General features: G+C 36.8%; 1 long non-coding RNA gene across 1 annotated transcript; it reads left to right on the forward strand.

The window, feature by feature from the left end:
• The first annotated feature begins 744 nt into the window (after positions 1-744).
• Positions 745-37,182, forward strand: LOC115295915. Its single transcript, XR_003910625.1, has 3 exons — positions 745-821; positions 36,308-36,405; positions 37,073-37,182. It is a non-coding gene; the product is annotated as an uncharacterized LOC115295915 (long non-coding RNA).
• Positions 37,183-72,089: the final 34,907 nt, after the last annotated feature.

A 72,089-nucleotide genomic window follows, 5' to 3' on the forward strand; every position in this document is an offset into this window, starting at 1 on the left:
CCGGGAGGGGGCTGGGCGAGCCGAGGGACGGTCTAATAGGGGCCGGGGGAGCGCAGGCGCCCGCACTCTGAGGCGCGCGGGGCTAGAGCCCGGCCGCATTGTCTCCGGGGCCTCGGACCCAGCCCCGGCGGCGGCGGCACGAGCGGGCGCGGCCGGGAGTTGCCGTCCCGAATTTGCCGCCCCCTTTCGCCGCCGCCGCTCACCGCGTTCTTTGTGTGTCTCTCGCCGCCGCCCTCAGGTCGCTTCGCCGCTCTCCTGACAGCTGATGGGCTCGTCACGCTGGGTCCCGCGTCTTTCCAGCAGCCGCCTGCGGAGCCCGGCCGGGCCAAAGGAGGACTGTGGAAGAGCGGTGACAGATGCTGTCTTGGAGCGGCCGCCGCCTGCGGATATCTCGGACTACCCTCGGGGCAGCCGGCAACCAGCCCCATTTCCGCACTACCCCTAAGAGACCCTTTCCACGCCAGGACCCTCCAGTCCTCCCTCCACGGCAGCCAGCTCAGCTCCAGTCGGGCACCCGGCGCCCTGCTCCGCAGCTGAGCGCGCTCGGTCAAGAATCCTGGGGAACCCGCTCCGCCCCCTGGCTCCCGCACCCTCCAATGATCTCGGCCTACAGGGGGCCGTTCTGTCCAATCAAATGTCGGAAAGCCCGGCCAGTCCCCGAGCGTGTAGCCAATGGAACACGACTCCGGCAACACACCCGCCCAGATCCACTGGGAACAAACCGCTCAGAGACCTGAGGTGGGACCCTGTTCCAGGCGCCCAGAGCAAGTCAAGTCCCGCCGGCCAGAGCGGTGTCACGAAGTGAGAGTCTCTGGAGGCAGGTCCGGTGCTTAAATTACTCTTTTGTAATGTAAGGTGTTGACGAAAATGGGAACGCTGGACACACTACTTTTGTAGGTCACCTAAATCCCTACTTTTAAACTTTTCTGGCGAAAGTTCATATATGAAGGAAAACTGCACAAACACGTTGTAGCACTGTTAACTGTTAAAATTAAGGCCTTTACTTTTAGAATGTTGCTTTAAAGTGTCTAACCTGACAGTACTCAGGTTGATGCGTTTGTATTAATGTTTGCCAGAACACCAGGTATCTGAAACAGGTTAGTTTCTGTTCTGCTCTAAAACACAGGTGATCATGGCACTGCCAACTTTTTTTCTTTCTAAAAGAAAATTGCACTCAAAAGTGAAAATTTAGTTTTATATACAAATCATCTGTATTGTGAACTTTAGTTCTGTAATAAGTCACACAGTATCTTCAGTGGAGGTTGGATAAAATAGCTGAATAGAAAATTACAGAGAGAAAGGACTTGAATAAACCACTTGCTATAAATGACTCTTGTTAATCACAATACTTTGCAAATAATAGTCACTCTATGTTGTTTATTTGCTATGAATAGGGTTAGTTATTGTTATTGTTAGTCATGTAAACTTTATTGAGCTCTCTATTGAAAGTGGACTATGAGGTGATGAAAACAATTTTTGGTAACACATATTTGCAAATGTTAAAATCAAATCATACTTATTTGTACTTCAAATAACTGCCATGCCCTACTTAGGCTTAGACTCCAAGTCTGAGTTTTGTCAAAAGATTCAGATTCCGGATTTACTTTGAGTAAATCTCTTAATGGCTGTTACAAAAAGATAATATCCCCAACTCTGCATACCTTTTCAAGGTACTATGAGATCCAACCTAGATAGCATTTGTTAAGATTTTGTGAGATGTTGTACCAAGTACACAGTAGCCTTACATGTGTTTATTCTCTTTTTGTACTTTACTATAAGCAAAATATCAAGGTACTTGCTACTCTAAGCCTATCAATATTTCCTCTGACTGCACATTTTTCCAACTTGAAATATTTTTTGATCCCATCATTTTCCCCATAACTTAAATATGAATGAAGCTCCAGCCTCTTAATTCTGGAGCAAAGCAACATTCCTAAGTTTTATTTTTTATTTTCTCTCTCTTTCTTTATTTTTTTTAATGGATATAGTTTTAAGAGAGAAGTTTAATGTATCCATGACTGCCAATGTGCATAGTTTTATGCAGAAGTTATTAATGGCTAGGTCAAATGTATACCTATATAATCAAGTAACTTTTGCAGCCATTTATTAGGGATTCACTTAAGGCATTTGTACTTAATTTTCAGAGAGAAAAACAAATGTGTATTTTTAGAGATATTTCCATGTCATAATGTAATTTGTTTACTTTGTTCCAAAATATGCAATCTAGTACAGAAGTTTATTACTTTAAACAAATGTACATATGGTAACATTAGAATGTGAAATTTGTTAAATTTAATTGAACCAGCAGTTGTTATTTTCAACTAATTAACTGCACAGATTTCATTTTCTGAGTGGAAATTGTAGAAGAATCCATCAATATGAATCCAATGAACATGACTTATTAAGTATATTTAAGTCAAAACCAGTGTTTGGTAGTTTCCTGATAATTGATGACTCCATACCCATTTATTATAGGGAATGAATATCTTATCAATTGTCTGGATAATATTCCTGACTTCACGGTGGTGATATTTCATTCACTAAGTGGTATTTTCAGTTTTTCATCAATGATTTCTTCATCAATTGTTTAATATGGAACAAGAGAGCTGTCACTCTTTAGAGAGCTGCCAGTTTGAACATATATTTAAATATTTACTAGAGAAGCTGTTCTTTGGGGGGTAGTTTTAGCTTTTGTTTAATTTTTTTTAATGTTTTATTCATTTTTGATACAGAGAGAGACAGAGCATGAGAGGGGGAGGGTCAGAGAGAGAGGGAGGCACAAAACTGGAAGCAGGCTCCAGGCTCTGGGCTTGCTGTCAGCACAGAGCCTGACATGGGGCTTGAACCTACGAACGTGAGATCTGACCTGAGCCGAAGCTGGAGGCTTAACCGACTGAGCCATCCAGGTGCCCCAGTTTTAGCATTTGTAAAGATAATCTTTTTTAAATAAAAAAAACTAAGGCCTTTTATAAGTTATATCACATGATCTTGTGACATGATGACTACTGACAATTTGATTTTTTCTGTATTTTTACATTTAAGATACAATCATCTTAAGATTGCTTCATCAATAAGTATAACAAATAATTTGATTCATATCTTCTGGATTCTAATCATTGATATTCTTTGTGTCCTGGACAAATCAGACTTCTATGAGACTTCTCTCCAATTCACTGAATCCAGTTTACTCATTTGAAAATGATGTTATTAGGAATAGTGAAATAATATCTATATAGAGAGAATAGAAAAATAATTTGTTCCTTTTTCTTTCTGGTTCTGATATAGATGAGGGAAAATTCCTTTGTGAACTATGACATTAGATCCTTTTAACTCTCCTTTTACAAAACTTGTGTTTTTCTGATTGCTTAAACCTGACCATGCAATTTCCTCATTGTGGGATGTATTTCTGGCAAGACACTTTTCTTTTATATGCATATGGGGGAACAGGGAGGAAATTCTAAAAAACACTGGTGATGGGCACACTAGACTTCCCTCCTCATTTTATTTCAGGCCACAGTCCCTAAGGGACATTTCTTTTAGAGTTTAGTATTAGCACAGGTTTGTTTCCCCTGAATTGAAATCTTTGTTACTTCTTTTTATTTCAACTATCAGGAAGCTCAGAACTAAATTTACAGCTCAATTTAGGAAGGTATTATGACCTGTTTCATTGTGATTCTTTTTATAAACATAATATTTGGCTTATAATATTTTACCTATGTATTATTAGCTTATATTTGTATGCATGTATTTTATTTAAGTGACCTAAAATGCTTTCTGAAATGATGTGAATTATTACAGGCATCAATAACATATTTTGAACCATACATAAACCCTGGGTATGATGAGCTGAGCATAACTTAAGCAGAATATATAGTGAGGACAACATGAAGGAGACTAATGTGGTTTTCCTTTACAAAGGAAGAGGAGTCACTAGGTATAGAATCTCAAAACCTTTCTCAGAGAGGCAGAAAAGTATAGTACAAAATAGGGAAGATTTATTACACTTAGCTTGATAAGTTAAAGTTAGAGGAAACATATATTAATGAATGTTTTATGTGAACTCAGAGGTCTCCCTGAAAAAAAAAAAGAATATTTGACTTAAATATAAAGTGAAATACATATTATAAATTATATTAAGCCATGGTCACTTCCCACATTACCCTTCAGTAGCCTTTATACTTAACATACCCCTAGAATATGTTTCAAATGCAATAAATCTTTTCACCAGGATCATTGTACTCCTATTTCCTTCAATTTTAGTGTCTCTTTTAGAAAATAAATAATGTATCCATCTGTTTTCAAGTAATATTCTACAATTGTTTTATTTTTGAAAGGCTTTTCCTGAGTAAGATATTGCCTTAGAACTATTGCAGAGTTCATCTTGTCATTTTGTTTTGTTTTATGATATATGTTTTAATAGAGTATAACTGATAGATTAAACAATCATATTTCCTTCTAAATAGAGTCATTTTAAGCATCCCTTTTCCTGGACAGCGGGTTAGCAGTTAGGGGTGCTTAAATGAATTTAAGAGGGTTTCTGTTGGGATAGGAAAGTCAGTTCAGCCTGGCTTAAATAGAGGAACATTTTTATAAATTAGCACAAATACTTAACAGGTTACTTTACAACCCTGACAAAGTAAAAGTAAGTGGATAGTTAGCTGACAGAGGTAGAAGATGAAAGAAGGTAGCAAAAGTAGAGGGTGTAAGTAGAGGCATAAACAGCCTTATTCCACCTAAAATGGTGTCAAGAAGCTGACTAAAATTTATTGGACAAAAACCAGAAGTATACATAGAGATTTCCAACAACACTTAAAATAATGTGATTATCAAAATTACAGAAATACTGAGAAAAATACTACAGCAGAGGAACTAAAACCTCATTTTACATAGATGAGAATCAAACACTGGATGAGACACATAATAAGTATATAAATATATGTTATGTTATTTTATTATTTAAATTTTATATTTTTCAACTAAGTTTTTTAGTCTCAAAATGTAAACATGGTCAAAAGACTTTTCTTTTTTGAGAGTATTGCAGTTGGTTGTCAGGAGGATTTTTGTCTTAATTTTTTTAAAACCAAATGTGAATATTGTTTTTATGAAAATTTTCAATATTGCAGAAAAGTCATAGCATGATATTTATTAAAAAAAGAAATGTAGGGTATCAATATATGTTGGGAAACCACAGCAATAAGGTAAAAATTAGGGTCGGATAGAATAAAATGTTGCTTAGGATCCCAGTGTACTGAAATGCAAATATAATCAGAAAGAAACATGGTACGTACTGTCAGCGTGGAACCCAATGTAGGGCTCGAACTCAGAACCGTTAGATTATGAGCTGAGCAGAAATCAAGAGACGCTTAACTGACTGAGCTACCCTGGTGTCCCAGGGATATATGTGTAGTTTTAAGAAAGCAAATATAACGTATATATAGTGAAATTATTTTATTTCCTTCCAAAGAAATTTCTAATGTAGTGGATTCTAGTGGATTCTCTTTTTTGTGCTTGAGGACAACTGTGCCTTTGGACCCCACAGATTCTAGTACAGATTGAGTACGGAGAGGGTGTTTGTTTTTTGATGAAGTAATTGTATCATTTGAAACCGTTTGACTCAGCACACAGGAAAACTCAATAGAAAATGTGTTCAATTGTGAGCATCACAGCTTGAGGAATGAATGAAAATTATGGAAAAGATCCTGTGGAAAGTTACAAAAGGAATTAGAAATCTAGATCATAGAATATTTGAGGAATTGACATGTTTGAACTTTTTGGGTGTCAAATATTTCAGATATAATATATTGTTAATTTTCTGTGCTGGTGAAGGAGAATATTGGGGCCAATGTGAAATGCTCCTGGGAGTCTCTTAGAATCAGTTCATCTTGGGAAAAAAAATCTGCTAGACTTGCAGTCTGTGTTGTAAATAGTCAAAGGCAAGGAAAAAAAATCATTACCAGAAACCATGGAGGAAGAAATAGTGTGTGTGTGTGTGTGTGTGTGTGTGTGTGTGTGTGTGTGTGTTTGCACATATGCACAAGCATACACACTCATGTATAAGACTATACTGAATAAATGTTTGGATTACCTGCCAGTTGCTAAAGAGCAGGATAAATCTTAAAAGCAAGTACAGAAAAGTCAAAGAATCATCATGAAAGTAAAAACTACCATTATGCTGTAATGTTTTAATCCTAATATGTTGTTTTATTTTATAATGTGCTATGCCATTTGGAGAGAATGTGGAAAGTACCTGAACTCTCATTCTTATGTGGTTGCATCTTACCAAAGTTATCTGAAAATAAATAGAGCAATAAGTGTTGGGTTTTCATTAACTTTTTTTTTTTCATTTGGAAAGAAGCTTTATATATGTAATGTCATTATATCTTCATAGCTTTCCCTCCAGATAGAGAGAAGGCACTTGATATAGTATTTGGATTCAAAGATAGTTTTGAGCTCTGCTACTTCAGTGGGATTCAACCAGGCCACTAATTCCTCTGGGTCTATAAACGAGGATGATAATAATTATAGTGCTGTATCTCTCTTGCTGTATTGTTTTGAGGGCAGAAGCAGCCAATTTGTTTGAACATGCTTTGTGGACCATTATGTGGGTCACCAATGTTCTTATGAGCATAGGTTCTATTATTTTATAGAAACTGCAAAGAAGTCACAGTGACTGAGATGAGTCCTCTGTTACCCAGTTACGTAAGGCTGGGTCCCTGGTCTCAGGTCCCCAGGTCTCCTAATTATTCACAAGTGCATATTCCACTACTTTGATCCATGATTTTAACTATGGTCCATAAATATAAAATTACAGTAGTCATGTGGCTTCATCAATTTCTTTTTTGGATTGAGGAGTTAGGTTAATCAGTTACCAGGATTCTTCTGAATGGAAATCTTGAAAATAATCAAGAATTTGGTTTCGTCCACTCTCTCAGTGTTGTCCACTGACCTAGAAGGGGTGCAGGCAACCAAGGCAGGGGGTAAAGAATTCTGTAGACAACAGAGAAGAATGTCTCTTTCTCCAGAGAGAAGAGAAAGGTAACGGAAAATAGGGCAGGTGGTATGAGTTGGGAACTACAATGGATTTGAAGCTGTTCCTGATTTCCTGAATGTGGAGGTAGAAAGGACATGACGAGAATTTCTATGACTCCAGGGAAAATGTTCAGTGACTTTCTAAACACACAATGGCCTTGTTTGAGGTATATATATATATTTTTTTTTGGTTATACTTACTTGTTTGTTTAAGTGGATCCATACGGAACAAAGGGAAAGAAAGAAGCGACCATGAAAATATAAGACCCTCTCTTCCTTCCCCTAGAATTCTCAGAAAAATGAGGACTTCCGACATCTATATTTAGGTGATACATGGAATAGAATGAAAAAAGGAAAAAGAAAATTGTACCTGAGGGTTCCCTTCTCTCGTTACCGTTGAAGCTTATGGGTTAGAGGAACAGAATGTAGCATGTGGAGATGATTGATGAAAATAGATAACCCAAATTGTGTGCTTTAGTGCTGTAAAAAGTAGTTGTTTGAGAAAGCTAAGTATATTTATTATTGCAAATTTTGTCCTTAATGTCTAGTAAACACTATGTTTAATTCACATAAAGTGGAGTGTAAGTAGTGATTTATTAAGGCTATAGTATAGGATATATTTATATGAAGAGAATAACATCTAGAAAGATTAACACCTAAATGTGGTTATCTTGGTGTGGTAGAATTATGGTAATCCATATCCTTTTCTGTATTTTCTGATAATTTTCCAATAAACATGTTAAAATAATAATATTCTCAATTCTCTATTGCTACATTAGTTATAAAGTTTATGAATAAAGTGTAGGTATTATATGTATTGTTATCTATTTCTTATTGAGAATCTCTTTACTTTGACTTTTGAACCAAAAGTTTTAATATTCATTGCAATAATTTAGATGACTTTTCCAACCAAATAAAAACAAGGAAAGAGAAGTGAAATGGATTTTCATTGTGACAATTACCTCTCAAATCTAAATTCTAGGGGATTTTTTTGGTCAGCTTTTTTTTTTTTTAAGGGAAGTCTCAGTTGCTTAGTTGCTTATTAGTTTACCTTAGGTAGACTATTTAAGGACTAGTAAAGTAATAGAGTAGCAAGTAGTTCCAACATCTGAAAGACAGGAATTTCAGTTTTGAAGGCTTTGAGTAGATAAAGAAGATAAGTAATACTCATGTGGCTCTCTGTGAGTGATATGACTTAGACCAGAGTTCTTGACCAGGGAAGATTTTGCTCCCTAGGGAACTTTGGGCAGTGTCTGGAGACATTAATGGTTGTCACAATGGGGGCGGGGTGGAGGGGAGTGCTATTGGAATCCAATGTAGAAGCCAGAGATGCTGTTATACATGCTACAATGTATGGGACAACTTTCCACTACACAGAATTATTTGGCCAAAAATGTCAGTAGTGCATAGGACGAGAAACTCTGTGTTAGACCCCCTTTTATGTACAAATAAACAAAAAGGTACCATCAACTTAAAAATTTAAAGAAATCAATCCTTATTTGTATGTTGTCTTTCAAGCAATGAACAATAGAAGCGATATTTCCCTCCCCCAAAAGTAGAAAAATAGAGATACTTCTAGTACACTCCTGTGTTACAAACTAGTATTTAAAACTTAAGAAACCTGGGGTAGCTCTTCATACTGTTTGAGAAAGCAGAATTAGAATAGTATAACTCATAGGAAACAACTGTGCTTCAGCATCTTAGTTGAGAATTTTTTTTTTTTAGCCTTCCTCAAAAGACTATTTTAGGTAGTAATTCAAAATGGTTGGGAATGTGAAGCCAATGATATGTCAAGAACATACATTAATAATGACTGCTATTCTCCCAAGAAATAAATGAAAACACAAAATGCACTTATTGCGATGTTTTATGTGCCCTTCAGAATCATGAGTTATTAGAAAGGCAGTTCTGGGACAAGATGCATGAATACAGGACAGAAGTCTTCCTCTCCATCACCCCAGTGTGAAACTTGTATTCTCATAGGAAGATTCCTGGGTTAAAACAACAACAACAACAACAACAACAGCAATAACAGGAAGTGTTGCAGCATTTTGTATTGTGTTAACCCTATAATCCTGAAGCATGTTCAGGGCATTACAAAAGGTATGCTTTCAGTTGGTTAGTGCATGAAGTTCAGTGAAGGTCACTGCATGCTTTTTTATTTTTCTCCCTGGAGAGAGCATTAACTTAGTTTCTTGTAAATAAGAATGAGCACTATTAACTAAAGTATACCCATTTGATCTTTATTACTGCTTTCCTCAAAGAACAGGGTACATTTTTCATGAAGCATAAAATGATATGTCATGATCATATTTTGTTTTAGTTTTTAATTAAGTGTGTAATGTTTAAAGAGTTACAAAATTGTTTTTGGCAGGTTAGCTGAAGACATGCTGAGGATCCAGTTACCCTGTGCTGAGTCTTTTTTTTCAGTATATGATAGAATTGATTCTGTAAGGTTAATCAGAAGGGCATACATCCTCTTTTGTAAATATTTATTATTACATATTTTTAACTGGTGTATAGAGCAGGAGGGTAAAGGGATTACAGGATTACTTTGTAAACATTCTATATCTCTTTATAATTTTACAATGATTTCTTTCTGGCCATTAAATAATGTCTGCTTACTAATTAATATTTGGAAAATTCAGGAAAGCATTGAAAAGAAAAATTACTTCCAGAGACCACCACTTCTGACAAAGGTCAATTCCTCCCAGCTATTTCATAAAACAGATATCACTGTGTGCCCAGCTCTCCCTTCTGCCTCCAACATATAGTGAACATTTACCCATCTTATCAAACTTATTCCAAAACAAAGTTTATGTTGTCCGAATTGCATATCTTCCGTGGCTGCACCTGACTCAGTTCTCTAAGTGGTTCTGATTACTTTCTTCTCTGTAACACACATAGACACATGTTGTTCACAAGATAGAAGTTCTCATGTACACTCCGGAGTGCCTACGTGGCTCAGTTCATGAGGCTTTGACTCTTGATTTTGGCTCAGGTCATGATCTCATGGTTTGTGGGTTCGGGCCCTGTGTTGGACTCTGCTGCCACAGTGTGGAGCCTGCTTGGGATTCTCTCTCACCTCTTTCTGCCCACCCTCCAAATAAATAAACATTTAAAAAAAAGGCTCTGGTTTATGCAGGTTTCCCTGGGCATTTGCCATTGCTCTGTTCCTTTTCTTCCCACTCAAAAGTATATTGTAATAGGAGTAAGAGTGATATTACAGAGATAACCTTGACTGTATTGTAATTTATTAAGTAGCGTTTAATTTGGTACTTATACTATTAGTAGTACAAATTATATGTGATACCCCTCACAACTAATGTTGGATATTTTGTAGTATCTCTGGTGATTAATGATAAATTGAACTAATATGGGTATAATGTGACAATGAATGTTCCTGCCCTCAAATGTTTCCTAATTATTTCCATAAGATAAATGGCTAAAACTAGAGCTATTCAATCTAAGGTCATTAATTCTTGATGCAGAGCATCAAAATTACTTTCCAGAAAAGTCGTTCCAGTTTCTAAAATCACATCCAACAATACTGGGCTTTAGAATTTAGTTTAGCTAATTTTTATAAGTGAAAAAGGTACCCTTTAAAACATAAATACTTGGAATTGAATAATTTGATATTTTTTCATGTTTAGTTTGTCTCTTTTTCTTAGCTTCCTTTCCTCCCTCCTTCTCTTCCTTTATTCTTCCCTTTTCTTTCCCTCCCTCCTTCTATCTTTCTTCTTCCCTGAGGTAAATACTTCATATTCTTTGACATTTTTCTATTGTTATTTTAAGATTTACATAAGCTCTTTATTAACTATATGAATTATTTTGATCATAAACCTATAACAATATTTTTCCCAGTTCTGTGCTTTTTAAATTATATTTACTTTTCCATGATGGTGAATATTTCATTTCAGTTTTTGATGCCTTTTTCTTATCATAGATCTTAGGGATATTTCAGTTTTATTCTCTACAGTCAAATTTAGACTACTGCTATAAATGCTTTTATAGTTAGAAAGCATTTTCCCATCCTGAAATCAGAAAAGTGGTCTCATTTTCCATATTTTCTTCTAGAAGACTGTGTGTGTTTTAAGTTTTTAACATTAGAATATTTTCAAAAATTGTTTACTGTTTATTTTTGAGAGAGAGGAGGAGGGAGAGAGAGAGAAAGAGGGAGGGAGAGAGGGAGAAAGAGAGAGAGAGAGAGAGAGTAAGTAGGGGGGAGGCGGAGACACTGAATCCAAAACAGGCTCCAGGCTCTGAGCTGTCAGAGCCCAACGTAGGGCTCGAACTCTGGAGTCAAGAGATCATAACCTGAGCCAATGTCAGACACTTAACTGGCTGAGTGACCCAGATGCCTCTTAGCATTAAATATTTTAATTAAAACAGTTTGTCTTATGTTAGTGAGGAACTAACTTAATTTTATTTCTGTTTGTTTAATAATTGTCTCACATCATTAATGAATTTTCTTTTATGTCTACACTGACTTACAATGTCACCTTAACCTCACATAGAACTTTTTAATTCTTGTCATTGTGTCGTCTTTTTAATCTACTAGAGTAGTTGGCTTATTGTCTCTCTACTTTATTCCTTTGTTATATCTAGTTTCACATCCCACTCCATTCTGTTGAGGCAAGCTTTCTCCATTACTTTTTTAAATCTTTTTTAGTTTTACCTATTTACCTATTTATTTTACCTATAAACTTTGGGAATTGCTTTGAAAAGATATTTTAGCATTACACTAGTACTCCAAGAATGCACATTAGAATTTTGATGGATTAAATGAACTTATTTTCTCCACATTCAGCCTCAAGGTATGTCCTTTTATTCATGAAATTCTTTTTACTCTTCTTATATCCTCATTATTTTTATTGTATAGGTCCTACACAATTCTTAAAGATTATTTTAGGGGGGGCACCTGAGTGTGGCTCAGTTGGTTGGGCATCCAACTCTTCATTTCAGCTCAGGTCATGATACTACAATCTGTGGGATCGAGCCCTGTGTCAGGCACTGCCCTGTTGGTGCAGAGCCTGCTTGGGATTCTCTGCCTCCCTCTCTCTGCCCCTCACCCGTTCATGCACATCCGGTCTCTTTCTCAATAAACATTAAAATAAAGACTGCTCTTGGACATGTTTATTATTCTATTTGGTTAGAATGAGATATTTTTCATTATATTTTGGTTATATAATATTAATATCAGAAATCTGATTGATTTATATGTATTTTGTACTTTGTTACTTTACTTAACTATGTTATTATATCCAATACTTTTTATTCAGTTGATTCCTTTAGATACTTAAGTAAAAAAACATATTATCTATAAATAATTGTTTCTGTCCCCAGTTTGTTTTTAAATTAACAAATACACCTTATGTTTCTGAGGGGTTTTTTTTCTTTGTTTTGGCTATCACTTCTAGAACAGATGGAAAACGTAGTAGTAATAATAGATATTCTTGACTAGTTTATGATTTGCCAGTGTATTGTTATAAAATATGATGTTAGCTGTATGTTAAATATAAATACTCTTTATTATGCCAATGAATATCATTTTATTCTGAGCTTATTAAGCAAGTTTAATGAACACCAGAGAGGGTCATTAAATTTTATTAAATTATTATCCAGATCTGTTGAAACATTTATGTATTTATTTTACAGTCTATTGGTGTGATTTTTTTCATTAGGAAATATACACATGAATTCTTAGGATGATTTTTAATTATTCAGAGTAAATTATTATTTTCATATAATCTGAATTGAATATGCTAATTTGTAATTCAAACTTTTTCATCGATGCTTAGCATTTTTAGGTTTTACTATGAGGGTCACCTGGTTTTTAAAGTGAGTTAGAACAGGGGGGCCTGGCTGGCTCAGTCGGTTAAGCATCAGCTTAGGCTCAGGTCATGATTTCGCGGTTCGGGAGTGCTAGCCCTGCATCAGGCTCTGTGCTGACAGCTCAGAGCCTGGAGCTGCTTTGGATTCTGTATCTCCCTTTCTCTCTAACCTTCGCCTTCTCACACTCTGTCTCTCTCTCTCTCTTTCTCAAAAATAAATAAACATTAAAAAATTTTTTAAAAATAAAGTGAGTTAGAACATTTTTTCACATTTTTTTCCATGCACAAGGAGAGTATATATCACAGGAATCATTTATTTCTGAAGTTGAAAAGTATTCAGTGATAAAACTCTGGACTCTGCTATCTTGAAGTTAGTGATTGAAAACTTTTTTAGTTTCAATTCTTCAGTTGATATTGGTCTTTTAAATCTTGGTCCACACTTTTTTCCTTCATTATGTTTCAATCCTTATTATTAAGATTTTCACATTTATTAAGCTAACTTATTTATGTTAATACTTTTAAAATAATATTTAAGATCATGTATGAATCTTATTAAATTCTTTTAAGATTATATATTATTTCTTTTAATTTTATTAGTTTACTCTTTTTTTCTTAATTAGGTTTGCTGGCACTTTTGGATTATTATATATATGTATGTATTTTCTATTTTATTGAGGAATAATTGACATATGAGATTGCCAAGTTTGTCCCTGTGTAAGTTTAAAGCCTACAGCATCAAGGCGCCTGGGTGGTTCAGTTGGTTAAGTGTCCAACTCTTGGTTTTCACTTACCGTTTTGGCTCAGGTCATGATCTCATGGCTCATGGGTTCAAGCCCCATATCAGGCTCTGTGTGGAACCTGCTTAAGATTCTCTCTCTCACCTTCTTTCTCTGTCCCTCCCTTGTTCATTCTCTCTCTCAAAATAAATAATTAAAAACCTATAGCATCATGGTTTGATTTACATGTATTGTGAAATCATTACCACAATAAGTTTCAGCTAATCTCCATATTCTCATATAGATACAATAAAAAAAGAAAGAAAAATTTTTTCCTTGTGATGAGAACTTTTAGGATTTACTTTCTTAACTACTTTCCTATATATCATATAGTAACGTTAGCTGTAGTCATCATGTTGCACATTAAGTCTCTAGTATTTATTTTATAATTGAAACTCTGCACCTTTTGACCACTTTCTCCTGCCCTCTGCCTCTGGTAACCACAAGTCTCATCTCTTTTTCTATGAGTTGGTTTGTTTTAGGTTCCATATACAAGGGAGATGATACAGTATTTGTCTTTCTCTGTCTGACTTATTTCACTTAGCATAAGGCATTCAGGATACATCTGTGTTGTTACTAGTGGTAAGATTTCCTCATTTTTAATGGATGTATAATATATATGTATAACATGTTATTACAACATATATTATTGTATATGTTATGTTATATGATGTTATACATGTAATTACAACTTTCAACTTCTTTATCCATTCATTAATTGATGGACACCTAGATTGTTTCTACATTTTGTCTACTGCAAATAATTCTGCTAATGAACATGGGGGTGCAGATATTTTTGAGTTACTCTTTTCATTTTCTTGGATATATTCCCAGAAGTGAAACTACTAGATCATATGGTAGTTCTATTTCTAATTTTTTGAGGATCTTTCATACTATGTTCAGTTGTGGCTGTACCAATTTGCAGTCCCACCAACAGTGCACAAGTGTTCCCTTTTCTCCAAATCCTTACCAGCATTTGTTTTCTCTTGTCTTTAGATCATGGCCATTCTGACAGGAGTGAGGTGATATCTCATTATGGTTTTAATTTGCATTTTCCTAATGGCATGTGATGATGACCATCCTATCATGTACCTATTAGCCTTTTGTATATCTTCTTTGGAGAATATCTATTCAGGTCCTTTGCCCGTTTCTTATTGTGTTATTGGTTTCTTTTTTGTTATTGAATTGTATAAGCTTTTTATATATTTAGAATATTAACCACTTATCAGATATATGGTTTGCAAATACATTTTACCATTTCACAAGTTTTCAATTTTTGATGGTTTCTTTTGTTGTGCAGAAGCTTTCTAGTGTGAAATAGTTCCATCTGTTTATTTTTTGCTTTGTGGTTAGTGCTTTAGATGGCACATTTAAAATCTCATTACCGAGATCCATGTGAAGGAGCTTTATTCCTATATTTTCTTCTAGGAATTCTATGGTTCCAGGTCTTACAATTAAATATTTAATCCATTCTGAGTTAATTTTTGTAAATGGTGTTAGATATGGGTCCAGTTTCATTCTTTTACATGTGAATATCCAATTATCACAGCACCATTTATTAAAAAGACTGCACTATTGAGTATTCTTGGCTCTTTTGTCATATGTTATTTAACCATATATGCTCGGGTTTATTTCTGAGCTCTCAATTCTGTTCTATATTGGTCTGTTTGTCTGTCTTTATGCAAATACCGTACCGTTCTGATGTCTATCACTTTGTAGTATTGATTGAGAAAGTATGAAGACTCCTGTTTTGTTCTTCTTTCTCTCAGAGGTATAATTTTGTTCTTTCTTTCCTTGAAAAGAAATTTGTTCTTTCTTTCTTTAGAAATTTGTTCTTTTTTTTTCTCTCAAAGCTAAAATTTTGGGTAGAATTCATAAACTCTAGTTTTACTTCTTCTCTCTCTCACATTGTAGTTTATTGATGTAATAGTTTACAGTTTACAGGTGTTTTAAATTATATAACTAATAACAGATTATTGTGGTTATAGTAATTTCTATTATGTTAGTTTTTATTTAACTTTTAAATTAGTGTCATAAATGGATTATGTACCATATTGTAGAATCTAACTATGACTGTGTATTTACCATTACCATGAGAGTTTACTACCTTTTATGTTTTTATGATGTTAATTAGTATTATTTTACTTCCACTCAAAGAATGTCCTTTCACATTTCTTTTAAGACAAATCTGGTGGTAATGAACTTTCAGCTTTTGTTTAGGGAAGTCTTTATCCCTCCTTTGTTTAAAAATTTTTTTGTTTTAAAAATGGTTTTCATTTCCTGAGAAAGACAGGGTGCAAGCAGGAAAAGGGGCAGAAAGAGAGGGACACACAGAATCCAAAGCAGGCTCCCCACTCTGAGCTGTCAGCACAGAGCCCAATGTGGGGCCTGAACCCACAAGCTGTGAGATCATGACCTGAGCCAAAGTCTGGTGCTTAACCAACTGAGCCACCCAGGTGCCCCATTCCTCCTTTGTTTCTGAAGGACAGCTTCAATGGTTATAGAATTCTTGGATGACAGTTATTTTCTTTCAATATTTTGAATATGTCATCCGATTCTCTCTTGCCCTGAAAAGTTTTTGTTGAGAAATTCACCTATAGCTTTATGGAGCTTCCCTTGTATATAACTACTCTATTTTCTCTACTGCTTCTTTGTCTTTCCTGGTTAGAGTATGTCCCTTGACTTTGCCTGCAGATGAACAAAAGTGCTGGTTGGGGATTACTAATTGTCACTGCAGGAATAAAGTCAGTCTGTCAAGATCCAGGTGCTGGTTGTTGTGAGCCCTCCCCCATTCTCCATCATGGTCAGATTCCCAGGGGCTGATTCCCCTGCAGTCCTCATGGTGCAAGATCAGAGTAGGAGTTCCCACAAATCTACCCACAATGTTGGGGGAGACTGGATGACCCCTCTGGGTTCTCTTTTCCTTCTGAAGGAACTGGAGGCTCAGAGGAGACCTCTCTGCATGGTGCTATGCTGGCCTGGTGGTGGGACAGAGTGGTCAATGTGTAGCCTTTACTTTTACCCTTCTAATGCCATCTGTCTAGGTCTCTGTAATGCAGGGAGTATGTCTGCCTTACTCTCATGTTCTAGGATTCCCTTGGTAGTATCTTGTTCTTGAATAATTGTTAGTTATTCTTGTGAGAAAGAACCAAATCAGAAAACAAACTGTGCACTGTCTTGGTGATATCACTCCTCTATTCTTCTTTGTGAATTCAATATTGTAGTTTATTTACTAATTTTACTGTTTTTCTCTTTTCTTGGGCATTAATGTATATGTTTATTTTTAATATTTTCTTATTTTGTTTAGATTCTTTGTTCTGTTTGAACTTCTTGAATTGAAGTTATATTCAGTTTTATTTTTAAATTATGTTTTTAATTGGAGCAAAAAATAGTTCAGGCCACATATCTACAGTTGCACACATTCTGTACAATTTACTAAGTCATAGTTTTCATTTTTTTAAAACACATTTGTGATTTTACTTTTATTTTTATTTCTCCTAGATCGTAATTTAGGAAGGCGTTTATAACTCCAAAGTCTTTGAGTGTTTTTTTTTTATTTTTTAAGTTTATTTATTATGAGAGAGAGAGAGAGAGAGAAGGAGAGAGAGAGAGAGAGAGCCCGCAAGCCGGGGAGGGACAGACAGGGAGAAAGAGAATCCTGAGCAGGCTCCACACTGTCAGCATGGAGCCCAGCGTGGAGCTCAAACTCAAGAACTGTGAGATCATGCCCTGAGCAGAAACCAGGAGTCAGATACTTAACCAACTGAGCCATGCAGGTGCCCCCCAAGTGTTTGAATTTTTAATTAAACTTAAAAAAAAAAAACCTTTTGCACTGTGGTCTGACAATGTAGGTTCTGTAATTTCTGATTTGGATCACTTTTGAACATTTTCTTTGTGCAATATTTGTTGAATTTTTATGAAAAGTTATATTAATCTTAAAAATAGTATCTATGTATATATGTTTTTCTGTTCTTAGGATAGAAAGGTCAACATATAAATAGATTCAAATCTACTAATTATATATATTTATCTAATATATGTTTATCAGGGGCTAAGAAGGATGTGTTAAAGTCTCTCCAAAATGCTTTCCTTTTCACATTTCTAATATTTCTAACACCCTTGCTTTATATATATTGACATGATCTTACTCTGCTTGTAAAGTTGAATGACTGTCATTTTCCTTCTGATACGTATCTTTATAGATATGTAATGACCCTTGAGCCACCATTGATATCTTTTGCCCTTTGTGGAATTAGTATTTCCTGTTTTCTTTTATGAGTGCTTGATGCATAATTGCCCTTCCTTTATTTTCAACTTGTCCATATCAGTTTGTTTCAGAGTGTTTCTTATAAATAGCATGAAGTTCAGTTTTTTAAACTGGATTTGAAATTTTTTGCCTTCTATTAAGGAGTTTTCAAATTACTGTTATAACTAAAGTATTTACTCACATTTCTTTTATCTTGATTTTTGATTTTCTTCAATTTTTGGTAACATTGCTTATGTCATAAATTTTTAAGTCTCTAATATTTGGTTTTTAATTGTGTAAAGAATTATTTTGGATTTTTCAAAGCTATGCTTATTAATTTATATTTTTAATGATCAGGATTATAAAAGAAAAGGTAGATTTGATTAAATGAAGAATTTAGTTCAATTTCCTTTTCTGCTTTGTCTTTTCCTCACATCTGTTTCCCTTACCAAAATCTGCAAGTATCATTAAATTCATATTTTACTCAATATGTTTGCTCTTTGTTTTGTAATAATATTAGCAATTGTTCTTGAGATTACTTTTCTGTTGAACTGTTTTCATGTATATCATGACTTGCTTTGCTTGAGGTCTTCATTAGAACTCATCTCTTGGTCAGTAGGAGTATAACTACCATTTTTGAGAACCACACATGGATAGTTCATTTTCTGATCTCTTGCAATCCTAAGGGTACCTGTTTCCTTCATACCTGAATTTCAAATTATCTGGGAACATAATTCTTGCAATCTTTACCCTCACAATTTTTCCCTTAAGAGATGCTGCTGCATGGGATTACATAATTTTGTTTGTGGAAAATAAAGTCATATAAATAGCATGTAGTTCAATTTTATTAGAAGTCATTAATTCTTTTCCTTCCTGAATGCTTAAAATAAACTTTCTTAATTATTGAATTTAAAGTTTTTTCCCAGATCATAACTCAATGTGATTCTATTTCATTTTCCTGTTTAATAATTTTTTGCCTTGAATATTGTGAACACTTTTGATTTTTTTACTCAAGTCTTTAATTCTTTTATGTTAACATCTACTTCAGTAGTTTGGTTTATAACTCCTGGCACACCTCTTATAATCTTATCCTATTTTTTTCCTTTTATTATCCATATAACTTTCAGCTTCTATTTCATAGAGTAAATGTTTTCTTTCACCTTACAAAGGATGACAAAATCTTTCTAAAATGGGTAAAGTAACATTGGAAGGTATACTTTTTAATATAGGAGTTTAGAATTATGTTCCTTTTCCCTTCCTTCAGTTACACCATCTTCAATGTATTGTGGGCTTTGGGTTTTTTGTCTGTACTCCTTAAAGAGATAGACACTTAAACAGATCATCTTAGGGGAGCCTGTGTGGCTCAGTCAGTTAAGCATCCTACTTCAGCTCAGGTCATAACCTCACGGTTTGTGGGTTTGAGCCCCGAGTCAGACTCTGTGCTGACAGCTAGCTCAGAGCCTGGAGCCTGCTTCAGATTCTGTGTCTCTCTCTCTCTCCGACCCTCCCCTGCTCACGCTGTCTCTCTCTCTCTCAAAAATAAATACATTTTTAAAAAATTTAAAAAAACCCAGATCACCTTATTTTTCTTTGCAAGTGGTATGTCAGTAGATCTTAGTACTACCATTTTTCCATTGTTAGGCTAGTATGTCAGCTGTTAGCACAATTCTTACCGTATGACAATTCTATCAGCTTATGACACAGACTTCTTCCTAAACCACAGTTCCTGATTTTCTGCCCACCTGAAGTTGTAGTACATGAAAAACAGAAATTCCCAGTGTGTCAGGGTACCTGGGTGGCTGGCTGAATGTCCAATTCTTGATTTGGGTTCAGGTCATGATCCCAGGATTGTGGGATCGAGCCCTGAGTTGGGTTCTGTGCTGAGCATGGAGCTTGCTTAAGATTCTTTCTTTCAATCTGCCCCTATCTCCTGTTTGTGTGCATGTGTGCATTCTCTCTCTCTCTCAAATAAAAAAAATAAAAATAAGGAAATAAAATAAATTTCTCAGTGTGCCCTGCTTTCAGGGCTCTTCCTCTCTCTGCCCAGTTGTTTGACATCCCTGGAGATGCCTCCCAGATTCTGGCACAGGTTTGCCTGAGGGTCTTAGTCTCTTTGCATTGTATTTTCATATTTTTGTTTAATTTCAAATAAATTTGGGTGAGAAGTTAGCTAGGGAAACCTTCACCAGCGGCTCCTAGTCAACTTCTCTTTTAAAACAAAACCTTTTATACATCTTAGACAGATAATTCCAAGGCAGGGAGACTTGCTGTGGCCTTAATATCTTGAGTTCTGGAGGGCACTTTGGAATTTTGTATCTGTATTACTCAAGTAAGCAATCAATGATGAGAATGAATAATTCAAAGAATTGATCATCACACACGCTAGTTGTTTTTTTTTTCCTGCTCGATACTTTCTGCTGACCTACTTCCTTATAAAATAGCACAACAATTAGCTGGTCATCCAGATCTTACTGAAACTAACAAAGAGTGCCATCTGTCGATGTGCATGATACGCTCTCTAGTACCAGTCCTTGATTGCTCTGTGGAACTCAAAAGCATGTCACAGTTTTGTTGGGTTTTTAATCTTTGAAAATACCTCAGGGTCACTATAAGGAAAAATCATTTAAATCATTCCCATATTTCAGATGACCAACGTGTGGCAAAAAGCAAGGAAATTGTGCTATAATCAAAGTGAAGTCACTCTAAAAATCAGTAGTATAATTGAATCACATGATTTCCAGATAGATGGGTTTTTCTATTTGTTAGCATCTGAACAACCTTCTTTTATAATAGGTATATATAATGATTTGTAACGTATGTCACTGGCCAGTGCTGTCTGCTCTGGGAAGGTGGTTTTCTCTGCAAAACACACCTTTGCAAGTAGACCTTGAAGAGCATTGAGGAAGAAGGGGTTACTTGTCCAGCTTAATGTAACACCTCACATTTACTGCTTTAGGAGTAATCAAAAATATTGATTAAAGTTTTTCATTCAATAAGCTAGCAGGTATTTTAGTGATCTTAACATATGTTTAATTAGAGAATTATTAGTAGTTTGTATTCAGAGCACACTGGCTTGTCCAGAAAATTAGAAAGAGGGCTTAATGGAGGTCTGTCATCTTAGAGGAAAAAATATCCAAAAATCTGACGTTTCATTATATTTCTATATTTTTAGGTGTTTTTGTTTGTTTGTTTTAGTGATTAGTGCTTTGGAGAAATACATGAACCTTTAGTAGTTTGTGGCTTATAGTACTTAGGCTTCATTAACAAAAGTGTATTAAGGAATGGAAAGAGTCACAGGTGAAACAACTCACCTTTGTGTGTGTGTGTGCGTGCCCTTACTACATGTCAGGTTCTTTTCTACGTATGTTGAAAGTCATTCAATCTTCACTATCATTTATGAGGTAGTTACCATTATCATATTATTTTACAGATGAGGAAAATAACAATAAGAGATCCTTCCAAGACCTTACAGCATACTGTGCAGCCAAGTCCCACCCGAGCAGTCTCAGACCACTGCTCACCCTCTTTGTACCATGCCATTCTGCCTACAGACAGTGCACCCGCCCAGTTTCCAGCTCTGTTTTATACCAAGTTGATAAGTTTAGCCAATGCATCCTTGGTGGATGAAACAAGGCTCCGTTCATAAGGGAGAAATTAGCAAACCATATCCCAAAGGACAAATTTGAGAGAAACTAAGTGCTAAAAGGAATCTTCTTATGGAGTTTTAATTCAAAAGAAGTGTCTCTTTGAGACATCTTTCCACATTCTTTCATTTATTTTACTCCACTGGGATTTGCCCAGCCCCCAGCTTAACCTCTGCTTCCTTACTTAGTAGCCTCAAAAGTGGGAAACATTATGAAAAGAAGCACAAGTGTCAGAGCAGCCAGCTGGCAGAGGGAAATTCCAGTCATATTGTACATCCCCTTGTGAGCTTTTTATTTCAGTTGTTCTTTGGCACACACAAGTCAAAAGCTCAGCTGGCTGTCTGCTTCTTGACGGATGACAACTCTGCAATATCCCAAATGTCCAAACACAACTAACCAGATCTGATCTTTGTGCTCTTTGAGAAAGCTGTCATGAGTGAAAAAATTATAAGCCAGTGCTTGCGTCATGGGTTGTTGAGAAATAAAGTCACAGGAACAGGAAAGAACAGTATTCTGTGGCCTTGGGTCTCCAGTAGGCTCAAGGCCTGAGAAACAGGTCCCTAAACATAGCCTTATTGTATCATAACCATGCTCAGAACTGCACTGTGGCTCTGTGGGGCTTAGAGAATGAAGTCAAGGCACGTCACTTGGCATTTGAAGTGCTCCATGTTCTGGCTACAGCCTTCTATCCAGTCCTGTGCCTTGGACATGCCAGGCTGCTATTCCAAAGCTACACACAGCCATGCCATTGTCTGCACATGACATGCATTGTGATTGGCCAATGTTTATGCTTTAATAGATACTAAATCTTTTAAATATCACCCTTCCACATGTATTTCATGTACCGTACTTTAAAGAATAAAATCTTATTAATTTCTTGCGCTAGACTGTTACTTCTTAAGATTATAGAGTATTTCTTACTCCATTTTATATTTGCCACAATACCTAGTACTTTCTGGTTCCATAGCATGTGCTAAATAAATTTTTCATATGAATAAAGGAATAAAATATTCTAGGAGAATATACTTCTGTATTTCTTCTCTTGTCCTGAGAAGGGAAAAGAGTTGTGATGGGCTAGCCTGAGAAGGAAGCATGTGTGTATCTCCTGATTGTGTTGGCACGGAATTTCGCAAAGCCTGTGGAAATGCAGAGGGAGAAATTGTGAGACTGTATGGTGTTTCTTAGTGGACAGGGAGCAGAAAGAATCTTTTCAGAAACTCAGATAGTTTCTATGGAAAAGGAAAAAGTTAGGCCAGTATAATGGATGCAAGGAAAGAAATAGATAGGATTCTGATGACTGAGAAATATCCAAGAGTTTCACTCACCAAGGACACCCTGGGCACCATAGCTGTCACTTCTCATGACAGCAAACACCATTGCCCAAGTGCCAAGAAATGAAGGCAACTAATAACTATTCAGTATCTCCTAATGCATATTAGAAGTATTTTAAAAAGTCAATCTCAGAGTGTAGTGCTAGGCTACCTGGATTCAAATTTTGCTTCTGCCATTTACTAGCTATGCTATCTTGTGGTTTCATTTCCTCATTAGTTAAATTGGAATAATAATAGTATCTATCTCCTAGGATGGCGAAGAGAGTTTAAAAATAAAAGAGTAGTGGGGCACCTGGGAGGCTCAGTCAGTTGAACGTCAGACTCTTGAGTTTGGCTCCATCGTGATCCCAGGACATGGGATCCAACCCCACATCGGGTTCCATGCTGAGCTTGGAGCCTGCTTAGGATTCTCTAAATTTATGCTATCAATAAACAAACAAAATACTATAAAGTACTGAAAATACATTCTAGGGCATAGAAAATAACATATAAGCATTTATTAAATTGAAATGTCATCATATTATTTTCCAAGGAACATTGTTTTATGTGGTAGTTCATTGTAATTTTATAAGCACTGGAATGTTCTTAGTAACACTATCATAGTAGCCCCCAAATGATAACTACTCAAATGCCCCCCATATTAGAATAGAAAGGTAAGTTGTAGTATATCCACACACCAGCATGCTTATACAGCAGTGGAAACAAAAGACCTACTGTTACTTGCCATGGTATGAATGAATCTCATAAACTTTATATTAAATGAAAAAAAGCCAGACACACAAAAGAATCCATTCTGTATGAGTGCATTTATATAAAGTAGAAAAATTAGCAAAGCTAATCTGTGCTGTTCAAAGTTAGCATAATCAATATCCTCTTGTACAGGGGGGCTTCTGGGGTGTTAGTAATGTTCTGTTTCTTAATGCTGGGGTGCTGGTTATACAGGTATGTTTATTTTATGGAAATTCATGAAGCAATCTGTTTATAATATATGTGCCTTTTGTATGAATACTGCACTTCAATAAAAAGCTTCTAAAATGAAACTTGGTTGTGATAGTGAAATAAAAGTAGACCCTACTGTAACAATGAATTAGTAAATGATCGTAGATTAATATAATATAATAACTAGGCAGGTAATGAGTAAAATCTTTGGAGTATGCAGGTGGAGACCTGCTAGTGGTGAGAACCAACCAAAGGATTTGCAAGGCTTGGCTGCTGAATTGTAACAAAATCTATAGTTGACCCTATCTATAGGTGAATTTTCTTTTAGTCTTTTGTGGCCATCCTAAATTTTATCAAATTTTACTTACTTTGAATATTTTAATTTCACTTAAGTTGTAGTGGTAAAACAGTACTAGAAAAGGTGTCATCCTGTCACAGCTTTCTTCTACTTTATTCCATTATCCCCACTCTGCACTTTCATACCCTGTCTCCCCAGTGCTCACAGTTAAATCTTTCTCCTCTCCTGAAATTGCCTTCCCTGACTGATCTTGCTGTCTTGGGACCCTTTTTGCACAGCAATCCCTGTATCCAGTCAATAGCTTTTCTACATTCTTATAATTACTATTGCCTTCAACAGAAAAAGAAATACAACTATGGAGTTATTACTTATTAACACAAAAGCAACTGAGTAAATTTCATGTATCCTCATTGTTTATTTTATAATGAGCAAGTTAATAGGTAATCTCTTTCTTTTAAAAATACTATTTATATCAGTGCAAATAACCTAGATAACCAGAAAATATTGAATTATTTGGTGGGTTATTCTAGTAATTAGTTTACTAATATGTTCGAGAAAGTATGTCTATTTAAGAATGACTTCAAGGATTCCGAAGTGTCGTGTGATGAGATAAAAGGGTGGCAAGAAGTGTTTGCTACTTTTGTATAGAAATTGGACTTCATGGAGGAATTGCTAATTCAGAAGAGGCTTATATGGAGGAAAGCAGTTGGGTAATGGAAGGATATCGAGACAGAGGACCCCTGGTTTGTGAGCTGCCTGTTCCTTTAGGGACCAAATAGAGGAGTAATTAAAATCTGGTTGGCTCTTGATAAGTGTTTTTGATGGAATGAATGAAGGGTGGGCTCATCTAAAACAAAGTCTTTGAATCGGTTGGTGAAGATCTTATATTCTAATCTGTTGTGTATGGATCTTTGATTGAGTCATCAGGAAGTTAAACCCAGAACCCACTATTTTCTCGATCCTAGATTTTCAGTCAAGAATATGCTCAATATTTTACAAGACTCATAAGATCCTTATGACATGTAATAATATGCTCTTGTTGATAGATGTGAATACATCTAGGTTAAAATTCATATAAACTGAGCTTAAACCAATTTTATAGTTTCAATACATTTTAATTATGACACAAATTTTAAGTATAATGAGAACAAAACAGTTCATCACATTTTAAGGAATTCTCTTTCAAGAGATTATATATGTGATTTTAGAGATATTTTAGTTCTTTCAGATAATGGCATTTACAAAAAATTTAAAAGACATGTTAGAATACTAAAAAATTGACAATCCATGAATATTCAGTTTATCTTGCCAGTAGAGAAGACAACTCTTTATTATGTTACATTATTATTATATTATTGATTTATACTTCATATGTTTAAGCACTCTTTAATTCTTTTTACTACTGTTGGCAGGTATCATAAATTCTATTTTACAGATGAGAAAACTGAGATTCACTAAGTAACTTGACTAGGTCATCATATATAAGTGAGAGAAGCAGGATTTAAAATAAGTCTTTCTGGTTTCAAAATCTGCTTGGTCTCTACTGTCTGATCCTGTCTCTAGAGATAGTCAGATGAATGAACACACACACACACACACACACACACACACACACACACACACACAGAAATTTCTTTCCCTGTGTCTTTATCTAAAACTATGTATTAGCATAAAAAAAGCATACAGGTGCTATCATAATTATATAGGCAATCAAAAAATGCACAAAAGCATATTCTGAATTGGATAGAACATAGTTTATTCTTATAATCATTTCCTGAATGTAGTCACTCCACTGACTCAGGTTGTAATTGAAGCACAATGGAAGTTTAGAAATGTTAATGGTTGATGGTTCCTCTCACTTAACCTCTTCCTTTCTAGATGTCACTGGGTGCTAGAAATCAGTTCATTCCGAAGGATCCTGTTGGCTCCATGCTCCAGTTTCTTTGACACTGTATTTCTTCCTATGATGACAGTAGGGGGGCATCTTATGCGACCCCCTTTTGCACTGACATGTCAATGGAATTTAACAGAACAACTTCTCTCAGGCTTCTTCAAATGCTATCTCTCTGTTTCAAACTGTTACCAAGTATGTCACTACTAAATCGAAATTTCTGGGGAAAGAGATAAACCATATGTTGCTTTTCCCTTCAGCATATTTTAACCATATGGTACTAGAAATGGGAATGCAACAGTGCTAGTAATTTAGACTCCCCGTGCTCCTAACACTACCCCATTCCTTAGCTAATTAAAAAAAAATCCTTACTACTGGCCTGGAAAAAGTTGTCTCTGCCAACTAATAAGGAGCAGGACTAGGAGAGAAAATGTAACTGAGAGGTGCATTTCCAATGAAGTAGGCCTGGGCATGGGGACACGTTGGCTCAAGGTGGTAGATCACAGAACACATTCTGAACTCCTGTGAAAATGTTCTTTGACTTAATTCTGGCGTGGAACAAAGAGCTCCCAGGTTGTCACTGATACAGTACTCATTGTTAGCATAAGGGCTAAGCCTATAGTATTATATTTTATTTGATTTACATTTACTGAATACTTAAGGAGTGACACTTGTTATTCTGGGTAACACTACAAAGTTTTCAAAAGTGGAAGAATGACAACAAATATCTTTGACATAAAACTAGTAAGGTTTTAAGGTTTTTTAAAAAAGTGTATATGAAATAAAAGTTTGTTAGATACTAGAAAAATTAGGAAATTAATCACATAGAGATGTCATGTCCACTGGTCAAATACAGCTATTTGTTAACATAAAAAAAGATCAGATTTGATATGAATTGATTTCATGTAAACTAAAAAGCACAACTCAGAGCATTTGGAAATTCTATATTCCAGCCTGCTTTGCTTTTCATTGTGTTCATGAAAAGATAAATAACGTTTGAGGATAAATAACGTTTTAATTTTTAATTTTAATGTGGTCATGTTTATCAATCTTTTCTTTTTTACTGTTTATTTATTTTGAGAAAGAGAGAGGGAGAGAGAGAAATTGATTGGTTGGGGAGGGGGAGGGGGTAGGCAGAGATGGAAAGAGAGAAATCCCAAGCAGGCTCTACCCTATTAGCACAGAGCCCAATGTGCACTCAGTCTCAGCAACCCTGAGGTTATGACCTGAGCAGAAATCAAGAGTTAGATGCTTTACCAATTGAGCCACCCAGGTGCCCCATCAAACTTTTCTTTTAAGGATTTGGTTCACTATGTGTCATTTAATAAATTCTCCTCTATTTCATACTCATAAGGATTTTTTACATGTTTTTCTTCTAAAAATTTTAGTTTTCACTTTTAGGTATTTATTAAACATGAAATTTATTTTTATATATGGTAGGAGTAGATACCTAGTTTTTCTCTGATAAGGACAACCAAACATCCTTGTACCATTTATTGGATAATTCATTGTTACTTTTTTGTAATGACACTTATGTTCACATTACTTCTTGATATGTGTCTGGGTCTATTTCTGATCCTTGTATTCTGGACTCTGTCAATTTGCCTGTTCCTGGTCTGCACATTTAACCACATTAAATATAGAAAGTTCTATCTCATAGGACAAGCCTCTGTTTAATTCTCATCTTCAGAATTGTTCTAGCTATTCCTGGCTCTTTAATTTTCTAAATAAATTTTAGAACTATGTCAAACTCCTTAAAAATGTCTAGAGCTTTGGCTATAATCACATTGAACTTATGGATGAATTTGGGGGAAATTCAAACTTCATACACTTGAGTCTCCTCATCCATATTTGTTAGGTGGAACCCTAACATCTACAGGTTTTGATGCTATTTTGAATGGAATCTTGTTTTCTTTTTTAAATTTTTAGTGGTTATTGTAATGGTATTCAACTGCAATTTATTTTGAATGCCTATCTCACAACCAGCAAACTTTCTTGACTTGCTGGTATTTTAAATAATTTGTACATTTCTATGGACTTTCCATGCAATTAGGTCATCTGCAAATAAACATAGTCATGTCTTTCTAATACTTATATCATTTACTTCTTTTAATTATCACAGTGACTAGAACTTCCAATAAAACTTTAAAATGGTGGTAGTAGTCACCTTTACCTTGTTTGTGGTTTAAAACAATTGCTCTAAAGTTTCACAGTTAAGGATAATAACTTGCTTTAGCTTTTTCACAGATACTCTTTATCAAGGTAAGGCAATAGTCTTGTCTTCTAAGTTTACTAAAATATTTTATTATAAATGTAATTTTAAACATTTTATTTATATTTTTGTCATTTATTTAGGTGATTGTATAATCATTCTCTTTACTTAGTATATATGTAATAGATTTTCTGATATTGCATCAGAAAAGATCAGGGATAAACTTTTCTTTTCCTGGAATATATTTTTTTAATAGGTTAATTACACTTGTTTGTATTTTATTGAGTATTTTTGCATCTATAAGTGAGATTTTTTTCCTTGGGTTTTTTCCTTGGAGTTAAGGTTACCTTGAAAGCCATTTGGGCCTTTGGTGCTTTATGGACTCTAACTATTAATAATCTAATTTCTGTAAACTTCATTGCCTTATTGTGGTTTTCCATTTCATCTTGAGTTTTTAAGTGATTTATATTTTTCTAAATGTTACCTGTTTTATTAAAGTTGTAAATTTTATTTGCTAAAGTTTTTTCCTATCTGTTGTTAGTCGTCTTTTAAATTTTCTCATGTTGTTTTTTATATCATCTCTCATTCTTTGGTTCTTGAATAGTAGATTATAGCTTGTTTTCTTCATCCATGCTATTGTTTCTCAGCTTTCCATTTATTAATTTCCCCTTTATTATTACTCCTTTGTTCTATTTTCTTTAGGATGACTTTACTGTTCATTATTGTTTTTTAAGTTGAATACTTGGTGCATATTTAAAAATTCTTTATTTTGTTTTCAGTATATCCACTTAAGTCCACAAACATGCTATAATGTACTTTAGCATTGTCACATACATTTTTATATGTACTATATAGTAAAACCACTCTAAAATATTTTGAAATTTCCATTGCTGTTTCCTCTTTGCTTCAAAGATTATGCAGGAATTTTTAGTTTCTATTCACATATAAATGTTTCACTATATTTTACTGGTAATTTATAATTTAATTATCTGAAAATATATATAATTTCTTTACAGCTTATTGAAGCTTGCTTGTGGACAGTATAACTACTTGTATATTGAAGTCTTTTTTTTTCTATTTTCTAGGCATACACCTGTAGAATACATACATAAAACAAACTTTTTAATATTATGTATATGAGACCAATATTATTCAAATCTTTTATATATTTACTATTTTTTGTTTCTAATAAAAATGTGTTAAACTCTTATACTGTGATTGTGACTTTGTATGTCTTGTTAGTCTTTTTTTGTTTTGTTTTCCTTTTGATTTCAGCATAGTTATCATACAGTGTTATATTCGTTTCAGGTGTACAATATAGTGATTTAGCCATTCTACACATTACTTGGTGTTCATCATGATAAGTGTGCTCTTAATCTCCTTCACCTACTTCACCCATTCCCTCACCCACTTCCCCTCTGGTAACCACCGGTTTGTTTTCTATAGGTAAGACTCTGTTTCTAGGTGTGTCTCTTTTTTCATTTACTCTTTTGTTTTGTTTCTTAAGTTCCACATATGAGTGAAATCCTATGATATTTGTGTTTTTCTGACTGACTTATCTCACTTAGCATTATACTCTCTAGCTCCATCAATGTCATTGCAAATGGCAAGATTTCATTCTTTTTTATCCTTGAATAATATTCCATTGCATATATATACCACACCTTCCTTATCTTCAGTTGATGGACACTTGAGCTGTTTCCATGATTTGGCCATTGTAAAAAATGCTGCTATATGCATCAGGGTGCATGTATTCCTTTGAATTAGTAGTTTTGCCTTCTGTGTGTAAATGCCTAGTAGTGCAATTGCTGCATCATAGGTAGATCTATTTTTAACATTTTGAAGAACCTCTATACTGTTTCCAGAGTGGCTACATCTGTTTGCATCCCCACCAACAATGCAAGAGCGTTTCCCTTTCTCCACATCCTTCTCAGGACTTGTTTCTTATGTTGTTGATTTTAGCCATTCTGACAGGTGTGAGGTGATATCTCATTATGGTTTTGATTTGTATTTCCCTGACGTTGAGTGTTGTTGATGATGAGTTTCTTTTCATGTGTCTATTGGCAATCTGAATGTCTTTTGTATTCTGTATTATCTTCCTGATGGATTATTCCCTTTATGATTATATAGTGTCTTTTTTTCATTTCTTGTCAAAGTCTTTGTTATAAAGTATAAATTGTCTTATATAAGTATTGCTACCCTGGCTTTCTTTTCACTTCAATTTGCATAATAAATTCTTTTCTCTCCCTTCACTTTCAATCTGTGTCTTTAAGTATGAAATTAGTCTCTTGTAGGCAGCAGATAGATGGGTCTTGTCTTTGTATCCATTTCATTAACCCTCTCTTTTGATTGGCATTTAAATTTCCGTTTACATTCAAATTAACTATTGATAGGTATATAATTATTGCCATTTGTTATTTATTTATGATTGTTTTTATAGTTCTTCTCTGTACCTTTCTTTTCTTTCTCCCTTCTCTTATGGTTTGCTACTTTCCTTAGTGATATACTTGGATTCTTTTCTCTCTGTTTTTGCATATCTATTACTGTTTTTTTTATTTGAGGTTCCCATTAGGTTTGAATATAACATCTTATGCACATAGCAGTCTATATTAAGTTGATGGTAGCATTAATTTGAACCAATTATTTACTCCTCTCCCCCCTCCCTCACATTTTAAATGTATGGCATCATACTTTACATCCTTTTATTATGAATACCTTGCCTGATTTTTATATTGATTGTTTATTTTTACTGCTTTTATGCTTCCTACTTTTCTTACTCCCACTTTTGGCTTTTCTTTCCACTCAAAGAGTCCCCTTCAACATTTTTTGTGAGACTGGTTTAATGGTGATGAATTTCTTTAACTTTTGGTTGTCTGGGAAACTCTTTATATCTTCTTCTATTCTGAATGAGAGCCTTACTGGATAGAGTATTCTTGGCTGCATATTTCAGCATTTGAATACATCATGCCTCCCCCTTCTGGACTGCAAACTTTCTGCTGAAAAATCAGCTAATTGCCTTATGGGGTTTCCCTTGTATGTGACTGTTTTCTCTTGCTGCTTTTAACATTCTCTCCTTATTACTACTTTTTTCCATTTGAATTACTCTGTGTCTTGGGGTTCACCTCCTTAGATTGATTTTGTTGGGGGATCCCTGTGCATCCTTGATCTGGATTTCTGTCTCCTTTACCACATGGGAATTTTTCAGCTATTAGTCCTTGAAATACTTTTTCTGTCTCCTTTTCTCTGTCTTCCTCTGGGATTCCTATGGTGTGAATGTTATTATGTTTGATGGTGTTGTTGAGTTGCCTAAATCTAATTTATTTTTTTATTATTATTTTTTTCTCTTTCTCTTTCTCTTGACTACTTCCATGACTCTGTCCTCTGGGTAACTGATCCATTCTTCTGTCTCCTGTAGTCTGCTATTTATTCCATTCGGTTAATTTTTTAAAAAATATTTTTATGTTTATTTATTTGAGAGAGAGAGAGAAAGAGAGAGAGCTGGAGACTGAAAGTGCATGAGTTGGGGAGGGTCAGAGAGAGAGAAGGAGACACAGAATCCAAAGTAGGCTCTAAGCTCTGAGCTGTCAGCACAGAGCCTTACATGGGGCTCAGACTCATGAACCATGAGATCATGATCTGAACTGAATGAAGTCGGATGCTTAACTGACTGAGTCGCCCAGGTGCCCCTCCATCAGTTTATTTTTAATATCACTTATTGAGTTCTTCATATCTGATTGTTTTCTTTTTAATGTTTTCTGTCTCATTATTAAGGGTCTCACTGAAGTCCTCCACTTTTTTCTCAAGTCCAGTGAGTATTTTTATGATCATTACTTTAAATTCTGTATCAGGCATATTATTTATTTCTGTTTTATTTAGATCTCTTGCTAGGATTTTTTTCCTATTCTTTCATTTGGGACATATTCCCATGTGCCCTCATTTTGTCTGTCTTTTATGTTTCTTTGTGTTAGGAAAGTCTGCTACATCACTTGCTTTTGAAAGTAGTGGCCTTATGAAAAAGAGATCCTATAGTGCATTGCAGTGTCCCCTATTCACCAGACCTGACACTTCAGGGCTGTCTCCTTTGTGTGTTGTGTGCACCTTTTGGCATTAGTGCATTCATCTGCAGTGGCTCTTTGCCCGTTGTGGGTGGTGTTTGGTCCCTGTGTTGTCAGTGGGCCAGGCTGGGGCTGCCTTGTGCTTGTGTTGAGTCAGAACAGGCATTTACCAGAGATGCAGTAGCACCGAAATGCAGGGCACTTTCTCTGTCCTGTGCCCTGAGAAGCATTTTTGGTGGGCAGGTCCTATGGTCAGAACAGATGTTTGCTCCCAGCATGCTGCTGGGGCTGCGGTTGGACTGGTGTGTGTGGTTATCATCTCCTCTCCCCAGAGCAGGAGTCACTTTGGAGTGGTACTGATACCTGTTGGGGCTGCTTGCACACTGTCAGGTTTGTGGCACTGGTTTGGATGGGCTCCTGCCAAGGGCATACTGGAGGGGGAGGTCTGCAGGAGAACATCGAGGTGGGACGCAGGGTGTTAGCAAGTTAGTTTGAGTGTTGGCACTGTGCTGGTTCCTGCAAGTATCCTAGTGTTGAGGGCAGGGGTTGGGGAAGAGAAGTAATGTCTGCCAGCTTCTTTGTTTCTAGAGGTTTCCCCACTATCCCTGCCCCTCCAGCACATGTTCTGAGATTAATAAATAAATATCCTTCCTGCACTGGCCAGGTGTTTTCAAAGTGCTAAGCAGGGCTGTTTGTTGTGCTCTGTCTTTAAGAAGTTTCCTTATGCCCTCCAGGCTCTCCCAGAATCAAGCTCACTGATTTTTCAAGTTCCATGTGTCAAGCCCCATTATCTGTAAGAACTCACAAATGATGCCCCTCTGGTTTTCAAAGCCAAATGTTATGGGGATTCATTTTCCCCGTGTGGGTTCCCCATGGCTGGGGTGCCTCGTGTGAGGTCTGTTTCTTTCCCCTCTCAGGATCCACAGAGTTCTTCCCTCCTGAAGAGAGTCCCTGTGGGTCTCCTTAGCTCGTGACAGTGTCTTGGCCATTCCTACCCTCTTTGATGTGGCCTCTTCCCTAAATTTAGCTGTGAGGAGTTTGTTCTGCCAGTCTTCAGGTCATTTCTGGGTTATTTACACTGATGTGGGTGCTTTGTAGTTGTACCCATGGTATTCCACCATCTTTTTTAATTGTCTCCTTATTTTAATTGTCACCTTATTTTTAATTGTCTCATTATTTTTGATAATTCTTCGTGATTTAGCACATAATTAGAGAATCAGAACACTGTAAATAATGTTGAAAGAGGGATTTAGTATAGGTGTTTGACCATATATAGTTGTGGACTCTGGTTAAACTATCTATGTTCCCTCTTGTCTGATGCTGAACTTGAGGACAGCAGGAAAACAGGTGAGAAGGAAAATGGACATGAAGTTGTAAGAGCAAGAAAACAGAACTAGTAGGGACAAGCTGGAAACTTGGTGGACAAACTGGAACCTGTGTTTGTATTTCACTGTCTTCAAGCCTTGACCTTTGATGATGCAGGTGACCTATAGAAGAAGCTAATGCCCTTTTGCTACAGAACTGTGTATAAGGATGCAGAAGTTGAAGAAGCTTCAGGACAAGACCCAGCAGGAGTCAGAGGAGCTCTTGGCACAGGGGCTTCTTCAGGCACTGCAACAGCGGAGCTGCAGAGCACAAAATAGCTATTACTTAACTTCCGCCTTCCAAATGTATACAAATTTCTGTTGAGGCCAACCTAATCTGGAAATATACAGGGAAGGGAATTCTGGGAAGCCTAGTTCCAATGTAGCTGGATTGACAAGTGCAAGGCCATCACAGATTCTTTTTATTATTACTTTCTTTCTTTATTCCTTTAAATGCTTTTAGCTGGTAACTCTTTCATCTGATAGCACTATTCTTAGGCTGCTTTCTTTTGTCTTTGGTTTAGCTTAATAGAAATTTCCCATCTCTTTGTATATAACTGTCTGTTTGTAACAGCCATAAAAATGCATGACTCAGATCTCCTGATCAGAAAGCATAAGTGACCAGTTTCCCAGCTTTTGCTATTCTGGATTCAAGTCCATGTTCATGATGAGGCCATGCCTTCCTCAGTGAAAGGCTGAGCATATTGAGAGAACTAATACAGGTCCATTTCTGGGACATGTAGACTCATCAACCAGGTGACTTTGATTCAAGGGCTCTAGATCAGAGTGTCAAAAAATTTATTGGAACTGCACTGCAGTACAAGACCTTCCAATCCCATCCTTGCTTCCCCCTGACCTTCATACGGTTCAGACCTACATCTGTCAGAAGGCTCTCATTCCTTTCCCACCTTCCCCTTTTGTCCTCACAAGAATTTTCTCCAGTCAATTTCCTACACATTTAATCCTGTCTTAGCTTCTTGGAAAACTTGAACTAATGCACTGTGTATGTTTGTGCTTATAAAGTGTGTGTTTAAAAAAATTTTTTTTAACATTTATTCATTTTTTAGAGACAGAGAGAGACCACACGAATGGGGGAGGGGCAGATAGAGGGAGACACAGAATCTGAAGCAGGCTTCTGGCTCTGAGCTGTCAGCACAGAACCTCATGTGGGGCTTGATCTCACGGACCATGAGATCATGATCTGAGCCAAAGTCAGATGCTTAACTGACTGAGCCATCCAGGTGCCCCATACAATATGTTTTTTAAAAGCATATCATTTTTAATCTAATCCAACAACTCTCTTAGTAGGTAGATTCATCTACTTACCTTTATTGTGATTTATAACATATTTAGTCCTACTGTTGCATTGTTTTCTGTTTCCCAACCTTTTTTACTTTATCTTTAATTTTCGCTTTTCATGGTTTCAATTTGACTGCTGGTCAGAAAAAGCTTGGACTGTTGGAATAACAAAGCCTAAACTTTTGGTGGTTTCAAGCCAAGGTTATTTCTCATTCATTCTACATGATCATTTTGGGTTGACTTATTTAGTCATTTCAGAAACCTAAACTGATGCAGGCTGCATCTCAACTCACGCTTCCTAAGAGAAGCAGAGAAAAGAGAATATGCTAAACACCTACTTGGCTCATAAGCTGCCATCTACACAAGCCCCTCCCACCCCTATGCCCTTGACCAAAAGAAGTCACATAGACATACCCGCATTCAAATGGGCAGGGAAATGCAGTGCTATCATGTGTCTAGATAGAACAGAATGTGTGTTTTCCAATGACTCTATAATTTTATCCCCCTCCACTGGGGTAGAAGCTATAAAATATATTTTTATTATTTTAATGATTATTCTTAAATATGTTTTTAACATACCTATTTAATTATACTTATTTTCTTAACAAGTTCTAAACTGTATGTATATTTTAATCTTCTACCCAAATTTTACTGAGTTACTGTGATGGAGCCATTATAAGATGAAGTAAGTTTAAGTTATATTCATCATGGGATACTTCACATTTTGAACCTTAAATTTTGAGTCGAATTATTAAAGTAAAGAAGACCTTGGGGTGCCTGGGTGGCTCAGTCAGTTAAGCCTCCGACTTCGGCTCAGGTCATGATCTCACATTCATGGGTTCGAGCCCCGCGTCGGGCTCTGTGCTGACAGCTAGCTCAGAACCTGGAGCCTGTTTCTGGTTCTGTGTCTCCCTCTCTCTCTGACCCTCCTCCTCTCATGCTCTGTCTCTCTCTGTATCAAAAATAAATAAAACATTAAAAAAATTTTTTTTAATTAAAAAAAATAAAGACCTTTAAATTCATCAGAAAGGAATTATTTTCACAGAACACCATAAAAATTAATTTCAATAGAGAATCTTATTTCTGCATTTGAAAATGACAAAAAAATATAATCAATTATTTAGTAGAGCTGTACGTTTTTCATCAAGGCAAAGTGGCAGAGACAAGTATACGGACAAAGAGTAAACCAACTCATGTATTATGCTACCAGTATTTATGAATTGTTTTTCAGTTTATCCTAAATATCTAATTTTAGACCCCTAGTGATTAATGTCCACTACTAATTTATTGCCTAATGGCTAAGGAAACAAAAGAAGTGATAACCCATTTTTCTTTAGATTGGATTTGATTGCCTTACAGAATCGTTTTTGTTCTCTTCTTGGTTTCCAGATGAATCTTGAAAGTCATATGTGGAAGAAGCACAAGATAGAAAGGAGGCTGAGTTTCTGGGTCACTGTCACACTAGAAATGTTTACATGCACTGTTGGGTGAGTGAGAAATAAACTTGTGTTGCACCAGTGAGTTTTGGTGGTTTATCTGTTACTTACTATAACTAGTGTTATCTAAACCAGTACAATGCTGGAGGGATCTCACACCTATTCTTCCAGCCAAATATGTGTGTGTGTGTGTGTGTGTGTGTGTGTGTGTGTGTGTGTGTGATTTTAGCTTATTGATATATGATTTTCTATTACTATAATTCATGTATATCAGAGGAGAGCAGAAAAAATTACCTTATAGTCATGAAAGTTATTGCCATATAACCACCTTATGAGTTTTTATAACTGAAAACAAGCTGTACATAGGTAATGGAGTTCTATTTCTTTTTTACTGAAGCAGATTAAATATACATTTTATTTATTTGGGTGGGGTATCTCTGTGATTTGTTTCTATTGAATGGATGCTTACTTAATTACTTTAAACTTAGTCTCAACTAAGTCTCAATTGAAATGAGATTTGAGTAGTCTGTAGGATTTTGAAAACTATCATTGGGATGGATATGATGCAGATATATTGCATCTTAGATAACCAAGAAAAGGGCTTGCCTAGTGAAGCTTGAGAAAGACTATTTTAGAACCAATTAAATAAAGTTTTGACAATTAGGTAAATAATTTGGATTACACTCTTTTGTAATTACTTATCTCTTTCTTCTAACAGATCATTATTGAGCCATTGCCATGTATAAACCACCATGCTGGGCTCTATAGGCAATGAAAAAAGAATATTAGAGACTACCTCACAGTCTCCACCCTCCAGGATCTTAAATTTTTGAGGTAAGATCTATTCAAATACATCATATGGAATAATATATGATAAATTATGATATATGATATATATGATAAATATATGATGCTAAGAGTTATAGGGCAACAAGTGATGCAGGGACTTAATCCCGAGAAGGGAAACAGAATCCCACCACTGAGGCAATTAGAGGAGCACATAGTCTGAGGTGAGGCTCAAACTCACCAACCATGAGATCATGACCCGTGCTGAAGTCAGATGCTTAACCGACCGAGCCATCCAGGTGCCCTTTGGGGTGTCTGCTTTAAAGAATTTTTTCTTCATCTCTGGGTTTCAGATGTTTGACTTTGGATTTATCCTATTTGAGAGATTCACTGCATTTTTTTGGTCTGGTATTTGTGGGTTGATATCTTTCATTAATTTTGGACATTCTTGACTGTCATCACAAATATTTCTTTGGCTCTATTTTCTTCCTATTCTACTTCTTTGAATCCAATGTACATTTGAATGCAGGTTTAGGATGCTTTTCTTGGTTTTTAAAATTTTTTCTACTTTTATTTTAGCTTGGATAATTTCAATTAATTTGACTACAAATTCACTTACCCTTTCTTCTACTTTTTTTAGGCTACTGTAAAAAAATTGAATGAATTCTGCAAGTATGATACTGTATTTTTAAATCCTAGAATTTCCTCTTTTTAAAAATAAGTTTCTAGTACTCTACTAAGCTGGAGTTCCTCATCTGCATCTAGATTGTCTACCACCTTTTCCATTGGTTTTTAAAATGTATGTATATTAAATTTTTTATTTGCTGATTCCAACATTTTGGTTTCATCTGGGTTAACTTCTATTGACTATTGTGTTGATGGATGACATTACCCTGTATGTTTGCATACCATATATTTTTTATTTTATGCCAGAAATTATATATAAAAGGACTATAAATATTATTTATGGAAGAAAAAGAAATCCTGCAGGGTGCCTGGGTGGCTCAGTTGGTTGGGCATCCAACTTTGACTCGGGCCATGATCTCACTGCCTCTGTGCTGACAGCTTGGAGCCTGGAGCCTGGTTCAGATTCTGTCTCTTCTCTCTTCCCCTCCCCTGCTCTCACTCTGTCTCTTTCTCTCTCTCAAATATAAAATAAAGAAAACATTAAAAAAAAAAAAAGGAAAAGAAATCCCAAGCCTCTGGCAGGCTACAAGTGATGAAGCTGAAGCAGTCTAAGCTGGAGTAGAGCTGGCTCTGGAGCTGATTGTAGCTTTTGTTACGTCTGTAGTTCACCACAGGGTTCAAATGTTTTAGGAGAGGAATTGGGACTAGTTTATCTGAGCACCAGTGTAAGTCTTTCTGTTTTCTAGCTCAACAGCCATCTTTTCATGCTGCCCCAATTTTGTTGGTTCCTATGGTGGTCTCTTGGCTCTCTCCTGTTTCTGAGCTTCACAGACTCTATTTCTATGTTGCTGCTGTGACCTTAGCTTTTGGCACGCCAATCAATGCCTTGCACTCAGGTAAGGGCCGTGAATGACTTGGGATGATGTTTCTCAGCTCTACTGTCATGCACCCAGTTGCTGTATACTAGATCCACCTCATCGGGAAATCTCTCTTACCTTCTCTCCCTGTCTGCAGCCTTTAGAGCACTGCCATGTATGCTCTGTAAGGCTTCTGTCTGTCAGCTGGCTATACATGTGTTCAGTGAGAGCTCTGATAAAATTAGGATGAATTTGGTGGTTGAGCACACTCTCACAGGACCTCCTTCATGATAGCCACCTTGGCTATATAAAAGGTTGTTAATACTTTGGCTAGTTTCTCCTTACCTCTGTCTACAGTGGGTTTGCTCCATCTCCTGTGCCCATGGATTTGGGTTTCTTCTCTCCTAGGAAGGGTTCTTCTCTTTTGGGAATTTCATCCATTTATATTTCTTTTTATCTTTAATTCTCTAATGGAAAAAACCCAAAACCATAATTTTATAATTTTTCTTCTTTGTTCTCATTATTAAAATGAAATAAGTGGCCTCATATGTGTGTGTATATAGTATATATGAGTGGTCTCATATGTGTGTGTGTATAACATGTGTATATATATATAATATTTTAAATACACAGATTTTAATTTTTTTGCTTCTTTTCTGGTACCTCTACAATTTCTTGTAATTCTATGATCATAGCAAGACTAAAATGAGATAGTGTGTTTACACAAATGAGAGCAATGTATTTACTAGTTTTATTATCTTTTGCAAAACTGTTCCTGTTTCTTCAAGGATCATTGCTATTTCTCAAATAAAATGTCATTATTTTAAATTATCATGTGCTGATCTTTCAAATAGATAATTAATCCTCTGTATTACATATTTGTATTTTATTTTAAGCTCCTTATTCAGTGGACACATAATTAGAAACAAATGTTTCTAGGTTATCAAATATGTATATTAATTTCCTATATTTAATTGTTCTAAATGATCACAGTCCATTTCATTTTCTAAAGAAGATATTTGAAACAGCAATGTGCAAAAGTATTTTAGTTTTTAGTAAATTATTGAAATTGTTTCTTTGTTTTTGTTGTTGTTGACCTATTACCTAATGATGATAGACCTTTTGGTCCATTGCCAAGAGCCCAATTGTTTATTGTTTAGGAATATACTTTCTGAAGTTCTTAATTCTTATGCTCTTTAATCTATTCATCAATCTCTGTCATGCCAGACTCCTTATTCTCTCTACATGAGACACATTTCTCATTTGATAGGTTTGGTCCTCTCTCTAGTTGAGAAAGTTGATTTACCACTTGTTCAGTATAGAGAGAGACCTTGCTACTGACTCAAAGAGACAGGGCACCTGGTCAAAGAAGGACATGGACCATAGGATGAAGAAGCCAAGTACGGTAGGTTGTATTAAGGTCAACATTTGATACCTGTTCCTTATGGGGTACTACTGTGAGTCATCCATGTGGGAAGATTATGCTTCCCTAATATCAGGTTTTACCATGTTTAACTTCCTTTAGCCAGTGAAATATGATAGCAGATCATGTGCCAGTTCTGGGTAGATGTACTGAGAAGCATTGCATGGTAGTGCCATTATTCTCTTCCCCCTACTCTAAGACTAGCAATATCCCAAGTATCCCAAGTAAGGACTGATTCTTCAGCCTGTGTCTCAGAAAAAAAGAAGACACATGGAACAAACTATATGTAACATGAACCAGAAATAAACAATCAAAACATTTTTTAATTGTTTATTTCTTTTTTGAGAGAAAGAGAGAGAGACAGAGACAGAGCACAAGCCGGGGAGGGGCAGAGAAAGAAGGAGACACAGAATCTGAAGCAGGCTCCAGACTCTGAGCTGTCAGCACAGAGCCTGACACGGGGCTGGAACTTACAGACTGTGAGATCATGAACTAAGCAGAAGATGGACACTTAACCGACTGAGCCTCCCAGATGCCCCAGAAATAAACAACTTTTGTTGTAAACATAAAAATCTAGAAGTTGTTTCTTACTGTGGCATAATCTGGTAAAAGTTTATCAATAGGGAATTTGGGGGGAGTAGGAATTGAATACTATATTTAAGGCTTAGTTTGTAAAGCAAGTATAGAAGTACAGTTCTTCTGGAAGTGTTTAAAATATTGATATATATTTATTTCCTAAAAAATATTTCTTATAGGATTAGAGATGGCAACTTCTTTAAGAACTTTCCCTGATTCTTCAATGTCATCTAGATGCTCTTTTTTTCCTTTTCCCTTAGCATCCAGTGCAAACATGTAAACACTGGTTTGCTTAATTGTCTTGTGAATTGGACTGTATACATTTTAGGAGAAGTGACTATGTCATATTTGATTTTAGGTACAGCATCTAGCACAGCACCCATACCATGCTGATGCCCCTAAATGTTTATTAATATGTAGGTACAAATCCACAAATCTGAAAAGGCTAATTTGTAGCAAAACCTGGCTTGATCTGAATTCATCTGACAACATAACCTTATCTGAACTGACACAAAAGTGTTCATAGTTATTAATTAACCTAACACAGAATGAGAGCTTGTAAATCTGTCTTAGGAAATATTAAACATTTTGTTGTAGGGTGCTGCTCTAGGCTCCCCCCAGGTGATGCTACATGATATAGTACAGATGTATTGTATTACCTTTCTAAAATCCCTTAAATTCTGATTTCTAAAACACATCCTGGCTTCAAGAATTTTAGGTAAGAGATTGTGGACTTGTGTCAGCAAGTGAGCATTTTCTGGACCATGACTAACCTTTTTTTCTCTGTGGTTATATCATATATACTTTCATCTTTTATCAGATAAATAGCATTTTGGATTTTTCAGAGTGATCTTGAATTAATTTATAACTTTTAAGAATTTTGCACTTAATCTACATGAAAAGAACATAACTGCAATTTCAGCACCCACAATTTGATAATAATGTGACATTACTAACCTGTGGATATAAATGTTGATGGCTCTAAGAAAGGAAGATATGTAAATGTTGATATACTTTAAATCTGTAGAGTAATTTCATTGGGTGAAAATAGCCAATTTGGGAGTTTAACAGAAAAATTAACTGTGAATAAATATTTGTTTCTAGTGGCTCTATGTAAGACATAACAATCATCCGATTAGGAATTCATCGTTAATAGAGTGTTACAGAATGGAAGATCACACACATGCACACTCATGCACATGGGTAAGAATCATGTGTGTTAAATAGCACAAATGAGGCTGGCCATCTCAGTTGTAATAATGTAACTGCGATATTTTTCTGATCTGTAAGGGGCACTAATAGGTTAGTGTTGGTCATGCTTAGATTTATATAGCTACTACATTTTCTCCATATATAAATTCTTAATTAATCATAGGTAAAATGACAAGAAAGTATATACATGAGAGTTTTAAAGTAGTCCATGCCATTCACTGCTTTTTGATGTGAGCTGCTTTATATTCTGATTATGTTGCTGCTATAAAATGAACAAAGGGTAACATGGAATTTGATAAAGACAGAAAACTTTTATTAAACTTTTACAACAGTGAAATAAATTATTCATGCAATTGCATGGTATCCATGCTGATTAAATCAGCTAAGAGGAGGCAAAATATTCACGTGCATGGCATGAGTCCCATTTTCAAACAGTTGTAAAATGAAAATGTGATATAAAACAACACAGTAGTAGGTCCTCAAAAATGGAAAGAAAAAAATGTGGAGTACAGTATTAATTCAAAAGGGGAAGGAAAAGTTTAAAGCACTTCCACTTCTGAAATCCACCAGCCAGAAGGAATTTTCAAAGACAGAAAAAATAATCCACCACTTCAAAGGAATTTAATGAAAGAGCAAAGATGACTAGGGTGCAGGAGAGACAGACCTAAGCCTTAGAGACGGGAGAGAATGAACATTTACGCAGTGAACCATTGCATAGCTTATTCCATTTGGGGCTTGAATAAAACAGGCTCCTCTCCAAATTGGGCTGTTGGGAACCTGCCAGCATTTTAGGATGATCTGAGAAAGGACCTGCTGCTGGCAATAAATAAGGTGTCTTCCAGATCTCCGCCACCCACCTTAAGATTTGTGACTATCACTTGTCCTGTCATCGAAACGTTTGCAGAAAGAAAAGTGTCAGAGTTCATACTTCTTCCCTTTCCACATCACTGAGCGCAAGAAATGGCGGAGAAAACCCCTGCCACCCACAGAATTCCAAAGAGCTGAGTGCATGCTGCAGAACACACTGACAAAGTAGGAGGAGAGGAAAAATAGCTCCAACTTGAGCCCAGCAAAGAAGTGGGGAGGAAAAAAAGGGCAAATGGGGGAAGGAGATTGACCAAATAGGAGCATTCCTTACCAACTATGCAAAAACCCACCTTCAGAAAAATTCTTTGCTGCAGGGGCGCCTGGGTGGCTCAGTTGGTTGAGCATCCACCCTTGATTTTGGCTCAGGCCATGATCTCATGGTTCATGGCTTCAAGGCCCACATTTGTCAGCACAGATACTACTTGGGACTCTTTCTTTCTCTGTCCCTCCCCTAGTTGCTCGCTTTCCCTCTCTCTCTCTCTCTCTTCTCTCTCTCTCTCTCTCTCTCTCTCTGTCTCTCAAAGTACATAAAAACATTAAAAAAATTTTTTTGCCACAGACAGGGTGCTCTTTTATGGTAATAAATCAGAGAGTCCCTCTGATTAAATGGTTGGCATCTGGGTCAAGATGCAGGGATGACTGGAGACTATACTGGTGACCGTAGGACTCACTGCTGACAATCAGCCAGCAAGCATGATGAGGCCTTCCCGTTTGCTCCCCTGCTCACCACTTGGTCTGTTTGATTGGTTCTTTGTCCTGCTCAGTCAGTGCTTGGTGCCATGCTTCCTGTTCTTTGCAACTATCACCTCTGTTCTTATTCCAAGCCCCTGAGAATTCCTGGAAGAATTCTCTCACCCCCAGGGAACTCTTCCATTTCTTCCTTCTTTGTCCTCATGTCCCCCTCCTTCCTCATTTGCCTTCTCTTCTGCCTAGACCTGTGGCTTCCCTGAGGCATCTGTGGGTATTTGAAGCTTTTTCCGTCTAGGAGGCCTTTTATTAGGTGTAGGAGTAAAGAAAGGAAGGTTACGGAATTTTCACAGGAAACCCTTTGCTCCTTAGGGGAGACATATTGTAACATATACCTATTTGAGTCTTACCTTTTACTTTGAGAAAAGCCATCTGTTTGTAATCCCGGTGCCCCTAGTCTTGCCAGTTTTTTAGGGCTCCTTCTTTCTTTGGAGAGTCAAACAACTGCAAGCTGAGCTCCCAGCCTGCCCGACTGAAGCAAATCCAGGGCTGTTCTTGAATATTTGAGCATCCCTAGTGAATGTCTCACTGCTGCATAAAGCTATTCGGGCTTCTGCTTGTCACTTCTTACCTGGGACCACTGCTCTTATACCACACTCCACCAACTATCTCATTATTCTTTTCCAGGCCGCTGCTACCATCCCTCTATTTCCCAAACCCAAAGCTATTGCACTTGACAGGATTAATGAAGACTTGTAGGGAACAGGAGGGGATTTAAAATACAGAGTGGGAAAGTGCTTTTAAACAATCACTGTCTGAGTCTATGGACTGCCTTTCAGAGGATCCCTTTGGTTTCTCCCCCTTCTTGCCTCTGACCACAATTGCTACATATGGTGCCCTGGCCTATAGTTCCTTTCTTAGGCCCTTTCTTCGTAGAACATAGAGCTACAACCCCTATCTCTGGGCCTGTAAGAGGAAGCAAAAAACATTATTGAATGTTTTAATGCCAGCAGTGTCATGCTACTCCCTAAGAAGACAACTGATAATTCTTTTAAAAAATAGAATGCAATATACATAAATCCTGTTCCAAACTATGGGCATTTGGATGTTTGAGAAGTCAGAGTTTCACTGAGAGCAGACGTGAGGTACATCCATTCCAAGGCTCAGCAAAGTGGTTTCTCTCACACAAAGCAAAAGTTTGAAAGTGGGTTTTTCAGTGATGATGCATCAGAGACAATCTGAGAAAATCTCTATTAAATCAGTACTCTGCAACATAATGCTGAAAGTGAGAATTATTAAAATGCCAGCGATCCCATTTCTCTTTATATACCAAACTCTCCTGCCCCTAGTGGTTACCCTATTACATAATGATGCAACCTTTAAGAAATGACCTTTCCCAAATCATAGCTTTGTTCTTGCATGGTATAGTGTGCCTAGTGAGTTTGACAAGACTAAACTGTTAACAATATTTTTAAAATCCTATATGTGTTAGGCATTGAGCTTGGATAAAAACATGATTAAATCGTGGTCCCTGCCTTTACATTGCTTCCAGTCTAATAAGAAAAACAGAGTTATAAACCACACAGTGTCTTTTACACAGCAATAAAAATGCATGTAGGATATAATGAGTGCATGGTCACTTCTGGGAGGGATGAGGGGAGGAGCAGAGGAAGAAAGTTCTTCATAGAGTAGGTCATGCTTGAGTTGAATCTTGATGATGAGTGTTGTGTTCCGGGTGGACAAAGTTGGGAGGGTGGTGGTGGGTTTTTGGATTTGTCTGGAGTGAAGAGTTTTCAAAAGGGATGCACGAGAGCCCTTCTCTACTTGTGTCAGACAACTTCCTCTCCTCACAACATTTTGGGACTCCTTTCCATTGCAGCCATTAGTATTTTCAAAATAATATAAAATATAGGAGATGATACCTCATTAAAACCAAAGAGAATCAGCTTCAGGGGTCAGAATAACACATTCCTGCAGCATGTGAAGTGATTCCGTCAGCTTTTTCTTTCCATACCCAAATCTTTAATGTATTACATGCTCTACTATCTCTAAATGCTAATGGTATAAAAACATCAAATCTATGAAGACAGCATAATCATGTCAGTGATCCATCTATATTTACTCAGTAAAGGCATGACTGGACTAAATTATGAGTCCTGTCTTTCAAACTGCACAAAATATAGACAAGTTGCTGATCTCAGAATTTATAATGTGTTCTGTTTTTATATTTGAACTTGTTCATAGAAGGAAAAAATTTAAGAGTCCATTCCAGTATAAATGTATAACTAATTGTATGGCTTGAAATATATTTCCATGGTGTAAACTAAATTCATGAGAAAGAAAAACTAGTTGAAATATGTTTAATGTATGAAAGTTGAAATGTGCCTTGTCCCATGTTAGAAGGCTACGGGAAATTCTAGAGTTTGCATGTGCAGGGAAAGACTGTATCCCCCAATACCTTCCTGTAAGTCTACTAGTTTTTCCTATCCCTGCCATGTTTTGTACGACAGGGAGACCCAGATCTTTTAAAGGATGTGAACAGGGAAGAAATAGGTATTGCCTCAAAAACTGTGTATAAGTTGAATTTTCTGAGTGCCCCTTTCTCTGTAGTGAATGTGTACTTTAGGCGAGAAGGTGTTAACATCTAATTGTTATGATAGTGGAAAACAATAGAAGAAGGGACTAAGAAAAATTAGTGGAATGACAGGCTGTTCTTCTGCCCAAATCCCTTTAGTGTGTTCTCAACTCCTTCAGTAAAAATCAAACACCGGACAGCCCTGTACAGTTCATGGTTCAAGTGCAGTATCTCAGTGGGACCCTATCTCTTTCCACTTCTCCCCTAGCTCAGTCCACTCTAACTATACTTGATCCTTGGCTCTTCTTGAACATGAGGACATTCTTCTGCTGCACATCTGTGATACTGACAGCTGTCTCCATCTGCAAGTTCTTTCACCAGATGTCCTCACGGCTCACTCCTCCAGTTCCTGTCTCAATGTCATCTTCTTAGGGAGGCCTCCCCATTACCACATTTAAAATTTCAACAGAGTACTCCCATTCCTATCACTCTGCACTTTCTTTTTCTATCTCCTGCTTACAAATTCTTCATTGCCATTTCCCTGCTATGCTTTACTGAGTATTTTACTTTTTTGTTTACTGACGGTCTGTAGAAGGTAAGGCAGTGATTCTTTTTTGTCCACTGCTGTATGCCCAGATACTGGGCAGCAGCGGGCACCTGATCTTTTTGATACTACAATGCTTGCCTACCGTAGCCCTGGCTGTTACTCTTTGCTGAGTGCAGCCCCGGTGTAGCCCTGTGTGGCATGGTGTCCTCTTCTGGACTGTGAATGTGTGTGACTAAGAAGCCACATGGCATGCATCTGTCCAGTGTCAGGTGTGTTTGGTCTTCCTCATAACCCTGGAGTAGGAGTCCCTCCCTCACCAATAAGGTGTATGGGAGAAAATTAAAACAAGGTGATGCACAAGGCAAGACATATCCAAGAATCAGTAATATAATTGAGAATGTCTAAAAAGGTGGTGAATGGGGTGATACTAAGTGAAAATACTGTGGGAGTTCAGAAATATTTACATGCTTAGTTTAATAAAGTATTTTATGAAAAATTATAATAAAGACTTAGAAATTAGAATAAAAATGACTAGCGCATGTCCTATTTAGGGCACCATTCTGGGTTATTTATGCTTTCCATTGTCTTTGAGCTGTTTTACAATTGTAAGTTGCAGAAAAATGATAATAATGCAAATGACTTTTGATCACAAAAATAAAAAATAATTGTACCTGTGCAATTGACTGTTGCCCTTTGGATAGACCTACTTTGCATCTCTTTATAATTTTGCTCCACACACACACACACACACACACACACACACACACACACATTTCTTGGAATTCTCCTTTGAACCAGTTGTAATATTTCACTGTTTTTGTCATTAATTAATGAGTTAAATAAGATTTGTGATACATGTTCTTTTTATATTTATATGAAAGACATAATTTTATCCTTAAAAAATTACCCTTTAACAATGTCATTTCTACTAAAACATGAAAAATGGCTTGTACTGTCCTCTCCTTCTTCTTGTCATAAGCCACTTTGAATTTTGAACAATATGGTAAATTATAATGACATCAGACATTTGAGATTATGGCTGTGTCTACCTAAAAGCGAACATCTGGAGGAAACATGAAAAATTTAGGCAGCCAAAATTCAGATACTTGGCTCTGAGTAGATAAAACATCTGGATTTTTGAGAATTAACTCATTTCCATCCGTCTCTACCATTTTGGCTTTATTCAGATACTGCCTTTCTTCTGACCCCATCCTTTTCCTAGCACTCTACAGACACGCCTTCTGTTGTGTAGAAAGGATTTATTTTTTTCTACCTTTCTCTACGCCCCACATAGTATACATGATAATAGACTCTATTTTTACTTACTTGTTACTTAAACTATTGCTTGAAGCCATCAATAAGCACAAAGGAAAATAAAGACATTTATATTTAGTGTACCTGAGAAGTAATTTTATTCTGGCTTTTCAGTAGGTAATTATAAGATTCTTTTTTCATTTATTTTCATATAATATTGTGGGTTTTATTTCCTTGATAGCTGTTTCTGACAAATATTCTACAACATAACACATATACACAAAAAAAGTATCTGTCCATTTTGTTTTCAGCATCACACTCATAATAAGAGGGAAGAACACTGAAGACTCATGATATGCTTTAGAAAGTACTTAGATACATCATACAAACTCAAGGCCATGACAAGGGAGAAAGGTCATAGAGCCAAAAATATACCTGGACCTGGAAGCACAATGAAGCATCCATTTCAGTTCCTTGAATTGTGAGTCTAAGTAGTCAAAGCCAAATTGTCAGACCAATGACTTTCATTTTATTTTTTATTATAGATTTATCACTGGGCAAACTGTTACAACAACAGGAAAAAAAAAAATCCCAAGGAGTGCAGAAAGAACTAGTTCAGTGGGTTGTCCCAGTTTATATTCAGTTCCAGTTTATATTCAGTTCCAGTTTATATTCAGTTTTGTCAATTTGACCTTCACAGGTCTGTAATTACTGTAATCACAGCCTGCTGAACGTGCTAACAATCAAAGCATCCCAATTTGAACAGTTCAACAATAGCCTTTTTAATAGGGGTAAAACCTTGCCAAAAAAGACTGGCTGCTTTACTTCCAGCCTTTTCTGAAGACACTGGACAATAGGGACCAGGTATCAAGCAATTCACCTCTGAAAAATGGGCTGTGCAGAGAGTGACCCCAAGTCTGTTACTAAGAGAACCACTCTGTGACCAGAAAGAGGGTGTCCTCCACCACTTTGAGGCTGATTCTTCCTAATGTTGCCTGACGATGTGGACGAAATATTATCCACTTTTAAGACCCTCGCTTTAAACACCCAGTGGTGACTATGACATTTTCAAAGGTCAAAAAGAATTAGTAAAATAAGTTAGTGTGAGATAGCCCAAAATGCATGGCTGGTATTAGGAACTTCTTTCCCCCCAAGTAATAGGGAGACTGTAGTGAGTTATCAACATGTTAACCTCAGGCTTGCACTGCATTTTCTGTTGTTTCGTTTTACTGTCACCACAGATTTGCTATGAATTATCTATGACATCATTCGCAATACCTCGTGGACAAAACTAGGTTTTTATAAGATCCTAAGATTAGAATAGACTTTGGTCTTGAAACAGAGTTTGTGGTTCATGCTTTTGTCGTTTTGTATTTGCTAATTGGTTCTTATATGAATTCTAATCTGTAAATGTATTTGTACAGCTCTAGAGTGTCAAGGCTCAAAGGAAATTAGAAAATATCTAGCCTATATCTCTATCTTTTCTTTTTTTCTTTTTTGCCAAAGGACCCTTTTAACAAGCTAAATCAGATATAAAAACAAATAAAAGCAGAGCTTCTCTGAGTCCAGACACACACACACACAAAATTCTACTAGCTAAGTTGTCTCTTTTTATTAACTCTCCCTAGCCCCCAACATAGCAGAACTCTAAGGCCTCATGAAACATAGTTTGAAATTTAATCCAAGGTTCCAAAGCCTAGAGAGATAAAGTGACTTAACCAAGGTCACTACTAACTTCTGGAGTCACCTTTCTCTGACCAGCTGAGTCAACCACAAATAAATACTAAACATATTTGGCAAACAATTACTTATCTCTCTGTTATATATTTTACCCCCTGTTTTCTCTTACTTTTCCATTCTACTCCAAAAGACAGGCAAGTACTTTCCTGGTGATTATGGTTCTAGTGGCAGCAGGAATAGTCCAATCAACCCACCTTCCAGAAGCAGCCTTTATTAGAATAGAAGGGGATGCTCCTAGGACTGATGGCACCGAAAATGAGAACCAGTTTTCACTAAAGGTACCTAGTGCACTCACACTGTAGGATACATATCTTGAGAAGTATCTTCTCCAAAGGCTGATCTCTCTCACTGCCAAAGTGCAATGTGTACTAGGCAAATGAGAACATTGCAGAATGTATATCTCTACTAATTTTGTCTGAGTGTATGGAAAACTACCCTGCTTGCTTGGGAAACTCAGATTCTCTTTGTGAAACAGTCTCTCAAATACTGTAGAAAGTAGCCAGAGTAAATTCACTGGAACTGCTTACGCTTTCATTAGTATTCATCCCTTATTTACTGTCAAGGAAGACAGGGGTTGGGGTTCACTTGTGCATGAAGGTTCTATGTTGGACCACTTCTAAGTCCAGAAGAGGCATTAAACTAGGAGAGAAGATCAGCATAAACAGAATGTAAAATATCAAGATGGAGTGGACACGTAGAACAAGAAGCAAAACTAGTATTTATTGAGTAGCTACTGTGTAACACTCTGCTAGGTCCTTTCTTTACTTATTTTACGAGTGTAATAACCCAATGTAAAAGTCACTATTATCCCTAAGACACATAAGGATCACAGGGGCAAGGTGACCCAGCTCACCAGGTTCTGGGTCTGTCTGGCAACACTCATTTCAAAGTCATTTCACAGAATTATGATGGTAAGAAGTTGAGTAATGTTAGTGATTTTGAGTTTCACGATTCAGAGGCTATAAAGAGAAATAAAGAGTTCCTGGGATGGCCTTGTCCCTGTTCCTCAAGAACCCTGCGATTTAATCAAAGGCAAAAGAACATGACATCTTAAGGTCCCAGCTTTCTAGTATATTGTTAAATAATTTACTACCATTTAACCTTTGAGGACCAACCGGAATATGTAATTATAAGCCAAAGGTAGCACTATTTTTAGGATGAGTGGGTCAAAATAAATCAGTAATGGAAATGAATGAAAGCATCAGTGTTTCTAAAATACTGTTTAAGGAGTTTCCAGAAAATTAAATTATGTTACTTTTTCTGAGTAAATAATAGACTTCAATTATCAAACAAACCTTTTTATATATATCCAGAACAAAGAGTAATGAATATTGTATGTAACGTACTACTTCTAACATTCTAAAGCCCTTATATTAATCACTATTTAGGACTGCTGTGTGTATCTACATATGCTCAGAGTGACGGAAAAGTGTCCTGTAGAAATGAGCAAAAATGATGCACAAAGTGAGGGAGGAAAATTTAAATACAAAGCAATTTCTCTAATAAAATGCTCAAGTAGTCTAGAGTAATTTGGGTGCTTGGTGAATCATTGCTTAGCAATTCATGAACACTGTGGGTGCTTGGAATTCAATTCCATTGTCCTCTATCTGAATTGCTTTGAAAAAAAAGGTCACATGAGAAGGAAAGGAAGTTTTGACTTTCACATGCCTGTTATTGCTAAGGAAACCACTTCCTCAGTATTCACATATTCAGCATGTCTTCAGTTTTGGCTTCCATACAAATTACATCTTGGTACTGCATTAAGAAACAAACAAGGGTGGAGAATATTTTAAAAACTCAACTATGACATGTTCACAGACAAAAAGAGGAGCATTCTGAGATGCCCTTTCTATTCCGAAGTACTCTAGGTATGCCTGGATGGAGTCCCTAAGAGCTAACAGGATGTCTGAGATGCAAGGGAAGTGGCCTGTGATCTGCCAGTAAACAAATGAGACGCTAATACAGCTTTGTTGTATTTTCTGATTGGCAATGGCTCTGAACTATCTCCTACTTGTAGTTGCGGACAAAGAAACAGGAGATGAATTACCATGTTCTAGGACTGAGTGTTCCTTTCCAATTCAAATTGCAGTAGGAAATAAAAATGGTTAGTCTTCCTTCCAGTGTGTAGATTATATAACTTGTTTCCTTTTTTGTTTTGTTTTGTTTTGGTTTGGTTTTTGTCTTTTAAGGAGAAAAAAGAATAAAATGAAGGAATATTTTAGAATGACTGGGGTCATCAATGGGCCTGATTACAAATACAGCTCAACTCAGAAGGAGCTATTTTTGCTCAAGTGGATCTTAACTATTTGGTGTTTTCTTTGCTTTTATTTACGTTTCTATTTTTAACCCAAATAGAAAGATCTTGTGTAAACTGCCTCTTTATCTGTTGTAGAAATACAAGTATTTTTATTTCTCCCTATTGCTGGGAATAATGATCAGTACCCAGAAGATCACAAATCTGAAATGTCTGGGGTCCATCTCTTTAAATATCCTGATTCTGTCAGCAATAAGATTTATGGTTCATCTTCTGCCTTTTAGTTCTCAACTTTGTTCATGAATCATAGGTTCAGGACAAAATTGCACTGTTATTAAGAGCAATCTGCAAACAACTACTCTATAGTGAACTTATAACAGAGGAGTGCTTGCTTGTTATTACATGGCAGCAACTATGAAAGAGGCAATTCTTAGTTATAATAAAGCTGGAGGCATAGCATTAGCAGAGCATTTGAGACATTTTATGTCCACAAACAATAGAGTTAATATCAAATGGGTATATTAAGCATGTAAAATGCATTGCTTTAGAACTCATGGATTTGATTTTTATCTTTAATGTATGAGAAAGCTAAATATTTTGAGTGAAAATACAGAAAGATGTTTACTTATTGATGACATCAGTAGACACCAGAACTTTCTGTAAGCACTCGATTTTTGGATAGACATTACAAAAAGTTTGTAAACATTATAGTATGCTGTGGTTCCAAAAAGAACTGGGATGATGATAATGATAATGATAGGAATAGAAATAGCTCATGTATATTGAGAATTTAATAAGAGCCAGTCACTGGGATAATCACTTTATCTATCTATCTTATTTAATCCTCACAACAACCCTATGAGATTGATACTATGTGTGTGTATATCTATCTATCTATACACATATAGGTATATATACATACACACACATAGTATCAATCTCACAGGGTTGTTGTGAGGATATATGTATATGTATACACACACACATAATACATATATATATTATATATATATGTATATATATAGTGTGTGTATGTGTGTGTGTGTGTGTGTGTGTGTGTGTGTGTGTGGCTCAGGTGTGACTCTTTTGAACTTAAAGTGACTGATACCAAAGTCCTCTGGATAGGGAGGAGGTCGTCTCCAGTTTCAATCATCTAGGGAAAAGGAGGTCTCATATGAGAAAAAGAGGGAACATTTAGGTGAGAGTAGAGGTCTTGGTGTGGGGGTCTGGGTAGTAGATGTTCTAAGGTAACAGTGACTCCCCCTACCCCACCATCCTTGCTGGCCTTCTGGGGACAGATTGGGAATGTAAAAGGGAGCCCTGTAATGGACAACAAGATGAAGAAGATAAGTTTATGTCTTGTTAAACTGGAAAATCAAGTTTCATGCTATGCCCTTCATCTATTTCCTTTAGAAAAGTTATTTTAAAATGTTTGCTCTGTCAAAGAGATGCTCCAAGGATACTAAGGGAAGGATCATGAGGCTATGTTTTGTCAAAATAAACCTCAAGGCCCAAGATGGAGCTGCTTTGTCGGGGGTGCACATCAGCAGACCAAAACTTAGTTAACTTTCTTGTCCCTGTAAATGATCACCTTGACCAGAAATGAAATATATCCAGTCAACTAATTCCGAAATACCTAGCCAACTCTGGGCTTTGCCACGCCAAACAAAGTTGACTGGGTGGTCCTAGTCAATCTTGTATTTTTTATTTTTCTCTGGTTTGTTCTTTATTCTTTATCCTATAAAAGCTTCTTGCCATTGTCCCCATTTTGCAGTTCCCCAAAAGGAAAACGGTGCATGAAGTGTTAAAGTTTGTATCACCTAAGTTACCTTCTTTAGTCATGTTGGGATCTAACATTAAAGGAAAATTGGAACTCTCCATACCTTCTTACACTTTGAACCAAAGGGTAAGATTTCACCAAGGGAAGGGGTGAATCTAGTGGGAAGACTGACACATCAGTATTAGATCACCTTACGTAATAGAGAGATCTTTGATTGCCAAAGTGAGTGAGGAAATTCATCCTGTTTTCCTGCCTCCCTTTCTCCTTCCCCTCCTTTCTTTCTTTTTCTCTTTTCTTCCTCCCTCCCTCCTTCCCTTCCTCCCTCCCTCCCTCCCTCCCTCCCTCCCTCCCTTCCTTCCTTCCTTCCTTCCTTCCTTCCTTCCTTCCTTCCTTCCTTCCTTCCAAGAAGGAGGTATTCTCTCCACAGCATCTCAGAAACATTTCTCCCAACTAGTTCTGCAATTCTTCAAATAGTCACTATCCTGGGTCGAGGCATTAAAGGTGATGATTAAATGCAAGTGCTATCATTGCACCTTCACCAACATCTTACCTAGCTTAGTCAAATGGCACCAATCTCCATCCAGTTGCTGAAGCCCAAATCCTAGTTATTCTTGATTCTTTCATCCTTTCATTCAACTTAGGAGTCATAGTTGTTGAATCACATAAAAACATGCTGAATTTGCCCTCTTCTCTCCATCACCACCACTTCTCACCTGGGCTGCTGCGGTACCCTTGTAATTTGCCCAGCTGCTTTCATACTTGTCTCCTTTTAATATGTTCTCCACACATCAGTCAAGGTGAGGCTTTTTGCAATTTAATGAGAGTACATCACTCCTCTTCTTAAACTCCTCTGGTGACTTCCCTTGTGTTTAGAATAGGTCCCAAGCTCCTACCCTGACTTATAAAGCCATATATGGTCTGTACCTGCCTGTTCCTTGAAAGGCTTCTCCATTATTTGTCCCTTCAACCACCATATTCCAGCTGTAGCTGAGGTATTTTGACTGTTATCTGAATATGTCAAGCTCATTCCTGCTCTAGGGCCTCAGTACAAGTTGTTTTCCCTTTCTAGAATTTTCTTTGTCTTCACATTGGCTCCATCCTTATTATTTAGATAATACTTTGAATATCACCTTTTCAGAGATGACTTCTCCATCCTCCCTGCTAAAGTGGCTGAGTCACTCACGTCATTGCTGGTTTCCTTCTCCTAGAAGGTAGATTTGTTGAAAGCAAAGGCTTCCTCTGTCTTGTTCACTATGTGATTGATACTTGAGGCCTAGAAATGTGTTGACACTATGGAGAAGCTCACTGAACACTGGTGAAAGAGAAACCAACACTTGTTATTAGCCAGTATTATTCAGTTCAATTTAGATTATAGCCAACTACCAAGCTGAAGATCTGAGGAAACACAGAGCAGGGGTGTTGGGGGATGGAGATAATTGAATCAAATTATGTTTCATAATTAATGTGGCCTTAAACAATGACAATGGGGATATTGATATTGAGGATTCTAAAGTTTTTGCTTCCAAAGTTAGCAAGTAGTAGTGGTAAGTGCTAAATTGCAGCTATTAATTCTCTGTCTATACACATCAGTCAGGATTGGCCTGGGTAGGGTGGAAGAAAAACAAATACCCCCAAATCTCTCACTGACTTAAGATGAGTGAAATTTATATCTTTATCATGATATACATTAATCACTTTGCTTATGGTAAGCCCTCAGTGACCCAATCAGATGGAGGAGCCACCATCTTAAACTTGCTAATGGCTCTGCCAGAAGGAAAGGAAAAGACATAGTGTAATGAATTACATACTAGCTTTTAAGGATTCCACCCAGAAGTGACATATATCACTTTATGCACATTTGATTCATCAGAGTAAGTCATATCACCTTCGAAATTTAATTGGATGCATAAGTACAAAGAGAAAGAATAGTACTAATGTCTACCACTGGCCATCAAAAGGAGAAGAAAGGGAGACACAAAGTCATCACTGACACATAGAAACTATAAGAACGTTCTGGGCAGAAGTGATGGCCCTTTAGTGGTGAGAAATACCGCTTGATTGGACCCAAATTCTTCAACTAGGAAGGGATGAGCAGTTTTCCTACTTTTGGCCAACAGAGGATTGGGAGCCCCAGAATCATTTTTAGTCTTAGACATTCACTTTTTCATTCAGGGCTGTTCTTTCTTTGGCAGTACATCTATCTTGAAGATTTACAAAATGTCTGTGTTGCTTATTCTCTGTTTTCCTCATCAAATGTATTCCCGTTTTTGCTCTGTTCTGTGCCCCAGAAACTGACTTCTGTGGACTGCCTTATCCAAACTCCCTTACCCTCTGGCATTTTGATTTGGTGAATATGAAGCACAGTGCCTTAGTCTGTTCAGGCTGCTGTAACAAAATGCCACAGACTGGGTAGCATATAAACACAGAAATTTATTTCTCATAGTTTGGAGACTGGAAGTGCAAGATTGGGGTACCAGCATGGTCAGGTGATGACCTTCTAGATCAAAGACTTCTCCTCGTATCCTCACAGGGTGGAAAGAGTTAGAGGAGCTCTGTGGGGTTTCTTTTACAAGGCACTAATCACATTCCTGAGGGTTCCCTTCTCATGACTTAAGCCCCTCTCAAGGTCCCCATCTACTAATACCACCACCTTTTTGGGTTAGGATTTCAACATGGATTTTGGGGGAGTACCTCATCATCTTTAATTGATGCCGTAACTCTGACATGCTTCTGTAAACTGTCTCTATTAAATTCCTTTCAATTAAATACAGTTGATCTCTGAACAACATAGGTTTGAACTGAGTAGGTCCATTTATATGCAAATGTTTTGATAAATACAGTATAGTACTATAAATGTATTTCTTCCTTCATTTTCTTGATTTTCTTAATAACATTTCCTTTTTGTGATTTTCTTGATTTTTTTAAAACTTTATTTACTTATTTTGAGAGAGAGAGGGAGAGAGTGAATAGAGAGAGAGGGAAAGAATCTAAAGCAGGCTTCGAGCTGTCAGAACAGAGCCAGACTCCAGGCTTAATCACGAACCACAAGATCATGACCTGAGCTGCAGTCAAGAATCCGACACTTAGCCAACTGAGTCACTGAAATTTTCTTTTCTTTTTTTTTTTTGATGTTTATTTATTTTAGAGAGAGACAGAGAGACAGAGAGACAGAGAGAGAATGTGAGGTGGGGAGGGGGCAGAGAGAGAGGGAGACAGAGAATCCGAAGCAGGATCTGCACTCTCAGTGCAAAGCCCAAATGTGGGTCTTGAACCCACAAACCCTGAGATCATGACCTAAACTGAAGTTGAATGCTCAGCTGACTGAGCCATCAAGGCACTCCAAGGCACCCCAATTTTTTTCATGACATTACCTTTACTCTTGCTTACTTTGTTGTAAGAATACAGTAAATACTACATAAAACATACAAAATTTGTTAATCAACTCTTTATATTGATGAGTAAAGGTTTCAGTCAACAGTAGGCGATTTATTAGTAGTTAAGTTTTTGAGGAGTCAAAAGTGGGATTTTCGACTATACAGAGGTCAGCACCCCTGCCGCCTGCAGTGTTAAAGGGTCAACTGTACTCTGTGTATGTCGTCTACTTCCTGCCTCACTATATAGTTTCTTAACTATTAGATTCCAGTGATGTGTGTCTATAGCCACCCATAGTTCTTTTCTTGACAGATTTCATAGATTTGCTGTATTTCTTTGCTTTCTTACTCCCATGCTTCTCCCTTTCTCTTAATTGTTAAGAACTTTGAGCTCTGTGATACCTGGTCCAATTGAAAACATTTACTGTTTTTTTGCTGAAACACCTTATTTCATTCAGCAAGGTGATGACCATTCCCTTTGTGTTAGTTTGCTGGGGCTGCTGTAACCAAGTACCACAGACTAAGTGGCCTAAACAATGGAACTTTATTTTCACACAGTTCTGGAGGCTGGAAGCCCAAGATTAAGGTGTTAGCAGGTTTGGTTTCTACTGAAGCAGCTCTTTTTGGCTTGCAGGTGGCCATCTTCTCACTGTGTCCTCACATGACTTTTTCTCTCTGTGCAGCCATCCCTGGTATCTCCTTCTCTGCCTCTCCTTAAAAAGACACCAACTGTATTGGATTAGGGCCCCACTCTAATGGCTTCACCTTAACCTAATCAAAGAATTTTTTTTAATGCTTATTTATTTTTGAGACAGAGAGAGAGAGAGAGAGAGAGAGAGAGAGAGAGTGTGAGTGGAGAAGGGGCCGAGAGAGAAGGGGACACAGAATCTGAAACAGGCTCCAGACTCTGAGCCATCAGACAGAACCTGATGCAGGGCTCAAACCCACAAAGCTGAAGTTGGATGCTCAACTGGCTGAGCCACCCAGGGAGCCCATCCTAATCACCACTTTAAAAGTCCTGTATCAAAGTCGGGTTACATTCTGAAATACTGGGGTTGGGATTTCTACATATGAATTTTGGGGAGACACATTTTAACCTATAAAATTTTTTTATATGACCCATGTCACAAGACAGAATTCCAATTGGTCTTTGTACATCAAAACCCTTAGTTTACCTTTTACCTATCAGAGACAGGAAGTTACCTCCAACTCTAAAGGTTCTCAAATTTCTGGACACTTTCTATTTTCTTTTATTGATGTTTTCAAACCACTTGATTGTTTTTTTTTTCCTATGGTGCATATGAAATACAGACAATTGACAATCAATACATGCTATTGACACTATTTCCTAATTTTTTTTCTCTAGAACCACATTTTTCTGCCTTCCAGGTTATTATAGGCAACAGTTTTACCAAATGTTTTGGTAAAACACCCATATTACATCGTTCCAGTCTCTGGTGGTAGTTCATTTGCTGTCCACTATCAAGCCCTAAGCCACTGCCATATATTGCTATGGTAGCAACCCATGATTAAGTACTAATTTTGGTATTATTCAAGATAGGCTAGGTTTGCTGCAGTAAATATACATATTTATTTCTTGCATGTGCCACATGCCCACTAGTTTTACAATGGGCTCCTGGTAGTCACTTGGTAACCCAGACTGTTGGAGCAGCCACCACCTTGGATACACCCACTTAATGCCAGAGGCATGCAAGAGCCATTGCCTCTTAAGACCTCTTCTCATATATGACATATGTTACTTTTTTTTTTTACAGTTTATTGACCAAAGTGAGTCATATGTTCTTTTACCTCTAAAGGGACAGAGATCTATTGCTCTACTGTAGACTTGAGAAGAGAATCAGAAATTTGTGGTGAACAATACTAGTGATTGCTGCATAGTATCAATCCTCAATATTTGGTAGTTCAGGAAAGTAAGAATATAGGAAAAAACAAAGATTTAAGATCATCTGTGGCATAAATTGTGGGTCCATGATAGTATGTTTTTTATTTTTTATGTTTTTTTAATGTTTTTTTTTATTTTTTGAGAGACAGAGACAGTGCCAGCAGGGGAGGGTCAGAGAGAGAGGGAGGTACAAAATCTGAAGCCATCTCCGGGCTCTGAGCTAGCTGCCAGCACAGAGCCCGATGTGGGGCTCGAACCCGCAAACCATGAGATCATGACCTGAGCCGAAGTTGGATGCCCAAGTGACTGAGTCACCCAGGTGCCCCTATTTTTTATTTTTTAAAAACAATGTTTATTTATTTTGAGAGACAGAGAGTGAGTGGGGTGAGGAGCAGAGAGTGAGAAAGACAGTGAGAGAGAGAATCCCAAGCAGGCTCTGTGCTGTCAGCTCAGAGCCTAACACAGGGCTGGATCTCATGAACCGTGAGATCATGAGACCATGATCTGAACCAAAATCAAGAGTTGGATGCTTAACACACTGAGAAACCCAGGAACCCACGTGATAGTATTGTTATTTTCTAAACACCACGCTACGATTTCTCCCTCCATACACACAAAAGCAAGCATTCCATCCCCTAATGACAAGAATTACATATTCAACTCTGTGAATATCAGATGGCTATTATGTGTCATTTGGTAACTTCCATACCTTTTCTTTCTTACCACTAAAGATGTATGAAGATAATGTAAAAAGAGTCAGGTGCAACCAACTTATGCTTTATTATGCCTGTGATATGTATGATATATATCTCATTCCCTTCCAAATGCATTTTAAAATGAAGTCATATTTAAATTTATCATTTCCATAAAGCAAGAAAGATATTTATTGTCATGAACTGCCAAGCAGACTGGCAGATGCCACTAACAAATGGTAAAAGAATTCTTCTATGGCTCATTATTTCCATAAAAACAAACTATTTTTCAGTTATCATTTCTGAAATAGAATATAAACCCAACTATAAATGGCAAAAAAAACCCCAGAAAAAACATAGTAGCCATCAAATCTCAGCATGTATGTGTCTCTAGGAAGTTAGTGAATAAGTGAAGTTAATCACAATATCTCACATTCTGAAGAAAGTACCAATTAAAGTAATTTCCAGTCTAAAATAGATATGTCTGTAACAGAATTACTAACAAGGGGTTAAAAATGGAATCAGGTATATACCATACTGTGGGAAAATGTGCATAAAATTAGATTGTCTTGATTAGGGACAGTTTTCTCAGACCCTTCTCTGGGAATAAATTATTTTATTTGAAATCTTTCCCCCATTATTCTACTCTTTTCCCTGACTCCAAGTGATTTTTCTAAAATACAAACCTGATCACGTCATTCCCCTACTTAAAAGCAGTCTGCTTCAGAACTAGGTCACCGTTAGGAAAGGGTTGCTCTCCTTAGCTCGTCCAGGTTAACATCATCGTAACCTCTCTACATCACTCAACCTAGGAGGGCCCCTTTGCGTACACTAGTGCCACTCCATGTGAGCTAAGTGCCCTGTGCTGGCTCCCTCCTAACTACTGCTTGAATGATTCCTCTTCCAAGAAGTCCCCTTTGTTGTTTCTTCCTTTAAGCCCCCCATCACCTCACCACCTGACTTTCCCTTGCCTTGCTCTTCTGCATTTGACACACGGTTATTTCCTGACTGCATGTTTTTTCTATTACATACATTTTTTCCCTGAGCTCCAGTCGGGCAAGCTCTGACTGCCTCTTGTTTCCTAGCTGCTGATTCACTGGTTTGCTCCATCCTTTGGAGTCGGGGACCTCTGGATTCAGACCACGTGGCTCCCTATCTCATTGGTACTTCTGGTTTCAGCAGGTTGTTAGTCCTGACACCACCAGACACTCCTGAATCTTTCCCTATCTTATACTGAGTTATTATGCAGTTCTGGATAAATCATTTAACCTTTCTCTTCCTGGGGTTTTGTTTTTGTTTTTAGTTTTAAGTTTTCCCAGTTTACAAATACGAGTCTAGATAAGCCCCAAACTACCCTCACAGGGCTTGTGAGGATTAAGTGAAATAAAGCATGTGAAAACACTCTGATAAGTTCAAGTGCTAAACTAATATAACATATTATTTTATTGCAATGCTTTTTCTCAGAAACATCATTCCTGGATGTAATTTCCTTTGTAAGGAGCTTTGTGATTTGAAAAGTATTGACTGATGGGGCACCTCCGTGGCTCAGTTGGTTAAATGTTCAACTCCTGATTTTAGCTTGGGTCATGATCTTGCAGTTGGTAAGTTTGAGCCCCTCATCACGCTCTGCACTGGGATTCTCTTTCTCTCTCTCCGCCTCTCTCTCGGTCTTTCCTCCACACATGCTGTCTCTGTGTCTCTCAGAATAAATAAACTTAAAAAAATTAGTTTCTTGGTTTAAAAAGAAGTACTGACTGAAACTTTGATAGACTTATATGTACGTAAGAGGGAAAATAATGATAGCCATTGTCCTTGACTATATACCATATTCTAAATATTGTGCTGGCTCTCTAGATGTTACCTGATTTAATCTTTACATCTGCTCTGCAAGGTAGGTATTATCATTTCCATTTTACAGTTGAAGAAAGTCTCAGAGACACAAAGTAACTTGTTCACTTCCGTGTTTTTTCAGAGCTGGGATGCTCAGTACATGCCCTCCTTGAGATACTGATATGCTTCACTAGGTTTTGCCCCTTTGCTAGTCCCACCATGACAATCTGATTCTACTTTATATACTTCCTGCCTCATGGCAATTGTGGTATATTAGGCAGATTTCCAAGATAACTTCCAAAGATCCCCTTCTCCTGATAATCATGCCCTTCTAAAATTTCTTTCTCCTGAGTGTGTGCTGGACTTGGTGACTTACTTCTAATGAATAGAATGGTATGTCACTTCTGAAATTGGTTGACAAACAGTTGTGACTTGTCTTGTTGGCATTCTCTTGCTGGCTCTTGCCTGTTCATTTTGATGAAAGCAGCTGCCATACTGTGAGCTGCTCCATTGAAAGGCCCCATGGCAGGGAATAGCCTTCAGCCAACAGTTACCAAAAACTTGAATCCTGCCACAGCCAATGAGTGAGCTTGGAATCAGATTATATCCTTGTTGAACTCGAGACACCTTGAGAGATATAGTTCAGCTGACACCTTGATTGTGTAATTTGAGTGATACTGAGCTGGAAAACTCAGCAAAGTTATACCTGGATTCCTAAGCCACAAAACTGAGAGATAATAAATATTGTTGTTTTTTAACTACTATATTTTGGGGTCAATTGTTACACAACAATGGATAACCAATACATGTATTATATATGAAAAGCATTCTTGGTAGGGATCTGTTGTTGTATATATGACTGGTAAATGAGGAAATTAACTACAACATGCTCAGCTTTTTCACCTAATAAGCAACACCTAATAAGAGCTGATTGGAATTCATGTCAGTCTAAGTTCAAGGCATCACCTTTTATGGCATGCTGCTGGAAGGCGTATGCATTTATATAGGGGCCTTTGGTGTAGGGTGAAGGTGGTAGGCTAATATTTTGGTGCCCATGTACAAATGAAAAAAGATACAAATTTTAAATCTGAAGATAGATTGGTAGGGAGAGTTTGGGATGCTATAGAGTTCTGCAGATACTATCAAATAACTTAACTCTGCTCCACTTGGATGATAGCCCTTTTATCTAAAGCAGAGATCAAAATTTTTCTGCAGAGTACAATAGTAAATAACTTAGGCATCATAGGCCACTTTTGGCCTGTTGCATATTCTTTTTTGTATTTTTTTATTAAACCTTTAAAAATGCAAAAGTATTCTTAATTGAGAGGCCTTACAAAAACAAGGCATGAGTCACATTTGTCCCAGGCTATAGTTTGTTACTCTGACCACAGTCAAGGTAGTTAGTCTATGAAGAGCACAGATTAATCTAAGTGTGGTTCTCTATGGGATTCCAAGAGGGAATTAGGCCCTCATGTCCTAGGGCATTCATTGTAGGTAGTCAATCGTCTTCTTTTCTGTGAAACTAGGGTGGTATTTACTATGTACACACTTGAAAGAATTGACTAAATAATCACTCACAATGTTTTGTGTTCTGTGGTTCAGATAACAAGCGCTGATTGAAAAGGCTAGTAGCGCACTTGCACACACTTATTCATTCAACAATCATTAAAATCGACACTGTGTGCTCAGTGTTGTATTATGTGACAACAGAGCTAAATGAAATTTGGTGTTTATTTACCTCAAAAACATAGCATTGAAGGAACAACAAGAAATTATTAAAACAACTTAATTTCTGTAGTTATTCAAACAGAAACAATGTGATGATCCTAATAATTCCCCCTTTTTTTTTTTTACTAATATGATATTCTTGCTGTAAAATAGAGCATTCCTGTTTCTTCTCAGGCCTGGGATCTGTGCGATGGAAACCTATTGATAGTTATTTGAGAACTAATAAGACCCTCTAGTGATATAGGTCCACAGAGAAGTTTGGATCAATGCTTGCTTGCCACTGACTATGTGACTGCAGGCAATCACTTAACATTTTTGAGACACCATTGCACTGTAAAATGGAGAAAGTAATAATACCTAATTCAACAAATTGTTATGTAAATTTAAATGAGAAAAAAGCATAAGGCCCTCAGGGATAATGCTTAGTAAGCAGCAAAAGCTCAACAGATTTAACTGTTATTATTACTTTCAGGCTAGCTCCCAGGACTTCAGCAGTATCAGATACGTGCTTTTAATTTTGTTTCTAAGTAAGATCCATATATCACACCCTATTGATTTTCTATGAGAGGTACCGATACAAAGAAAACATTTGCAGTTTTGTTTAATTGGATTAGCCTCCTCAGAAAATTGTGCCCAGCTACCGAGAGTAAAAAACATACCTATACGGACTCTACAAACTTGGAAATGTTCTGTATTAGAAAGATGGTTTGGTTTCTTCTCAATGCAGTAATAAATGGGCTGCAGTAGGATGGAGAAGGGTGGTTAGCAAACCCTCACTTCAGGAGGCTCTTGATTTTAACTTACTTTTTCCCTTCCTTTTGAGAGCTTCCTCATGCAGAAACATGGGTTGACTCACTCTTCTGGATTCTGAAGTAAGAATAACAGAACCAACCCTGAGTGACCTCTTACTTTGCACCAGGCTCTTCATACTTAATCCTCACACAGCCCGAGGAAATAGAGAATATTTTATCATTCAAAATTTATATGAAAGGAAACTTGAAGCATATATTGCCTATGTAACTTGCCTAAGGTCATAGGGCTGACCATTAGTAGTCTGGTGTAAATGCAAATGGGTTACTTCAGAACCTAGCTCTTTCTCTTTCTCTTTTCTTTCCTTTCCTTTTCTTTTTTCTTTTCTTTTCTTTCTCTTTCTCTTTTCTTCCCTTTCCTTTTATTTACTTATTTATTTATTCATTCATTCATTTAAGAGACAGAGAGAGAGTTTGTGCACCAATAGGTAAGGGGCAGAGGGAGAGGGAGGGAGAGAATATTAAACAAGCTCCACACCCAGCATGGAGCCCAGGATGGGCTCAGTCTCAAAACCATGAGGTCATGACCTGAGCCAAAAATCAAGGGTCTGAAGCTTAGCCAACTGAGCCACCCAGGTACTCCCAGAGCCTCGCTCTTAATTCCACTGCTCTACTACAGTGGTATACAACAGAAAGATTTTGTGAATCATGTATGCAATTTTAAATTTTCTTGTAGCCATACTTAAAAAAATGAAAAAGAAACAGGTATAATTAATTGTAATGAGATACTTTACATTTCACCAATGATGTGTGAAATATTACCATTTCAATTACAAGGAATATAAAATATTGAATGAGATATTTTATATTTTTTTCATACTTCATCTTTGAAATCCAGTGTGTATTTAACTCATCTGTTCATCTCAATTAGGACTAGTTACCTTTCAAATGCTCAGTAGCCACGTGTGACTGGTGGCTTCCACATAGGAGAGCACAACTCTGCTACACATTCAGCTAAAGTGACTGGACTTTCTATTTATAGCTATCTGTTTGTATAATCTTGTTTTTGACCTGGCGTCTTCAAAAATGTAGAGATCTTGAGTACAAAAACTGAAAGTAAGTTTAAAAAAAAGCAAGAAAACAGTTGTAGTATTGTTATTGTGGGATTTCTAATGATGTAGGAAAGCTGATGTTCTTCTTTGCCTTCTGTCAGATTTCTGAAATATTTTGAGTTCAACTACATGCCCATTTAAGAACATAAGGCTCATTTACCATATTTCCCCTTTGGCCAAGCAGAAATCTAAAAATAAATTCTTAAGTTGTTAGCTTTGACCTAACTCTTTATATAAATATCCGTTTGTAGTTGTAGTTTTAGCAAACGAATAATCCAATCCCCCAAGTTTTTTGGTTCTAAAAACCTTAGGAAACTGATTTCTTCCCTGAACACTTCCTTCCTCTGAACCACAAACAAACTAAAAAGAAAAGGAAGTGAAAATTAGATTTTACTTTGTTTTCTTTTCCCAGAAGAGGACAAAAAAGACAACGCTCCGTCTTTGCATACAAGTTCTTTGCCATTTCCCTTTCCAATACCAAATTTTAAGTGCTTATTAGTGTATAAAACATCAGTCCATTAATATAAAGTTTAACTCTGTAAGCTGTGCAGAGTGTTTCAGGAGTAACATGTTATCTCGTGAGTTTGGAAGTGCCATATGGGAAATGACCGTGTCACATATACTCCTATTTTAGCCCAGGCAGTATTTCCCCAGTACTTGATACAAGTAGACAACAACAGACAGGAAGAGTTTGTTGAATTAAATTCATTTTAATTAATTGGAGGAAAGTCAAGAAAAATATGCATACACTATTGTAAAAGAAAAGTAGTTTGTTATTTCATAATATATTTGTAGAAACAGTAGATACATTTTTATTAGAAAGAAATGACCTATGAGAAAGGAGGATGTAAAGATGTGATAGAAACTACTAGAACTTGAAAGGGTGACTGGCTTCTAGAGGTTCCTCCTTAAGCCTATTTTTAAATGAAACTTCAATACAAACAATATAAAAACTAAATATTAAATTAAGAGTAGAAGAATATATAGGAAAATATTTGTACAATTTTGGACAGGAAAACCTTAAGTGGTAGGTAGGAAATTTAGAAAGAAAACACAGTTACATTTAACCTATCTATCTATATAGCACATGTATATAGCATATATATGTGTGTGTGCGCACATATATCTATGCATACATATTTAATACATACCTTATACAAAGCAATGAATTAGAGAAAAGATTATGCAATTAAAATAACATCCTAGACAGATAATACATTACTATTCCTGATATACAAATGTCTATTAACAAAACAGCAAGTTAAAAATAAAATGGACAGCAATTATTTTCTTCATCACTAGTGAAATACAAAGTATTCAAAAAGTAGATGAAATTATACGCATACATACACGAGTGTGTGTGCACACATACACATACACACATACAAAGGAAACATCATCACATGCTAGTGAAGTAGGCCTTCCGCATAGCAGCTGGAGTGTATGTTGCTAAAGTAAATATAGTAGACTTCACAGAGGTTTCCGCTGAATACTGTCTATGAATAACAATGCTAGCTGCCTTTGCTCAAATCATTTTAGCATACTGTCTTTCTGAATTGTGTATGGGGTAAAGTAGAATTATATTCACTCTTAAAGTTATGTGTCCTTATATGTATTTTAAAATTTAAAGTGATATTAACTAGCTTGATAATATGCCTTATGCCGTTAACTGCAACTGACATTTGGGGCTTCAAATCAATCTCCCTTTTTAGGACATTGATTTGTCATCATTTAAAAGAACTTGATGCTGACTTTGAAGGTAATTCCAAAAGAGGAGTTTCCAAAAATATTTGGACAATGATTATGTCAATCAAATGAGCTCACAGCATCTAAAGGTGACTAGTTTAACTGAAACAACAGTTATTTAGATGGGTAAATTCCAGGATGTTTATAAAAATGAGTAGTATTATTTTATATTCAGACTCAAGGCAGAATAATGAAAAATTGTTGAAGTAATATAGGTGGAAGTGAGAAGATTTCCAGCCCTCCTGCTTGTCTTATGGTGAAGCCTCAGAAGATCTAGTGGTTCTCTGCTTGGTTAAATCTCCATTTTCCTGGTCTTTTCCCAAAATTCTCATATAGTGTTTCTTGTTTTTTATTTATTTCTGTGCTTACTCACATTTTTAGGCCTTTACCTAAATCCTTTTATCAGTTCATTTTTATCTGATCTCAGACAGAAGGTTTTAGACAAAAATGCTCTCTAATTTTATTTCACTGTCACTCTCTTCTTGAGGTCCTTAATAACAGTTCCTAAGGCAGATAATGTTTTCCAATAAAGATTAAATAAGTATTTTCCCACATTTCCACTCGGGGCTGCTGTGTTGCATAATTCCAGGGGTATGTTTTCCTTTCTCTTTGAATGACCCTACACCATACCATACACACTTGGCCCACAAATGACACTCCCAGGGCCCATGGAATGCAGCAGTCTTGTCTTAGCTTACCGTTAATTAGTGGACTTTATGTCTAAATCTTTAAAGCTTCTGGTCTAAATGGGAGCTTCTATATAGCAGTTATAAGAGTTCTAAATACTTTGTTCACAGCACTTTAAAAGCAATTATTTCCATTGAGTTTATTTTAAATGAATCATATTTGATATTTTACAGAGGAGTATGCCATTTATAAAATATGAAGGTAGAAGAAGGTGCTACTTATTTTTCAGAAGATATGTCTCCTTGGGCTACATTGAACTACAAGTGTCTATTATAGAGTCTGTTGAGTTCTTCAGTTGTTGGCTTCTAATGAAAACACTTATGGTGTTTGGAAGGATTTCTATTCAAATAAGGACTTGATTAGCTATGTCAGGCTATGTCAGAGACGGTGTCCAAAAGTATCCATTGTCATTCCTCACACCCCCAGCTTCCCATGCTGTTCAGTTGGCCTAGATAACTGCTTTGTCAATGCACTTTGGACAGAAAAGACAGGTATGGCTTCAGGCCACAGCTACTAACTGCCTTAGTTAGCCTTCTCCAGCTCTTCCCTGCTGCAGTGGCCTGGAGGCTTGGTGCTCCAGATGGGCTGCTCCAAGTGGGAGGACTCTTCCTGACAGGGTTCAGACTGCAGTGTGAGCAACAAAGAAATCTTTAGTGTATTACACTACTTTAATTTGAGAGTCAATTTGTTGTGATTGTTGTCTAGCCTAGACTAAGTAAAATAATACATATAGTGTTTTTAGGGATTATAGAAAAGAATTGATATGTATATTCTAATGTATGTATATTCTAATGTGGTTAAATACAATTTTATTTTCTTTCTAGACTTCTTATTAATCTTAAGATCTCTCTCTTGACCAAAATATACGAATGTTCTTCTATATATTCTTGCATTTTTATTTTTATAGTTTTTACATTTTCTTCATTTTAAGATTTCATTTGAAGCATTCAAATGTATCTTACACAAGATAACATCATAGATTAGATGAAATATTTTTGATCATTTGAAAGCACCTTTAGGTCTTATATCACCTTCAGGTTGTTATTATGTAAATCAGTTGTCTTGTTGATAGAGTGCCAGGCCATGACCCTTTTAAGTGGCTGCACTCACTTTAAATTTACTTCTTATATTTGTTCTGAACATTCTGTCCTGGCTAACTGCCCATCCTTTGGAATTCTGACCCCATTGAATGTTTTTTCATTTTCACCCTCACCTTTCGCACTGGACTTTGTCCTCAGCATTGCTTTTCCAGCTATAACTTTTGGATCCCTAGAGCACTGTTTTCAAAATGTGATTCATGGACGATTCATCTTTTTCTTTTTTCTTCTCAGTTGCATTAGGCCTCCAGACTCCAGCCTTGGACTAAAGGGCCCTGTGTCTGCCTTTAGTAAAACCTCTCATTGCTGAATCTCCTGCTGTGTTTACTTAGGCTCCTGAGTCATTCATCCTTTTGGGGAGAGAGTGAGTCCTCTTAGGTGGTAATAATAAGAGTACAAAAACGATCATCATTACTTTCTTTTCCAAAGTTAAGGTTAATAACCAACATCATAATCCACTTTGAAAATTCTAGGAATACTTAGATTACTAAGCAATTTTTCAAAACGTTGGACTTTTCATGGGTCCTGAACTTCCAAGTGAAAGTTTGAAAGAGTCTTGTTCGTAAGTTTATTATTAACAAATAGGTAACTTTTAACATACCTCACATAGTTTTACAGTTTGGTTAGAGTTTGTGATCTGGAAGCCACTAGCTGAAACTCTGAGATCCTGTAGGAAATTACTACTTCACAGATGTAATTTTTTTCCTAGAGGCCAGGATTCATTATATTTTAATGATTTGTCTTTTTGAAGATACCATGGTAGCAATTTTTTTCATAGTGAAAATAAATTGAATTTGGACAAAAGAAAATTATAAATGTTCATCAGGAAAAGAATAGTTAAATAAGTTATTTTTCTTTGTGTAATATCTTTTGCAACTATGAAAATAAAAAAATAGAAAGACAAGGTTGTTATGTTGAAGATTAGCATGAAAAAATGGCAAAAAAAAAAAAAAAGAGTAGAGCAGTGTTTTCCATACTTTGATGTCCCAGCCATAGCACCAGAGTAAGGACTAGAGTTGTGCAGCTATTTTGAATTCAGGTTGATCAGTGAATATTCTTCACTTTGGGGATGCACTGACAAAGGCGGTGGTGCTATTGAGGATTCTATTTCCATTAGAATCTGAATACCTTTCTCAGGGAGGCAGTGGTTGAGTATAAGTTTATCATTGGTCCCAGTCACTGAGACTCACAATAAATATAGACAAGGGAGGATGAAGAGGCCATGGAGCAGGGGTGGCATGTTGCCATTGGGAAGTTTACCAAATAGACATGAAGAGAGCCAAGGCACCTAAGCTTTGTTCAGAGACACTGATGAAAGTTTCGGAAAGGAGTGGGAGTAGGCAGAGTATCCAGGCATTTCTAGAGCTCATTTAGAGGTAGCAGAACTTCCTTGCAAGCTCAGGCAACCACCTCAAAACTCTTCATCTTCTCTCACAGACATATTAGAATATGGTTAGGATAATTCTGGGTACTGTGATAGAATGCAGAATAAGCTTTTTAGCACAATGTTTTTTCCCCCCTCTATATATGTGTTATTGGTCAGAGGGTGGCTTTCCTCTATGGTCATTTAGGAACCAAAGCTCCTCGTATGCTGTCTCTTGACCATCTTGCAAGGCATCAAATTTCATTGCAGCTAACTGACAGAATGAGGAAGAGAAAGTAAGAAGTCACTAGCTTCCTAAAAGCTTGGGCCTGGAGGTGATCTATGACCTCCATTCTCACTCCCTTGGCAAACCAAATCATATATAGACTCGTGTACGTGTCATTGGGGCTGGGAAGCATAGTCTGTGTCTGGGTCCTGGTCTCCCAGGGACACATGTTCAATCTGAAAGAGAGGGCAATGAATTTTCATAGATTGGTAGCTCTTCTTTCAAGTGAGCAAGAAGGAGAAAGTTTTGAAGGTTTAGAAGAGGAAACTGAGTTGGAAGGAGACAGCAGGCATTTCAATTTGATTAAATGCTTATTGTAGCCACCCTTGTGGAACCCCTGAGACAGAAGGTAAAGGAGAAATTGAGAGATCTTGAGATATATATATATATATATATATATATATATATATATATACACACACACACACACACACACACACACACACACACACACTACAGTTAGGGGGCTAAATGTGAATGTGAAGACTGGTGTCTTTTTGTTACCTGGTGATTTCATCAGGCAGAAATCTCATGGAAGCAGTTGAATCATGAAGTATGTGTCATCCTTGATTTTGGATACATGGGATGAAAATGGGGAAATGTTCCTAATCCATCAGACTGGCCATACAACTACCTCAGGAGTTCCTTTGGCTCTGTAAGAAGGTACATAGAATTTGGAGAAGAGTCAGGGACATGGAGCTCCTCAGGCAGCTGCTGGCCAGGCAGGAGAATTCCCCACTCAGAGAAGAGTTTGAAGACAAAGATCTCTGGTGTAGCCAAAAGGGGATATGGTTGACCCTTTCTGGAAGATTCCTCAGCAAAGGAGGATATCAAGCTGAAGATAAAGAGTACCCCTAAGAAATGATGCACAGCATCTCTTCAGAGGCCATCATATTGGTGGATACTTCAAAGAGTAGATTTTAGGGTTACCTTCTCCCATTAAGAAGCAACCAGCTATGTAAACTCTAGCCATTTTTCTCTATTTCTTCTTCCCATATGACAGCTCATAGGAAAATAGTTGGGAGGAGTGAAAAAGCAGACCATGCCTCTTAAGAACTACAGATTCCACAGGCCATAGACTGAAACTGACCTGTTGGGAAGGGAAAATATGAGAGTAGAACTTTAAGTGAGAAGAATTGAATGATGCTATTCTAATATCTGAAAGGGAGCAGAAAGCTACAGGATTTTCTAGAGATACCAGGGCTTTCAAAGGAAATCTTATAGATTATGGTTAGAGACTATGATAGGAAAGAAACAAAACAAAATAAAAAGCACCCCCCTCCCAAAACTAGCATGTCATGTATGTCCCTATCAAGACCAGACAGTTGAGTGAGCTGGTTTCCTAAACACATAGTTGTAAAATTTGGAAGTGAAGCTAGAAGACATGACTTTCCCTCTAGAATCTGCACTGATTGACTCATATGGGGCTCGTTAATTAACTCATATCTGCCAACACATGTTTACCATGGGGTGGAGGTGGACTCTGTGCCTGTTAAGCTTTGTAGCATTTTGGAGTCTGAGTGGTCTTGCTGTGGAGGAAGGAGGGGAAGGAGAGGGAATAAAGGAGAATCTGTATTCTCCCTCATGGTGACATTTAGAGCCCTGGTATTGGTGTGACTGGCTGGGAATTGTCCTTTGGAGCAGCAGAGACCAGGGAGAATTGGGAATCTAGGTATTTAGTAAAAACTCCTTTAGGAACAAGGAACTCCTGCATGAGCTGGCGAGGAAAATCAGTTTGTTGGCTTAAATGTTGTCATTTTTATCTTCAGATTGGGGAGACCTGAAGATGTTTGGGTTTCAAGGATGAGGAATATTTATTCATTCATTTTTATTCAAAAATGTATTGAAGGTGTACTATGTGTTACACACTATGGTAAATAGAGGGAATAAAATTGAGAGAAAAATATCTAAGCTCTACTGGGCTAAATTTGTGAAAAACAAATACAGGGAACTTTAAACAGGCACTTGATCTGGTCTGAGGGTGGA

This window comes from Suricata suricatta, chromosome 7, assembly GCF_006229205.1.
Source record: "Suricata suricatta isolate VVHF042 chromosome 7, meerkat_22Aug2017_6uvM2_HiC, whole genome shotgun sequence".
Lineage (NCBI taxonomy): Eukaryota > Metazoa > Chordata > Mammalia > Carnivora > Herpestidae > Suricata > Suricata suricatta.